The sequence below is a fragment of the Xyrauchen texanus genome, chromosome 12, assembly GCF_025860055.1.
Source record: "Xyrauchen texanus isolate HMW12.3.18 chromosome 12, RBS_HiC_50CHRs, whole genome shotgun sequence".
Classification (NCBI taxonomy): Eukaryota; Metazoa; Chordata; class Actinopteri; order Cypriniformes; family Catostomidae; genus Xyrauchen; species Xyrauchen texanus.
The window spans coordinates 21,178,753-21,250,841 of record NC_068287.1 but is presented as its reverse complement, the minus strand read 5'-3'; the positions used below and the strand labels follow the sequence as shown (position 1 = coordinate 21,250,841).

At 40.3% G+C, this 72,089-nt stretch overlaps 2 protein-coding genes across 5 annotated transcripts in view; both read right to left on the bottom strand.

Annotated features, from left to right (window-relative positions):
* Positions 1–23,430, bottom strand: part of mpp3a (MAGUK p55 scaffold protein 3a) — a 31,697-nt gene extending 8,267 nt beyond the window's left edge. The window contains exons 1-15 of one of the 2 annotated variants that reach the window (XM_052138639.1): positions 23,319–23,430; positions 12,283–12,338; positions 12,079–12,197; positions 11,829–11,906; positions 11,300–11,380; positions 11,087–11,224; positions 7,634–7,715; positions 7,098–7,183; positions 6,390–6,464; positions 6,048–6,244; positions 5,507–5,571; positions 4,972–4,992; positions 3,582–3,623; positions 2,004–2,069; positions 1–140 (exon numbers count right to left, since the gene is read on the bottom strand). The exon at positions 1–140 is cut by the window's left edge and continues 22 nt beyond it. In XM_052138639.1, coding sequence (XP_051994599.1) covers positions 1–140; positions 2,004–2,069; positions 3,582–3,623; positions 4,972–4,992; positions 5,507–5,571; positions 6,048–6,244; positions 6,390–6,464; positions 7,098–7,183; positions 7,634–7,715; positions 11,087–11,224; positions 11,300–11,380; positions 11,829–11,906; positions 12,079–12,197; positions 12,283–12,319 — 1,227 coding nt within the window. In that variant the 5' untranslated portion in view covers positions 12,320–12,338; positions 23,319–23,430. The remainder of the gene's footprint in view (positions 141–2,003; positions 2,070–3,581; positions 3,624–4,971; positions 4,993–5,506; positions 5,572–6,047; positions 6,245–6,389; positions 6,465–7,097; positions 7,184–7,633; positions 7,716–11,086; positions 11,225–11,299; positions 11,381–11,828; positions 11,907–12,078; positions 12,198–12,282; positions 12,339–23,318) is intronic. The other variant, XM_052138640.1, reaches the window with a different exon arrangement.
* A 6,762-nt stretch (positions 23,431–30,192) lies between these two features.
* On the bottom strand, positions 30,193–67,536 carry LOC127652666 (mucin-2-like). 3 transcript variants are annotated; one of them, XM_052138951.1, is made up of 14 exons: positions 67,338–67,536; positions 51,463–51,711; positions 49,047–49,781; positions 47,577–47,987; positions 46,055–46,156; positions 45,607–45,713; positions 45,095–45,153; positions 44,867–45,006; positions 44,412–44,546; positions 44,103–44,145; positions 40,933–40,970; positions 40,654–40,750; positions 39,727–39,913; positions 30,193–31,610 (listed from the first exon to the last, which is right to left on the bottom strand). In XM_052138951.1, the coding sequence occupies exons 1-14, from the start codon at positions 67,387–67,389 to the stop codon at positions 31,482–31,484; spliced, it is 2,484 nt and encodes an 827-aa protein (XP_051994911.1). In that variant the 5' UTR covers positions 67,390–67,536; the 3' UTR covers positions 30,193–31,481. The 3 variants fall into 3 exon arrangements, with proteins under 3 accessions (XP_051994911.1, XP_051994913.1, XP_051994912.1); XM_052138953.1 differs by lacking the exon at positions 47,577–47,987; XM_052138952.1 differs by lacking the exon at positions 51,463–51,711.
* Between the last annotated feature and the right edge of the window lie 4,553 nt (positions 67,537–72,089).

The following is a 72,089-nucleotide window of genomic DNA, read 5'->3' as shown; positions in this document are numbered from 1 at the left end:
CCTCTCATTTGGCCTCTGCTGGTAGCGTGTCACCTCTTCATAGGTCAGGAACTCTGTCTCATTCTGGTCAGAAACATTGACCTCTCCTGTAGAACCACGACGATCTTTCCGACTTAGACGGAAACTTCTCCGCAAACCAGCTGAGATGGAGATTCAAAACAACAGGCCACAAATCAGGCTGCATTATTATTCTTTTCAATTAAGAATATTTTGTTTTGTTTTTAGATTTATAGTTTATGTATTTGGAAGTTATATTTTGTGAATATCCATCAATATTCCACCTTATAAACTCAGCAAAAAGAAATTTCAACTGCTTTTATTTTCAGCAAACTTAACATGTATGAATATTTGTATGAACATAAAAAGATTCAACAACTAAAACATAAAGTGAACAAGTTTCACAGACATGTGACCAACAGAAATTTAATAATGTGTCCCTGAACAAGGGGGGGGAATAACAGTGTATCTTGGCCACCAGCTGCATTAAGTACTGCAGTGCATCTCCTCCTCATGGACTGCACCAGATTTACCATTTCTTGCTGTGAGATGTTACCCCACTCTTCCACCAAGGCATTTGCAAGTTCCCGGCTGGGGGGAATGGCCCTAGCCCTCACCCTCCGATCCAACAGGTCCTAGATGTGCTCAATGGGATTGAGATCTGGGCTCTTTGCTGGCCATGGCAGAACACTGACATTCCTGTCTTGCAGGAAATCACACACAGAACGAGCAGTATGGCTGGTGGCACTGTCATGCTGGAGAGCCTGAGGGGTAACACATGAGGGAGGAGAATGTGCCCTGTAATGCACAGCATTGAGATTGCATGCAATGACAACAAGCTCAGTCCGATGATGCAGTGACACACTGCCCCAGACCATGACGGACCCTCCACCTCCAAATCAATCCTGCTCCAGAGTACAGGCCTCGGTGTAATGCTCATTCCTTTGATGATAAACACGAGTCCGGTCATCACCCCTGGTGAGACAAATCGTGACTCGTCAGTGAATAGGACTTTTTGCCAGTCCTGTCTTGTCCAGCAAAGGTGGGTTTGTGCCCATAGGCGACGTTGTTGCCGGTGATGTCTGGTAATGTCCTGCCTTACAACAGGCCTACAAGCCCTCAGTCCAGCCTCTTTCAGCCTATTGTGGACAGTCAGAGCACTGATGGAGGGATTGTGCGTTCCTGGTGTAATTCGGGCAGTTGTTTTTGCCATCCTGTACCTGTCCCGCAGGTGTGATATTCAGATCCTGTGCAGGTGTTGTTACACGTGGTCTGCCACTGCGAGGACGATCAGCTGTCAGCTGATTATGCCTCCATGCAGCATGCCAAAGGCACGTTCACGCAGATGAGCAAGGTCATCTTTCTTTTGGTGTTTTTCAGAGTCAGTAGAAAGGTCTCTTTGTGTCCTAAGTTTTTATAACTGTGACCTTAATTGCCTACCGTCTGTAAGCTGTTAGTGTCTTAACAACCACTCCGCAGGTGCATGTTCATTCATTGTTTATGGTTCATAAACAAGCATGGAAAACATTGTTTAAACCCTTTACAATAAAGATCTGTAAAGTTATTTGGATTTTTACAAAATTAGCTTTAAAATACAGTGTACTAAAAAAGGGACATTTCTTTTTTTGCTGAGTTTATATTACAATTAAAGCTGTTCAATCAAAAATGCAATACAAATTTATTTTATTATTTTAGTATAGAAATTCTAACAATAATTTATAATAGCTAAAGTCATATTAGAGGATACAACAGCCACTGAAACAGAACTAGTTAATTTGCCGTAACCTAACCACTAACCCTGATCCTTTAGCTACCCCTAAATAGAAACAAGTCTAGCCCTTAACTGTAACACAAACTCCAATACCACTCCTCAACCATATCTTTATTCTTTGTTCTACCCTCCAGCAGCATCTTTGAAGTTATAAAAAAATTTGAAATGTGATATTCACAGGACATGGATTGGAGGTTAGTAGTAGCAGCTGTGTGGGGAAGAAAAATAACTTTACCTGAGTAAAAGTCCCAGGAAAACACCTGGCCACAGGAGGGCACCACTGCATTACACTTAGAAGAGACTACAATGCGCATTAGACCACCTCACACTTGTGCGTTTGCCACATTATGCCCTTAACAACTGACCCAAGTTTAACTTACTCTGAGCAAAATTACACAGTACTTAAGCAGTACTTACTTTCACCATTTACTTCCCAAGTAAGTCATGTAAGTTACTTAAATAAGTAAGAAACTTGACCTTCAGACAAACTTAACTTAAACTTTCCCACTCTGATCTTCGGCAATTCCCAATATTAGGTCTATAATATGGTAATTATGACTCCAGGTCAGTGGCTTAGGGCTGAGATTTGCCATCAGGCACATTAGCCATCACACACTTGACTCAGTGAGTGAGCAAACAGCCAATCGTGCAGGGTGGAATGTGCAAAGTGTAGCAGGGAAGCAGCCTGACAGTGGCTTTAAGGGGGTGGGGTTTAAGGGTACAGGACTTTTACTTAAGCAGAGGAATAAATCCAGAGAGAAGGTAGGCATGGGAGAAGCTATACATGCCAGAGTGGAGGAAAATAACATACATTGTTTTAACATTGTTTCAACCTGAGGCTTTTTGGTCACATTTTAACTGGATGAAAAAAATGGTGTTTCATACGATAAGGTAACTACACATATATTTTCCACCCACAGAACGTATTGCTAATTAGTTTTTCATGCTTATCTTCACATACTGTATCACTAAGAAAGATGTTTCTGGTTTCAGAGAAAAGGGTAACACTACCATGGAGGTGAAAATCTATGCGCATAAATCGGCCTATGTCTGCCTGTTGGTCCAACCATTCTGCCATATTTAGAGCTATTTCTGCAGTTAGTACATTAGATCATAGTGATATGCTGTAAAAGAAAGATCAAACACCAAATTAACTGAATATCACACCAACAATCTCACTTCCCTCATTTAACACCCATTAGTTAATGATGCTAGAAACATGCTAGACATGTTGCTCACTGGGATGCTTACTTTTAACTTAGTAAATTACACAATATCTCTCTCTCTCTATATATATATATATTTCTCTCTCTCTCTCTCTCTCTCTCTCTCTCTCTCTCTCTCTCTCTCTCTCTCTCTCTTTCTGGCTCATTCTTATTCTTGTCCTAAATCTAAGGTGTGAACAAATATAGAAGTCAGGCTTCCTGTCTATTCTCCAGAGAAGCATTAATGCACCATTTCAAATGAGTCTTTACAGTGAAAGGCTTTGACTGACCTAAACTTCCCTTCACATTGCAAAATATACCCCTAATAGCCTCCTCAAAAATATCCCCAATAATCGCCACACTTCTTGGGCTCCTCTTCCTGTGGCTCTACACTGTACAAAGTTGTAACTTGCAATTGTTAGGAGCTATTTCTACCTGACCTAACCCCTAAAAATGTGTTTTGTTAGTTAAATAATATTTTGAAGTTAATTTAGATGTTACCACATGAAGCACAATTTTTATGAAAGGCCCAGAGGCAGGCAGTGATGTTATGCAGAAGGTTAGAATTTGCAGGCATTGGGTAGAGGAGTGGGCATGCAGGTTCTTACCTATGTACTGTCCATTGAAATAGCCCTCACAGTCACAGTCCTCTGTAGGGAGGCAAGCAGGGAGAGGGGAGTGAGCAGAGGAAACCAGGAGAGATGATAGAGGGCAAAATAGGGCTGCAGGATTATAGTTAGGCAAGCAGGTTTAAAGAGTAGGCAGGGAGGCGGGCAGCTGGTATTTTAGCAGTCAGCGGTGGCCATGAAGGAATTGACCAATAAACCAAGGTATGTTATTTGCCTTGAAGAAATTGATGGTGTGGTGCAGTGTAAATATAAGGATTCCCTTGCGTGATTAATAAGGCTTGAAAATTGGCCCAGTGGAAACATTGATTTTGTGTATAAGCCATATGAAAATTACTACCTTGGAATAAATCTGATAAAGATAGAAAATAAAATTTTACATGTATTGGAAGAACTTGAAATTACATCAGGGTTGACATTGTAATTACATTAGGGTTGACATTATTTGACAGCTGAAGAAATCTTTGTTAAGAAAATAAAAAAGGGAAGAGATAGAACAGCGAATTTACTAGAGATAAAGGATATAGCAGAGGGTGCAGCAGACAACCGGAATCGGGATTACACAGCATCACTCCACTACTGTGATCAAGACACCGTATCAATCATCTCTTTAACATGCTGAAAGTATGCTTGACTACACCACACATCTGGATAAAAGGCAGGTTATAATGCTCTTCTCCATCATTTGATTATTATTTGATTAATTGCTGTTGACATGATCAATAAAAAATTTACAAAAACATCTTTCTTTCATAAAATTCTGTTTAATTTCTGATTTCATCTGTCAGTAACAGCACAAAATTACACGGGACAATAAATGTGAATGAAGCGTAATCTAAAATGAGCATAATTTACATTTAAAAGAGGTGTGTTTGTGTGAAACGGAGTGACTATAACTTTTAATACTCAAAATGCAGTTCTATTTCAGGTTTGATTGTGTCTGCTTAAACTTGTGGGTGTTGAGTGAATAAGACTTAGCTTTTTGCATTAAATGTGATTTTACCATAGACACGATGCCGCAGACAGCATTCTTGATTGTGTGAAATGTCTTGAATGACTGTCTACAAATACAGGTCCATTTTGAAAGGTCTTTATAGAGCCATACTAGAATTAAAATGTATGCATTGATTTGGAGTCTCTTTCTCTCATTGTACAGTATTCGTGTTCAAGTGTGAGTACAGTAGAACAGCAGGTGAAGTATCTGTCCAGACCCACTGACTGTAGCGGATTTAGATTGGATTAAGAGACTGGCCTAATTTCCTAATCACCACAGACCCACGCTTTATATTTTGAGTGAGTGTGTGTGTGTGTGTGTGTGTGTGTGTGTGTGTGGTGTGTGTGTGTGTGCAAGTGTGAATTCAAGAACACTCACCTTTATCACATCCCTGGTCATCTGGTGTTGGCAGTAGTAAGAGAAGGAAAAGAGAGAATGAAAATTTAAGCCGAAAAAAGTAAAGTCAAATGTAATTTTATTTATCATTTCAGATGCCACAGTGACCCAGAGGCTTGGATTATGTCATAAAGGACATTATTCCCATGCCATGCAGGTCAAAGTGCATCCAGCAATGAAGACTGACACAACAAGGTAGTAAACACAAAGATCAATAGAGGAAGAGAACAGTGTGATGCATTTAGAGGAGTACAGGATAGTGACACAGAGAGATGGAACAAGAGAGAAGGAACGAGAGAGAGAGAGAGAGAGAGAGACAGATTACATGTAGCTGAACTGCAGATGTCTCTGTTCTCTAATCAGCTTTATATTAGTGAACATGAAGCACTTGGTTGAAGTTCAATAATCACATAGCCACTTCACACAACCACATAAATAGGCAAATTATACCTCCATTAGTCAACACTAAATAATGATTGAAGGGGTTTCAGTAAGCAAGTATCACTTAAATACTCACAGACAGCTGTTTTTGTAGATTTGGGATTTGGAAGGCTGCCCATTTTGTTTCTGTAGGCAAACCGCCTGCGGGAGTAAACCATTTAACTTCAGACTATGAAAAACAATAAATATCTAGACACTGACATCCTCTCCAGATTTAGTCAATATTGAGTTAGTGAGTTGACATTCCTATCTCTAGAGCTATCAGAAATGTTACTAAGCAAGATGAAAAAGCTTGATTTGAAAAAGAAATTCCTATTTTTAGCATGAGAGTATATCCAGCAATGATGCACCCCACTGAGATGAAAAATGAAAAGAAGACAGCCTGGCCCAACTCTCTCATGTAAGACCTATGGGCAATTGTTCTGTGATGCAAAATTCAGACTTAATTCTATTGATTTAGCCTAAAGGAAGCACAGCTTTGAGAGACTAGCATTAATTTGCAACTGTGAGCTAGCTTACAATGGTGAAGCCCCCACACCACATAGACCATCAAACTTCATACAGACTGAAAAGTTCTGAGGCAGTACTGTGTATATTTTAGGAATGATTTGTCCCACCTCTCCTGAAACAGTTTGGATGGGATGAGTCCTGCGCGCAGGTTGCTATCTCCCACTCTCTTGGCCTGCCACCATGTCTGATCATCCTGACTGACCACTTGCAGGATGTCTCCACGTGTAAATGGAAGCCCTGCCTCCTGACAGGGCGTGGCCTTGTCCTCCAAAGGAATGTAGTCAAAGAGCGCCCGCATGTAGACCTGAAGAAGCCACAGAGTACACAACAAATACAAACCGAGGTCATAAAAAAGATACTGGGATCTTAGGGTGGTTATAATTTGTTAGATTTTCTAAACTGATAGGTTTAACAGATAATGACCTCTACTGTTTTTTATTATCACTCACCTTGCTCTCTTTTAGCTTGTCTTCCTCTTTGATTGCTGGGATTATCTTCAGTGTTATAGAGCCTTGTGACTGAGACTAAGAGAGACATTATGGTAAAATACCATGGTTAAAAGACCAGCTTAAACCATGCCAGTTCAGTCTGGTGTATGCTGTTTAGATCTTTTCTTTTGCTGATCTAGCTGGTGGACCATCTTAGTCATGCTGTTCACCAGAAACAATTTATCACAAAGCAAATTGTCGTGTAGCTTCCAAATGTATCCTGAAATAAACCCCAACAAGTGTCATCACCCATCAGATATTTTTGCATCAATTCACACATGATAACTTTTCCCTCTAGCGCTGCTGCATTGTGCGAACAACCTCCAAGAGCTGGGTTCTGGTCCTAAGGAAACCAGATGGTAATTGTACTCACGTAAACAATAAGCGTGATTCAGAGGTTGCATTTTCAGTGTAAGGTTACATTTTTACTCCAATGATGGTTAGGTTTAGGGTTGGGGTTTTGGTTAGGGGATAGAGTTAACAAAATAAGCTTTCCTGTTGACTTTATTATGTCACTTACAACTAAAAATATGTTCAGCTTCAGTTCCAGCTAAGAGCAAACCGATTCCAGCAGCAGAACTTTTGACCAACTGTCAACAATTTCACAATATTATCAGTCTTTTCAACAGGGTAATATGATTATGAGGATAAAGAGAAGGAAGGTGTTACCAGCAGTTGACTGATCTCATCTGGTCTCTTGTGCATTACAGAGATGCCATTGACTTCCCTTAGTTCATCGCCTACATGCACCAGACCTTTGGAGAGAGGAAGGCAACCAGAATTACAGATTGTCTATTACACATTCTAGCTGTACCTGCTATGCGATCCACAATACACTTAATGTGAGTAGTTGAATGAATTTTTCACGAGCAAGAAGATCATTCCTACCACCACAAACATACAGTCTGAGTTGATTCTCTTGATTGGGTCTCTGGGGTCTCCCTTGATCATGTAGATGGGCTATGTGTCATTACAAAAGACGTGCTGCCTTGTGGGCAGCATGGACATGAAAATCAGTATAACCAGCTCACTCTGCCTTAAACAGAGCATTTAATGACTGGTTTCCATGAATATACTCCATATGTATATAACTCCTATATGTTATGAATATTCTAGGTCGAATAGCTTTGCATTGTGATTATAGATTTCAGCATGGACTGAAATTAGGTGTGAACATAAAATACATTCTTTGAAGTGTCACTGACCACTCCTGTCTGCTGCCCCTCCCTTCATGATACGAGCTACAGTCATAGCCCCTGTAGACTCGTCTCGCCGAATAGTGGCACCCTGAGAAACAGAGAAAGAGAAGGCTAAACCGTAAAGAAACACAGAATCTTGGATAGGGCTGCACACCTAATCAAATAAATAATTAAGATTACAATTATAGCTGCCACAATTAACCAATCATGAAAAGTGTCAATTACAGCATTTTAAGGGATAGTTCACCCAAAAATAAATATTCTCTGATCATTTACTCACCCTCATGCCATCACAAATGTGTATGACTTTCTTTCTTCTGCAGAACGTGTAGGTTACGGATGTAACCTCCGTTCCCTGATGGAGGGAATGAGACGTTGTGTCGAAGAAGCGACACTAGGGGTCTCTCTTGAGACCCTTTTGCATCTCTGATCTATGAGAAAATGCCAATGAGAAATTGGCTGACAGAATTTGCCTGTCCCGCCCCCAGACAAATGGGTATAAAGTTTCATTCAGGATTTTTCTGAGGAGCCGACAATGAGGTTCAATTTAAATCACGCCATGCTCTGAGCAGTGTACGTGTACAGCTGACACAGGACCGGGCAGGTATTTTACGTGCCAAAGCGTCCAGCTGTGCCAGGCTGCACATACCCTTCCCCAATGCCCCATAAAATCATCAAAGCAAAACAAGGCGACGTTCCAAGCATGGGAGCAGGCCGCGCCAGCTGCGCTTTTTCTCTCTCTATGTTTCTCGCATAGAGTTGAAGCGGCTGGGGCCATCTTGACGCTATCATACCATTGGGGAAGGCGATCTTTCCCAGTTTTCCTATTCTTTCAGGGGGGAAAGACCCTGCGGATACCACACCTGCCCATACTGGGGGAGGTAAAGTGTGGTGAAATACATCACATGGGCTTTTAGCTCACATGTGGAGAATGGCGCGGTGGTAGATCCTACCTCATTGGGAGGGAGGAGTTGCTACAAACATGGCGACCGGGGGTCCGTGAGGACTGCCCAAGGGAGACGCGGGTCCGCTCGTAAGGGTACCGTACCACGGTAAATACACACAGGGTGAAAAGTCCACGTGGGAGCCTGTCCTTTGGAGCACCTATTCCAGTACAGGGTAAATTGAGAACCCGAATTGGTCTTGGTCGGCTAATTCCTCCGCTGAATTCGCAGACGAGAGGGCTAGGGAGGATTCATCCAGGGAGCCGAGTTCGTGGTATCTCCTGGGGTAAAAGCGCACGGTATTATCTCAGCGGAGGGAAAGGGCGCTATGTGCAAGCGGTCCACCCAGTCAGTTTGTCAGCGTGTACCGAGTTCTGCCGGCTTGGACCTGAGAAAACACTGGACGAAATCGACTAAACCCTGAGATTGTAAAATCTCGCAAAGGTATTGGATGTTGCCCAATCCACTGCTCTGCATATGTCTGCTAGGGAGGTGCCCCTGGCCAGTGCCCATGAGGACGCAACACTTCTTGTTGAGTGTGCTCTGACCCGCAAGGGGTGGGGGGCACGGCTTGGGTGTGATAGGCCAATGTAATGGCATCCACTACCCAGTGGGAAAGCCTCTGTTTGGAGACAGCATTCCCTTTCCGCTGTCCACCAAAGTAGACAAAGAGCTGCTCAGATCGTCTAAAGCTCTGCGTGCGGTCCAAGTAGATATGCAAAGCACGTACCGGACACAGCAGCGAAGGGGCTGGGCCTGCCTCCTCCAGGGCTAGATCTTCCGCATCCCGTCCAGGGGCCAGACATGGAGGTTCCAGAGCTCTGGGTGCAGATGCCAGAGCGTGCCCCGTCCCTGAGAAAGAAGGTCCTTCCTCAGGGGAATTTGCCAGGAAGGGGCTGTCGCGAGGAGTACGAGATCCGAGAACCAAGTCCGAGTGGGCCAATAGGGAGCCACTAGAGTGAATTTTCCCCATCCTCCCTGACCTTGCACAGCACCTGTGCAAGCAGGCTCACTGGGGGAAATGCATACTTGCGCAGCCATGCAGGCCAGCTGTGTGCCGGGGGGGGGCCTCTGTTCGGGCGTACCAGAGCGGGCAGTGGGAGGTCTCTCAGGAGGCGAACAGGTCTACCTGGGCCTTACCGAACGTTCTCAAATCAGCTGGACCGACTGGGGGTGAATCCTGCACTCTCCACTGGGCAAGCGTTGTCATGATAGCGCGTCCGCTACCATGTTGAGGTTGCCTGGGATGTGAGTTGCTGCTGGCTCCAAAGCAGGAGACGATGGGCGTGTTGTGACATGTGATGGGAGCGTACGATTTATGTACGCTACCGTGGTGGTGCTGTCTGATCGGATCAAAACGTGTTTGTCCTGAATTAGCGGGAGAAACCTCCGCAGGTCAAAAAGTACAGCCAACAACTCTAGGCAGTTCATGTGCCAGTGCAGTGGGCCCCTTTCCACTCCGAGATGGTAAGAACAGTGTGTGACTCACAACTCGCTGCATACACTACCAGTCGGCTCCGAAGAAAATTTCTGAATGAAACAGACCCACTTCCCTCCCTTTATACCCGTATGTCCGGGGCGGGACATGCAAATTCTGTCTGCCAATTTCTCATTGGCCTTTTCTCATAGATAGCGAACACAAACAAAGATTTTTAGAAGAATAGTTCAGCTCTGTATGTCCATACACTGCAAGTGAATGCTGACCAAAATTGTGAAGCTCCAAAATGCAGATAATGGCAGTTTAAAAGTAATCCATAAGACTCCAGTGGTTAAATCTATATCTCCAGAAGCTATATGATAGGTGTGGGTGAGAAAATTAATATGTAAGTCTGTTTTTACAATTCTTTTTCCTGCCAGTAGCTGGCGATGTGCACAAAGAATGCAAATCACCAAAAATAAAAGAAAAAGAATGTGAAAGTGGAGATTGATTGTAAAAAAGGTCTTAAATATTGATCTGTTTTCCACCCAAACCCATCACTTCGCATCTAATTATATGGATTTTTGATACCCATTCACTTGCATTTTAAGGACCTACAGAGCTGAAATATTCTTCTATAAATCTTAATTTGTATTCAGCAGAAGAAAGTAAGTCGATGGCATTTGGGAGAGTAAATTATGAAAGTGTACTTCTTTACTTTTCTTTTTACATGTTTTATGCAGTTTTTTACATGTCTGCGTAACTTGTTAAAAATTTGAAAAACAGCGTTGTATTTCATTCTACCAAAAAGGACCAATGTGAAGTTGACCATTTAGGCATGGTCTTTATTGCTTTTTTTTAAACATCAATCAATCAAGTTATTCAGGAACACAGATCTGTGTGTTGCCTACAAAAAGAATATGGCATGCAGATGCCCCACACAAAATAAGAATTTTTATGCAAATGAAAAGTAATCGCAGTTACAATATCAAGGGAAATAATCCACAATTATGATTTTTGTCAGTCTCGGTCAAGTTGTCTTTTTACAAGTTTGAAAATTGTTTATGTTTTTGTGGAAGCCAACATTGTTTCTCTCACCAGTGGTTCTTTGTTTTTGACCAGGCGGACAATCTTGACAGACTCCTCATCTAGATCATCGTCAAAGTCATCAAGTTGAGGAGGCAGAACTGGGTCAAAGTTCTTCTGCGCCACTGTGTCATGAACCGACAAAACGGCCTATTAAACAGAAGGGATATGAGGTTTTGTTTTTTGACTGACAGTTTCTGTAATATGAAGGTAAGTTGTAAGTACCTGGAGATGCGGCAATGTCAGGAGATGAAAGAGCTCCTTTTCCTCAACACTCATTGGTCCACTCTGCAACTCCTCTGCAACCTACCAGTCAGGGAGCATAGACAAATAAAAAAATGTAAAAGCATTTGCCAAGCTAAGAGTGATCTTTAAAAACTGAGTTCTATTGTTGTTTTCAAAAATGGTAAATGTTACTTAAGCTTATGGCAAATAAAATAAAATTTGAGAATAATAAAAAAAGATTATTAAAATTATTTGTGAGCCATTTTACACTTCAATCACATCTTCAAAATTTTCAGATTTAGCCAACCTTTTGTGACATTTCTTTCTAATTTGTCCTCAAATATTGGCTAGATTAGAAAAACACATAATTATTTTATGATTTATGAAGATTTAGCTTTCTCAGCAAGTAATGCAACAGTTGCTGTGTCAAACATTTTAGAGTTCCATTCACTCCAGATAGATATTCTATGGTACAAGGCCTTTAATCATCTCTGTGGTGATATGATATGACAGTGAGTACAGCACTTACATCCTCTGCTAGAGTGGAGGCACTGTGAAGAACTGGGGTGGGGCTCTGCCTTTCATATTGACGCAGCTTCTCATGAATCTAGCATGGAGATGTACAATTCACATTACTACAAAGCTAGAACATATTGCTTACCCAATAAATTTACAATTGTATGTTTAAAAATAAGCTAATATAATTAATACACAATGTAATTATTTTAGATATGTTAGATATAAACATTAAAAATGTATATTTTGTGACAGACACATACCTTCATAAGGTAGCTGAGACTTCTCTCACTAAATACATCCTTAAGGAAGACCATCTCCTCTTTGTGATTGGCATCAGGACGCAGCTGTGAGGTCAGCAGAGCAAGTGTCTCATGCAACCCTACATGCAGTACAAGAAATCATTGTGCGTCCATCTGTATATGCATATGCAAGCATGTTTGGCTGTATGCATGTGTGATATGTACCTGCTCCTGCTGAGAGGACTGGCATGGCTTCTTTCATGGATCAGGATGGGATTGGTCTAAAAAAAAGAGGTAATTGTTACAACAACATAGGACCACATACTGTATTTCTTAGAGTAGTGGTTCGCAACTGATGGTTCGCGAGAGAAAAACAATGCTTAAAGCAATGAATTAAGATAAATAATAAAATCAAATGCTTCTGCTGTTTCTACAGTATATGTCATATGAATGTCAATTTTGAAAATTGCTGGGCCTATGCAGTTCATGGTAATATTACTTATTTTAAAAGTTTTATTTTCAGGGTGTTTTGACCATTTTGGTGAGGAGTTGGGTGTTGACACTTGATGTCTAATTTAAAGTCCAGGTTCCTGAAGCAAATTCAGTTGAGAACCACTACCTTAGAGATAAAAGACAGGGCAGAAAATGGCAGAGGGACAGAAATACAGACAGAGGGGTGCATCATACTACCAACTTTGTATATTTTCCATTCAGGACTTTTTCAGTTTAATTTGTATTCAGATCATCTGTTAATATTTTGTATCTGTCTACCTTCTAATCTGCATATTATTTGTGTCTTTCAGAGGTATTTTCCCTCTGCCATGTATCTCTTCCTGATTTCCATAAGGCATTAGCAATCACTTTAAATGCATGCAGTGGAATGGCAGATCAATATCCCATCACATTAAGAATACGATTTATATTTAATCCATTTAATCTCATTGTGTATTGCCTTGTTATGATTAACTAGTATTCAACCATGATAAAGTGATAGGATAGATGGGACAATGACTGGAATAGATGAATGACACTGTTTCTGTAGGAGCCAAGATGCCACAACAGGAAGAATTTAGCGTCCCACCACAACTTCCTCTTTTTCACTCTTTCTATTCCACACAGACTCCCAAAGCAAATTACAAATTTCATACTTTTTTGAGGACCCAGTGAAAAAGAAATAGAATCACAAGGACTGATCCATCGAGAAAAATGTTAAGAGAGACAGAAAAATAGACTGCTGCAGAAATCAGTGTTTTCTCTTCCACATTCCATTCCTATTCAAACAACAACTTGTGTAATCAAACTTGAAATAATTATCAGCAAGGTAACTGCTGATGTCAAGATTTATAGTGAAAAAGGAGTTATATTTTGGCTTGTTCTCATACAAAATGAAATGGTTTGCTTCAGAAGTCATTGATTAAAGCACTAGAGTCTTACGGATTACCTTTATGGTGTCTTTATGTCTTTTTTGGAGCTTGAACTTTTGGTCAACATTCACTTGCATTTTATGGACAAACAGACATAACCTTCCTGTCAGTATGGACCAGTCTGTCCATTCTCCTCTGACCTTTGTTCTTAAAAAGCCTTTTTTACCTACTGAACTACCACTCGCTGGATGTTTTTTGTTTTTGGCACCGTTCTGAGTAAATTCTAGAGACTGTTGTGTGTGAAAATCCCAGGAAATCAGCAGTTCCAAAAATATTCCAACCAGCCCGACTGGCATCAACAAGAGATCACATTTTTCCCCATTCTGATGGTTGATGTAAACATTATCTGAAGCTCCTGATCCTGCAAAGAAGAATGGGAGAAACTGCCAAAAATAGGTGTGCCAAGCTTGTAACATCATACTCAAAAATACTTGAGGCTGTAATTGGTGCCAAAGGTGCTTCATCAAAGTATTGAGCAAAGGCTGTGAATACTTATGTACATGTGATTTTTTTGTATTTTTTATTTTTTATAAATTTGCAAAGATTTCAAACAAACTTCTTTCACGTTGTCATTATGGGGTATTGTTTGTAGAATTTTGAGGAAAATAATGAATTTAATATTGGAATAAGGCTGTATCATAACAAAATGTGGAAAAAGTGAAGCGCTGTGAATAATTTCCGGGTGCACTGTATGTTCCATCTTTTTCAGGTGTAGACAAACTTAAGTCAATTCATTCCTGATTGGTTGCACGCTTAAAATGTGGGTTTAGGATAAATACTGATATAATATGAATCCTCCTCGAAATTTATATTATATTTAGGGGTCTGAAATGAAACTGCCCTTTTCATTATACTGCCATGATGTATCATCTCACACATACAAAAATATTTAGATGCACATCTGTGACTTTCACACATAGTGACACGTAAAATAATGGCATATGCATTTCCTTGAGTTACTGTTAAAAAATCTAAATACACCTCCAGCCAATATTATGTTACAGTAACACAAAGTCATGTGTGATCACACTCATCCATGAGGATATGGCAAAAGCACAGATGGATATACTCACTGTAAAAAAAAAATCATATATATAATAATAGTGTGTGGGCTGCTAGATGGCTCCAGGAAGCTATAATATCATAAATCTTTGCATTTGATTCACAGCAATAGCGGGTGAGAGAATATGAGATCTAAACTAATAATTCCATTATGACTACCAGTCAGGAATCCACTATCACTTACTCTTGCTCTCAGGATGATGGCATTCAGTGTTAGGTTTAGAGGATACAAAATATAATTTTCTCAATCAAAGTCAATAGAAAGTCCCCACAAAGATAGAAAAACAAACTTAGTGGATGTTTTTTCTAAACATCCCTATTGTTAAAGCTGTCATGTTTAGTTTGATTATGCACAGTGTGTTCATGGCTGTCATAAAATACTTACAGTATTTACTCAAGATTAATCTCAGGCCTTTCACAACACACATTGTTTCAATGCAGCTTTACAGAAGATCAGGCATTAACAGACAATAAAACTGTAACGTCTATAATGTCGATGAATCATCCTTGTGTAATTAGATAAAATACAATTGTTAATCGTGTTTAAAAATATGTAATTAAATAATAATTGTATTAATAACCCCAGTGAACAAGCTGAAAGCGACTGTGGCAAGGAACACAAAACTCCATAAGATGTTGATTAATGGAGAAAAATAACCTTGGGAGGAACCAGACTCACTGTGGGGGCCAGTTCCCCTCTGGCTAAAATCATGAATATAATGTAAATATTTCTTATGTATAGTTTCAATCCCAGAACAACAGCAAAGGACCATGTGAAGATGCTGGAGAAAACATGTAGACAAGTATCTATATCTACAGTAAAATATGTCCTATATGCTCAGCAAGAAAGAAGCCAATGCTCCAAAACTAATTAAAAAAAAGCCAGACTACAGTTTCCAAGTGCACATGGGGACAAAGATCTTACTTTTTGGAGATGTCTTCTGGTCTGATGAAACAAAAATGTAACTTTGGCCTTAATGACCATCATTATGTTTGGAGGAAAAAGGGTGAGGCTTGCAAGCACACTGTCATGTATTACCCTGTCGTGTTTCACCTTGCTCCTTAGTTTTCACTTTTGTCCATTATTTAACACCATAGTCTCCTTGTTAGCGTTCGTGTTCACTGTCATTGTTCTCACCTGTGTCTTGTTTGTAGTCATCCTGCCTTGTGTGTATATAACCCTGCTCGTTCCTCCATTACCTTGTCGTTTGTTTAATGTTGTTGATGTTCGCTTCCATGTCCGTGTTCCTAGTTCCAGTGTTCCAGCGTTTTTGTGTTTTGCTTTCATTTTACCCATCGTGGTTGTTTTGTTTGCTCCTGTTTTGCCTGTTTATCAATAAACCTGCTTTTGGATCCTCAACCTTTGTCAGCCCCCGTCCTCAATCGTAACAGAACAAACGACCAAACATGGATCCAGCGGTTTTACAGGCCAACTGTAATCTTCTCAGCCTGATGCAGGGAGATCGTCCGGTCGAGGAGCACATCCGCGATTTTCTCGCAATTGCCAGTGCCTCCGACTTCCCTGATTCCTCCCTGGTCGTATTTTTCCGGGCTAACCTGAACAGTGCGCTCAAGGAGCGGTTGCCACCGGCAACGCGCGGCTGGACGCTCCGCGCATTCGTGGAGGAGACTCTACTGACCTGCGGTTCCTCGTTCACCGTGGACATCGTCGAGGAGAACCCCGTAGCTCCTCCCAAAGTGGTAACCCTCTATTCGCCCATGGTTCGTCCATTCACATCTGCCAGCGAACCAACCTTCATGCCTGCCGTGATCAAGGAGCCAATGCTGTCAGCTTCGTCCGCCCGGAGGAGGAGGAGAAGAAAGGCTTCCGCTCCCCAGTTCACGCCTTCTACGGTCTGCGAGCCAGAGCCCATGCATGCCACGGTGAGCGAGCCTGAGCCCTCGACCGTCCCCGAGCCAGCGCCTGTAGCCTCCGATGTCAGTGAGCCAGCGCCTGTAGCCTCCGATGTCAGTGAGCCAGCGCCTGTAGCCTCCGATGTCAGTGAACCTACGCCTGTAGCCTCCGATGTCCCTGAGCCAGCGCCAGCAGCCATGACCATCCAAGAGCCAATGCCTCCCGAGCTTCCCAGAGCTCCGCCTCCCAAGCTTCCCGAGCTTCCCAGAGCTCCGCTTCCCGAGCCTCCTTGGGCTCCGCCTCTCGAGCCTCCCAGGGCTCCGCCTCTCAAGCCTCCCAGGGCTCCGCCTCTCGAGCCTCCCAGGGCTCCGCCCCTCAAGTCTCCCGAGCCACCCAGGGCTCCTCCTCCCAAGCCTCCTAGGGCTCCGTCTCCCAGGGCTCCATCTCTCAAGTCTCTCGAGTCTGCCAGGGCTCCTCCTCCCGAGATTCCCAGGGCTCCGCCTCTCGAGCCTCCCTCTGCTCTGCCTCCTGAGCACCCACGGCCCCACCCCTGAGCCTCCCGAGCTTTCCATGGTTCCTCCTCCCTCGGCTCTGCCTCCTGAGCCTCCCACGGCTCCGGCCTCTGAGCCTCCAGAGCCTCCTACGGCTCCGCCTCCAGAGCCTTCCTGGTCTCCGCCTCTAGAGCCTCCTACGGTGCCACCTCCATCGGCTCCACCTCCAGAGCCTTCCAGGTCTCCGCCTCTAGAGCCTCCTACGGTACCACCTCCATCGGCTCCGCCTCCAGAGCCTCCCAGGCCTCCGCCTCTAGAGCCTCCCAGGCCTCCGCCGCTAGAGCCTCCTATGGCGCCTCCTCCCCGGTCCCCCAGACCTGTCCTTGCCCTGTGGCCAGCTCCCAGGCCTCCTGAACCTGTCCCTGTCCTTTGGCCGCCTCCCAGACCCCCTGAACCTGTCCCTGTCCTGTGGCCAGCTCCCAGGCCACCTGACCCAGTCCCCGTCTTGTGCTCCCCTTGGACTGTCTGTCTGCCCCTTGTGCCCCCGTGGACTGCTCGCCTGCCCTCTGTGCCCCCTTGGACTGCCTATCTGCCCCTTGTCCCCCCCTGGATTGTCTGGTGTCCCCTTGTGCTCTCCGTGGTCTGCCAGTCCCCCCCTCATTCCTTGGACGATTCTGTTTTGTTTTTTTTGTTTGTTTGTTTTTAGGATCGTCTGGGATCCGATCCTTTGAGGGGGGGCTATGTCATGTATTACCCTGTCGTGTTTCACCTTGCTCCTTAGTTTTCACTTTTGTCCATTATTTAACTCCATAGTCTCCTTGTTAGCGTTCGTGTTCACTGTCATTGTTCTCACCTGTGTCTTGTTTGTAGTCATCTTGCCTTGTGTGTATATAACCCTGCCCGTTCCTCCATTACCTTGTCGTTTGTTTAATGTTGTTGATGTTCGCTTCCATGTCCGTGTTCCTAGTTCCAGTGTTCCAGCGTTTTTGTATTTTGCTTTCATTTTACCCATCGTGGTTGTTTTGTTTGCTCCTGTTTTGCCTGTTTATCAATAAACCTGCTTTTGGATCCTCAACCTTTGTCAGCCCCCGTCCTCAATCGTAACACACACCATCCCAATCGTGAAGCATGAGGGTTGCAGCCACTGACGTGCGGTCTGGGTAGGCAAACTAGGCACTGCCTACCCTGCCAAAATTCAAAAATAAAATGTTTATTAAATAATAAACTTGTATTTGGATTTTTACTTTTTATTCTTGTGATTTATACATGCAATATGTGTGTTATTCCAATTGTTTAGACGTTATGATGACAAATGTAGCAGTTACGCATAATCAACTAAAAACAAATGGTGGAATAAGCAGTGCTTTTACGGTCCATTCATTGCAGACGACAAGCGGAAAACCCATGTTGCGCATGCGCACTTCGATCCTGTATTCTTTAACATGTACGGCAAAAAGCACAAATCTGCTGTGCCTTTTGACGTAAATATGTTATGCCCGTAATCATCTCCATTACGTATCGGACATGGACCAATTAAAATCGAGATATTCCTGGACATTTGCGTAGCTAACGTCATTACACCACAGCTAGTGTACATGTCTAATCCCCGCAAAATTCAAAATGACAGCACCAGCCGTAATCACGGAATTAAGAAATTTTTCCAAGCTCGATTTTAATTCCAAATAGGAGTTAATTGCAAGAGGGAGGTCTACGCCAGCCTTAGATGGACTAGTACAGCAAAAGGGCCCAAAAAGTATCCGATCATTTCAAACTGATTGGTATGTAAGAAAAGATTGGCTATGTGGCTGCGCTAACAATCAGCGGCTGTACTGCTATCCCTGCCTGCTTTTTTCAACCAGTCAGACTGTTTGGACTTCAGCGGGATATTGTGATTTGAACAACCTGCCTGCAGCTTTAACCAAGCATGAAAAGTCGTCAGCTCACATCCAGTGTCAAATTACACTGAAAACCTTTGGAAAATCTCGGATCGACCTTGCACTTGACGAGCAAAGGAAGCTGAATATAACCTACCACAATGAAAAGGTAAAGGAAAACCGAGAGGTTTTGAAGGATCTGATAAATGCATAACGTTCACTGTTTACGCACTTGTGTGTGTGTGTGTGTGTGTGTGTGTGTGAGAGAGAGAGAGAGAGAGAGAGTACACGATATACATCCTGATTTGTACATTTCTTGATATGCCGCGCTTGTGCGTAACATTCACTGTTATTACGTATTATTAGCTTAAACAATAAATCAGGTAATCTGGCTTTCATAACTCAGTGCCTAGCCTCTTTAAGACATCACCGCACGTCACTGGTTGCAGCATCATGTTGTGGGGGTGCTTTGCTACAGGCTATCTGAGGGTTGTCCCCCCTAAAATATCATTAAAATATGTGTATTGTAAATAATATAATTATATATTCTTAAAATTATTGTTTAAGAAATAAAATAATACAAAAGCAAATGGGGCAACAACAATAAAACCCTTGGTGTCCCCTTCAAAAATTGCTCTTGAGAATTGTTATGTTTATTGTCCCCCCCAACATTTTGATGAAATTTTCGCCCCTGGCTACAGGAGGGACTGGTGCACTTCACATTGACAAAATAGATGGCATCATGAGGTAAGGAAATTATGTGGATATATTGAAGCAACCTCTCAAAACAAAGCTCAGTCAAAAATGGGTCTTCCATATGGACAATGACCCCAAGCATACCTCCAAAGTTGTGGCAAAATCGGAGTGGCCATCACAAAGCCCTGACCTCAATCCAATAGAACATTTGTGGGCAGAACTGAAAATGTGTGTGCGAGCAAGGAGGCCTACAAACCTGACACAGTTACACCAGTTCTGTCTGGAGGAATGGGCTTGCGGACAGCTACCAAAACGTTTGAAACAAGTTAAACAATTTAAAGATAATGCTACCAAATACTAACAAAGTGTATGTAAACTTCTGACCCACTGGAAATGTGATCAAAGAAATAAAATGAACAAAAATTATTTAATTTCACATTCTAAAAAAAAGTAGTGATTGTAACTGACCTAAGACAGGGAATGTTTTCTACAATTAAACATCAGGAATTGTGAAAAACTGAGTTGAAATGTATTTCTAAGGTGTAAGTAAACATCTGACAACAACAAGTTATTACTAATAGTAATTAATCAATTCACAAACTCGTACTAAACACAGACAGAATGCAAAATAAACAGAACTAAGAATATTTTAAGAGGAAAATGCCAATACTTGCATTTCTTATGTGTAATAGTTTAAATTTAAAAGCAGTAGGCTACGTGCACATACAGTATTATTTGGAGCCCTCCATGTGCATTTTGCAAACTAGTAAACCATTTAAAACTTCCCATCAGGCTTTCTAAGAGACGGATAGGTTTTCACAGAAAGAGATAAAAGCATGTGTAGGATTGTTAGAGCAAGGTGTTTAATATCCCCAAGGATGTTATTTGATCTAGTGTGATCTGTGGAGTGCATATGAGCTACTGAGAGTTGGCTCAAACTAATTTTGAAGAAATTAAGACTAAAAAAAAACTCTGAAGGGGGCCAAGATTTTTTTATCCTTTCTACCAAGGAGCCGGATTACAAATCTGCACTTTTACAATGTTCACCCCTTTACTCAATTTCCTCAATATTGTGGGTAATCTATGCACAACTAATGCAATGTTATTTTAAAGATTTTGTTACCAATATTAACATTTTTATTTAACAATATTTATAAAAATTTATATAATTATTTTCTAACTTGCGTTTTAACTAAAACATGCCGTTCACATCCAAATTCATGTTCAATTGACAAGCGATATAATTCAGACTTACATTTTCATAAAAATGTATCTAATTTGCATTTTGCAACAGACAAACACCCAAATGAACAGACAGCATTTTCAACCCCACCTAATAAAACAGCTTATAGGTATTAGTTAAAATCATCAATAACAATACTGGATACAAGAACATTTCAGTGCATTAATACAAAACATTTCAGCACCACAACATACACACACTGACCAAACAGTCCCGTGCCTCACAGAACATTCTCTCTATTTGCAAGACTTTTCAACAACCAACCAGGCATCTCAATCGTGCATTTGTTAAACGTTTCTCCCTCTTATAACAACTTTTTCGATTTCACAAGCACGAGCGAAACAGCATTAGATGTATTTGGTGATTCCCACACTCTCATGGATTTCGTCAAAACTTTCAATAGTTGTAATATCATCATAAACTGAATGCAATCTTTACATAATCCCATTTTCAAAGAAATAAAATCAATTCTCAGTCCGACGGGCCATATTCAATGATATAGAGTGTCGCATGCGGCCCATGGGCCGCCAGTTGCCCATCCTTTCTCTAGCACAAAGGCAGCAAATGTAGTAATAATCAGAATTGCAGGGGGACCTGGGTAGCTCAGCGAGAATAGATGCTGACTACCACCCCTGGAGTCACGAGTTTGAATCCAAGCCGTGCTGAGTGAGTCCAGCCAGGTCTCCTAAGCAACCAAATTGGCCTGGTTGCTAGGGTGGGTGGAGTCACATTGGGTTAACCTCCTAGTGGTGGCTATAATGTGTGGTTCTCGCTCTCGGTGGGGCGCGTGGTGAGTTTTCGCGGTAACACGCTCAACAAGCCATGTGATAAGATGCGTGGATTGATGGTCTCAGATGCGGAGGCAAATGAGATTCGTCCTCCACCAGCCAGATTGAGGCAAGTCACTACACAACCTCGAGGACTTGGAATGCATTGGGAATTGGGCATTCAAAATTGGGGAGAAAAGGGGAGAAAATCAAAAAACAAAAACAAAAAGTAGAATTGTAGGAAAACTATTAGCTCAATGTGATTGTGTGTATATGACTTTGTTACTGTCATGACAATCACATAACATATATGTTTTGCTCAAATTTAATGCTGCATCAGTTTATAGCTGATTGTGTTGGTATAAACTTTACAAAGCCGTAGTCATGTAGACTATTTTGACTATATAGGATTTATTACTTCTAACTTTTACAAGTGATCAGCTCAGATGTGTGTTCAGTCCTACTGAAGATGAAGGTGCATTTTTGTGAATTATATCATGCGCTTATTTCAGGTTGGAGGGAGCACCAGAAAGCATGAGACTTCTTTTTGCCTCGCTGCCTTATCAGTTAATGAGTTAACCTACAGTGTTTTTTTAATGAATGGAACTGTTAAGGAAACTGGTCACAGAACAATTTGAAAAGCACCTCATTTTCATCCTACCTCTATATACAGCCATTTTCCATTTTTCAGACGCAGCCTTAGATTATGATGGTGTACACAAATGGGGCATGTTTTGAGGGGAAATCTGGCATGTGGCAGAGTGCACTACCAGCTTACATTTAGGAGTCATAACGTTGTGCTTGCATTCGGATCATACAAGAGCTATTAGAACTATGTAGCTATTATAACTTAACTCAACTTAAACTGTGCTGGCACACATTGCACACATACACACACACACACACACACACACACACACACACACACATACACAGATGTTTGGTTTCCATGTTTTATGGGGACTTTCCATAGACATAATGGTTTTTATACTGTACAAACTTTATATTCTATCCCCTAAACCTAACCCTACCCCTAAACCTAACCCTCACAGAAAACTTTCTGCATTTTTACATTTTCAAAAAACATAATTTAGTATGATTTATAAGCTGTTTTCCTCATGGGGACTGACAAAACGTCCCCACAAGGTCAAAAATTTCGGGTTTTTCTATCCTTATGGGGACATTTGGTCCCCACAAAGTGATAAATACACGCTCACACTTACACACACACACACTCACACACACACACATTCTCTGACACTGCACCTACTTCTAAACAGATCCATACCATTAGAATTTAACTCACAGTACCTAATTCTTTTTCACTTACATTGTTGCATTGCCACGTGCCAACACACCCATGCACAAATGCAACATGCATGCATGCGTCTCAGACAAACACAAGCATGTAACAATGACTAACAAACAAATAGAAGGACTCTTATATATTATCGAAATGAAAACAGGTTGGCATCTTTTTCTGTCTGTCTCCCATCAAAACATCCATGGAAACATCACTTTCTCTTTTCTCTCTACCATTCCAGGCCATCCTTTCTCTCTGCTCAGATGCCTAATGCATATTTTCCCTCTATCTATCCATTATTTGGTGCTGCTCTCTTTCTCTTCCTTTGATTCTCTCTCTTCCTCCATCTGCAGTTGCTCTGCAGTGCTGATTTGCACATATGTTACCGGTTGGTTCCGAGGAACAATAAAGCCACTCTAGATGACATAATAACCAAAACGCACACATATAAATGCATATACATCAAGCATGCAATTTCTACTTAGAATTTCTACTTAAATCTAGTGTAATAATGCAAAATGCCTGCTAGTAAAAGTAGCAGCCAACCTTTATATCTCAGTTTTTCTCTGTCTCTCCTTGTCCTTCCCAGACGGTGGCCTCACTGATCCTTTCACCGTGACTCTTTCTCCGGCTGCCACCCCAGTCTGTCGTTTCTCTCTTTTCCAAACACAATGCAAACCCCCTCCCCTTTCCATTCTCTCTCCCCTCCCACCTCCTCTCCTTCTCTCCTCCGTTCATCCAGTATCCCTCCCTCTTTCTCCCTCTCTCTCTCTGCTGCCATTATGTCACTAAAGACAGATTCAGGTGGGCGTTGTAAGACCCAGAGGGGCCATGTTGCCTACATTGCCCCCCTTTTTTTCTCTATGGATAATTGTGTTCACTTGAGCTGCTCTGAAAGCCTGAGCACTCATTCACTCACAGTCAAATGGAAGACATGGAGGCAGAGAAAGAGAAAAGAGCTGCTCCCCATCCCCCTCTTTTCCATGCACCTCTCTTTCATAGACTGGGTATGTATGTGTGTGGATGAGATTGTTGTTGCTTCTTTGTTTTGCAATACATATAGATAGATAAAACCACAATTTTACAGTTTTACAGTACAGACCTTGCAGTTCAGAGGTCTATACTGTATTCCTGAACCAGTGTCTGTGTTTGTGTGCTTCACAAAAGGTAGAGTGAGGTCCAAAAGTCTGACTGTAAGCTTTCATAGCATTATTATTAAATATGTGCTAATAGAGAGCGTTTTCAAAAATGCTAACTTTTTGATCAAGAAAAACGTCATGGTTACTGTTATAACCTCCATTCCCCGATGAAAGGAACGAGACATTGTGTCGATTGTAGTGACACAAGGGGTCTCTTCTGAGAGCCTCGCATACCTCTGAACTTGAACTTGAACTTGAGAAAAGGCCAATGTCAAGTTGGCTGACAGAATTTCCATGCCCCGCCCCGGACATACGGGTATAAAGGTAGTGGGCGAGCGAATGCCAGACAGGTTTTCACTGAGGAGCTGAGAATACGGTAATGGCGCATTACAGTGGTAGGGATAGTGACATGGCAAGGGGAACACAACGTCTCGTTCCTTCCATCGGGGAATGGAGGTTACAACAGTAACCATGACATTCCCCTTCTGTCACTCACTCAACGTTGTGTCGATTGTAGTGACACAAGGTGTCCCACTTAAAAATGGCAAGCACTACCCCGTGTTACATGGCTGCCGAGCCTGGTGCAAGCAGGCTGTTGCGTGCTAGAAGCAGCTGGGTCGGCTGCACGTAACCCTCCCCAACACCCCCAATAGAAGGTGTCTGCTCTTAGGTTCCCCATACCCGTATGGAAACAGGCGATGTGACTTACATGGGAGCCAGCCGGCCAGCCGCACGTTTTCTCGCTCTATGTTTCTCGTCATAGAGTTAAAAAGCGGCTGGGGCAATCTTAACGCTATAGATGCGTCGGGGAAGGCGTCCTTTCCCATTCCTATTCACCGTACCACGGAATATACGTCACAGGGAGTTGCCTGAATTGGGAACTATGCCTGTGGCAGTGCGTCTGCCGAAGTGTTGCAGTCGCCAGGGATATGAGTGGCGAGCAGCGACCTGAGTCGCGGCTGACTCCAAAGGAGGAGATTGCGGGCGAGTTGTGGCATGTGATGGGAGCGTATGTCGCCTTGGCAATTTATGTACGCTACCGTGACAGTGCTGTCTGAATGGATCAAGACTTGCTTGCCCTGAATCAGCGGAGAAACCTCCGCAGGGCAAGTAGTACAGCGAACAATTCAAGGCAGTTGATGTGCCAATTTAGGTGGGGCCCCGTCTAGGAGCCAGTGAGCTGCGTGCCCGTAGCACAAGGTGCCCCAACCCAGTTGAGGAGCGTCTGTGGTGACCACGACACATCTGGACACCTGCTGTAGGGGAATCCTTTCCACAGAAAACAGAGGTCTGTCCAAGGGTTGAAATTCTTACGACAGGAAGGGGTGATAAACACACGGTATGTGCCGCGACGCCATGCCCATCTCGGGACTCGAGTCTGAAGCCAGTGCTGGAGCAGTCTTATATGCATCAGCCCGAGCGGCGCGACCTTGGCCGAGGATGCCATATGCCCCAGGATCCTCTGGAACTATTTGAGAGGAACCACTGTGCCTGGCTTGAAGCGAGCCAGGCACTTAAGCACTGACTTCGCGCGCTCAGTTGTGAGGCGTGCTGACTTTGAGACTGAGTCTAGCTCCGAACCGGAGAGAGCTTTCTTCTCTCTCAGTTGACCTGAAGCCCTTATTGGCCTGAGATGTGCATGCATCTGGTCCCTGTGGGTGCATAGTAACTCTCGAGAGTGCGCTAGGATTAGCCTGTCATTGAGGTAGTGGAGTATGCGGATGCCCACTTCCTGTAGCGGGGCCTGAAGACATGAGGGGACAGGGACAGGCCGAAGGGAGGACCTTTTACTGATACGCCTGGCCGTCGAACGTAAACCGTAAGAAGGGTCGGTGTCGAGCCAGAATGGAGAAGTGGAAATTCGCGTCCTTCAGGTCTACCGCCACGAACCAATCTTTATGCTGAACGCAGGTTAGAATTTGTGAGCATTCTGAACGGGAGTCTGTGTAAAGTCCAAGATTTGCCTCAACCCACCGCCTTTTGTTGGGTACGATGAAATAAGGGCTGTAAAAACCCTTCTTCATCTCGGCTGAAGGGACAGGCTCTATCATGTCCCTGAGTAGCAGAGTGGAAATCTCTGCTCGTAAGGTGCTGGCGTTTTGCCACACATTGGCATGGAGCGAATACCGCTGCAACGAGGCTGACGAATTGAATCACGTAGCCGAGTAGGATGCTATGAGCGGCACCCTGGCCCACGGAACCAATCGAGTAGCCGTGAGGGGGGGACGAAGTTTTCCAGTCCACCTCGCGCTCACGGTGGCCCGGGAAAGCATAGCGGACATCCGTGCGTCAGGCTCAGACTGGGTGAGCGGACCCGAAGGTGGCAGATGCCGCTGTGATGCTCTCTGATGCAGCGGCGAAATCGTCATCCAATTCTGGGGGCTCGAAGGAGAATGCCGGCTGGCCGGCAAAGCGAGCCGCACTCATCCCGAGCTTGTACGGAAGCAAGCAAGCGTCCTGAAAAGGACGTCCAACACTCGCTTGTGTATGTTGCTCTTTTACTAGAATCAAATTGAGAATTGGGCATTCCAAATCTGGGGAAAAAGGGGAGTTTATTTTAGTGTTTGTTGACATAAGATTGTTAGAAAGTTGTTTAATTGGCTATAACTTTAAACAAAAAATGTTAGTACGAGATTTAATCACACTAAAATCTTAACACGCATATTGTTTATGTCTTGTGGCTATACTTTTGAAACAGTGATTGTTTTAATGTTAACAAATAGTTAAAGATTCACTTTCATTGAAAGTGCCTCACTGTCACCCAGATTTATGGTGAGTAGTCAATGTTTCACCACAAATGCTGTCAATTGAGCTGAACTTTTACTGAATACTTAACTTTTTCTTTACCAGAATATTCCTTTCAGTCACTGCAAAAGGTGCTGGTGGAAGATGTCGGAGAGATTCTTTATTTTTATTATAGTTTAATTTCATTTGAAGTGTAATTTGAATTTAAAAATATTTTTTGTTTCAATTACTGGATTTATTTTTTCAAAATCGAAATCGAAATAAAAGTGAAGTGCTTCCTGATACAATCACAGTGTTAATACTAGCCATGATTTGTGTGTCAGTAGATGAAAATCATTAAAAAGTCTTACATTCTCTTTAATTTAACAGAGCCTACATCCATATCTTAAACCATATTTTCCATGCATATAAAAGGAGTGTGCCCCATTTAACAAGGATGCTGATAATGCACAAAATAATTTAAGACTATAATTCTATAATTCTAATTTAATGCATACAGTCCATTTACACTACCAAATTCTTATGAAGGTTCTGGTGCTTGACAGGGAATGGAATATATATTAGAATGCAGATGATGCTGGAGAAGAACCTCAGAATTAAATGTCACCAATTAGCACCTTCCACGCAATTTCACCATACACACTTGTGCCTAGACGTAGTGCATGCTTGTACGAAAATACCAAAACTTCATTGCCATACCCATTGACTTTGCATTTATGAATTAAAGCATTGTGCTGCGCTTATAGTGCTCTTAAAATAGGGCCCCTAGGTCACTAATCAAATTTCAGCAAAATTGTGACATTGGCCATGTCAATTTCTTTGTCTGATGTCAAAAGGTAAGATGTTTTTGCTTCATTTGAAACACAGAATGCTCTTAAGATTATTCTCTGATCACACTGGGATAATATGGATCATCAGGTTTTGCACAAATGTGTTGAGTCCATGTCAGCACCACAAGTGCATGTATCAGTAAAGCAAAAAGGGGGTATACCAAATACTAAGAAATTCTGAAAAAAATAATACATTTTCAATAATGTTTTCAATAATCAATGTCAATCCAGCTTTTTACTTATTACTCAATCATTATGCTGATACTATATGAAATGAAAAATTTTACATAACTGTTGAAAATAATGATAAAGCTTTTTCACTAGTGGTCTCAGACTTTTGGACCCCACTGTATGTTTAAACTAAAGTGTGTGATTAATCAGAGGAAATTGAAATTAGATTATTAAACAATAAGAATATTAAAAACACATGTAGAAACAACAACATAAATCTCAGCAAATAATAAGCTCAAATGCACTTGTGAATAGACTTGTTTAGTAGGCTAAAGTACTGTATGTTTAGTCTAATCATTGCAGGGAGCACAATCTCTCTTAGACTAATCACAGGCTTACACCTTTAAACCCTGTGTTTTTAAAAAAGCAATGTGGTCCTCTATGACACTGTAATCTTGCATGAAAGATATGGCTGTTCTCCTGTCAGATCCTCTCATTAATTGATGCAGTGGTCATTAATGGATCAATACCTATGTTTTGGGGCTGCTGTTTAATTAATTCAGAGACATCTGTTAGCCATAATATGACTCTGAAGAAAATATTTACAACAGTCCCTCTATTTACAATCCACACACACTCACACACACACACACACACACTCACACACACATACATGTATATAATTACAGTGCATAAATGGTCATCTTTATATGTATATGAGCTGTTTTCCCCCAGCATATCCTGGCCTGAATAGCAATTTACAGCTTGTATGTAATTTTCTCTCATTGTTACAGAATCCTTTTTTTACAGTAGAAGTTTATAATCAAACAGTTGCCTGTGGTCCCTGAGTGTAATGAATATATGTTTGAAGACATCATATTTGAAGAATGCATTGCATGGCAATTATGGTTAACAAATAAATATCAGACTGTGCTTATGATAAACTGATATTATCAGACCACTACAAAATATCTAAATTTAACATTACATTATACAAAAAAACATAAACTTTTGAATTAAATGAATCAATAAATTAATCACTGAATATAACATTCTGTACTTCTGTGCATTACATCCCTTTCAGATGGGCCGAATTTCTTTTACAGCATTCATAATGGCTAAGCATAAAAACTGACCTGAGATCAATGACCCGTGGCAGATAATGAGTGTAAATAGTGTGTGTGTGTGTGTGTGTGTGTGTGTGTGAGTGTGTATTTATCACTTTGTGGGGACCAAATGTCCCCATAAGGATAGTAAAACCTGAAATTTTTGACCTTGTGGGGACATTTTGTCGGTCCCCATGAGGAAAACAGCTTATAAATCATACTAAATTATGTTTTTTGAAAATGTAAAAATGCAGAAAGTTTTCTGTGAGGGTTAGGTTTAGGGGTAGGGTTAGGTTTAGGGGATAGAATATAAAGTTTGTACAGTATAAAAACCATTATGTCTATGGAAAGTCCCCATAAAACATGGAAACACAACGTGTGTGTGTGTGTGTGTGTGTGTGTGTGTGTGTGTGTGTGTGTGTGTGTGTGTGTGTGTGTGTGTCTGGGTTCTTAACATTTTCGGTTAAGATAAAGTCTTAAATATAAAAATGACCTTCTGGGGACATTGAAAAAATCTACATATATGCATTCAATAATGTCTTTTCAGAGATTAGGACAGGCATTAACTTGAGGCCCACTCCCGGCCTGCAAATGACACCCTGTTACCAGACCCAACTCAAAAATTAAACCTTCAAGACTGTACCTAACCTAAACCTTAAATTACACTCTTTAAAAATCATAGAGATTAGACCCAGATGCAGAGATTCTCACAAGCCCTGATCAAAATCAATGTAGTGTGTTTGCACATCTGCACAGTTATATAAATAACTCAAATGTATAACCAAAGATATACATTGTTCAGATCTGTCAGGTTTGGGTTGGGCAGCAGACATCTAGGGTTCTCTCCAACAGCAATCCCTTGGACTGCCCAAGGACTGTTTACGGAAAGACTGATGCATATAGCACACAAGAGTGTTCCAAAATAGCAGGATAATCTAATTTGCTGGCTTATGTGCAGTTTCTAAGAGTCATCAGTTATCAGTCAATCAGTCAATCAGTCCATGGGGAAACAAAGTTTTGATGCCACAATTAGTGCTTATGTAGGAATACAGAGGAATCACTAATTGTTGAATTTGACAAAGTTTACAAGGTTCATGGAATTGAAGCTTAAAACAGCATTTAAAGTTTAAATTAAACTATATTCCATATATTTTGGGGGGAACAGAAGGTAGAAAGTAAACAGGATTGAGCAGAGTGTTATATCTTGTTGGATATCTGAGATGGACTGGCCACCTGTTGAGGGCGTTTCCCTGCCTTCAGCCTGAGACAGCTGGATAAGCTCCATCACACCCTGTGACCCTACATATGACAAGCGACTATAGAAAATGGATGGATGGATGAATGGAATTTCTGATCACAAATGCATTTAAAATTTTTTTATTTACATTTGTTATTTCACTGTTAAATGCATTACTGTTTGATCGCTTGTTGATTTTGTTGAATACAGAAAGAAAGAAAGAAAGAAAAAAGAAAGAAAGAAAGAAAGAAAGAAAGAAGGTGCATATGCATGTGTATAGGCATAAAAAGAAGAACAACTGGACAAATGTACGATAACTACATCTTTATAATAATGTATTTGTTTTTAAATACAGAATAAGATGAATCACTTTGTCTACGAAGAGTTTTTATTATTATTATTATTTTTACAAAAGCCTTATGTACAGAAAGTAGTTCAGTAAACATAATTAAGTATATATGAACCAAATAGAGTTGCGTAAACATCTTCATGTTCTGATTTGAATAAATATGATCATTGGCACAACTACAGAATTTTGCATAATACATTTTAAAAGCTCTCCTTTATTGCATTCTCCCATTCAAACGACAGCATCGAAGTCAGGCACAGAGATACATTTCAGATGGCATGAATTGTCCTGATTGAAAAAGAATAATAATTCTTTGTGAAAATTAATATCAACCAATAATTCATAATTGAGAGTATCAGACATTTCGAATAGATATAATCATAGCTTAAAGGTATAAACGGATGCACACACACAAACATAAGATTTGAGATGCTCTCTATTGAAATGTGCAGTTAAAATAAGTGGGGATTAGATGCTATTAAAATGTTGGTATTCTGGATTGCATCATGTGCTCATCCCTTATTGCTACCACATGTTAGTTAAATACAGTAACACATGTTGAAATTTGGTTTAACATTAAATCATTTATAATATTATATATTTTGTTTAAAAATTGAAATGTTGTTCAATATTACATTCTTCTGAAAGATAATGACCCTAATTGGTGCATGAACAAAACATTTGCAGATGAAACATGGTAACAAATGAAAACAATGAATGCAAATATCAACAGGTGAATGTTTGATCAATGTCCAGTACACTCATTATCATAATTAAGACGTCATTGTTTTGTTGTATTGTGTGACAGTTGAGTCAGTGCATGGTTTGTATAAGTAACCCAATCATTAATGCACTTCAAGAAGTGAGCATTTTATCATGGGTGAGTCATTTAAAATTTTTAAAAGGAAACAAAAATGTAAAAAAGGTTTAAAATGATGGATCTCTCAAATGCCACTTGTGTGTGTTCTTTGCATCTGTGATCAGCCAAAGGGTTTTCACAGTTTTAAATTTCCTGAACCAGGGGGACTTCTTATTTTTGATCCAAATCATTCTTATAATGTTGTTATATTACTCTTTTCCATAACTTTGCTCTTAAACACTTGTACCCTATCCCGCCCCTCTGCTACTTTCTTCATGTGGTTCTCTTTTTGTCTTCTGCCAGAAAGTAGGGGTTTTCATGACCCACCAAATAAGAGTAGCGTGAGGGGTATTCTCCCTTAAAGGTCCTCAGGCCATCTGTAGCGAGGTCATATGAACCTGCCTGCAGGAGAGGTGACAGTTCATTTTAGACACACACAACAACAACACAACACAACTTACAAACCTTTTACTCTTCCTCTTAATCTACACTTTAAAAAAATAGTTCACCCCAAAATTAAAATATACGTCATTATTTACTAACCCTGCATTGCATTATGTAATAATACCACATTTCATTACATTTTGAAAAGGTTTTACAAAATGTGGTGTTATAACAGTACATAATGTGTTGTTGATACTCACCCTAATTTCATTCTAAATCGTCTTAAAAGAAAAATTTGTTTTATTGTAACCACGGCAGTCAGATAAAAAACGACCTGTGCTACAAAGTCTTCTTAATCCATATGATAGGTTGTGTTAGGAACATGCAAACATTTTTGTTTTTATTTACGGCTAATCTTGCACCCCCCTAAGCTCACGTCTAGCTCGAGTTTGCATTATCCAAGTCTGAGTTTGCAAACTTTTAAATGGTGCATTCTGAGTGGTGGTGGCGTAGTGGGCTAAAGCACATAATTGTTAATCAGAAGGTCGCTGGTTCGATCCCCACAGAGACCACCATTGTGTCCTTGAGCAAGGCACTTACCTCCAGGTTGCTCTGGGGGGGATTGTCCCTGTAATAAGTGCACTGTAAGTCGCTTTGGATAAAAGCGTCTGCCAAATGCATAAATGTAAATGCTCTACACTTATTATAGACATAAGATCTATGTTGTGCATCAATGACCTGGTTAATCCCTGGCATTAAAGGGATAGTTCACCAAAAAAATGATATTATCTAATCATTTACTCCCTTTGATGCATGCTATCTCAGATATGTATTTATTTTTTCTGCTGAACTGAACACAAAAACTGATTTTTTAAATATCTCAGCTCTGTAGGTACTTTCAATGCAATTGAATGGTGGCCAGACCTTTGAAGCTCCAACAATTACATAAAGCCAAGCTATACTATCGCTTTGTGTGAGAAACAGATCAATATTTAAATCCAATTTTACTATAAATCTCCACTTCCACATTTCAGAAGCAGTGTAATGTTTCTTAAAAATGTTTAACTGTTGTGTTCCCAGAAAAAAAAGAAGCATATGGTCATGTAACGCCATGAGGATGAATACTTAATAATACAGAATTTTTAGTTTTGGGTGAAGTATTCCCTTAAATATCTATTTCAATTGCTCATATATAAACAGGTAACACTCTCATGCAAAGCTTATGATGACATGCAAATGCTGTTGACCGATTTGCATGATCAAATTCAAGATATTATCCAGGAAATACAAGAAAACAACTTTAGAAACAGAATCTATATAAGCAGCAGGTAGGTGGTGATATAGTCACTGAGAGAAAAGAAGCAGTAAACTCCAAGGAATATTCCAGGTTAAATACAGCATAAGCTTTCCTGCATCCCCCAGAAAATAATCATTTAAATTTGTCAAAATACTGGAATAAGATTACAATGAAAGCCTAAAAGACAAGCTAGGATAGTGATAGAGGACATTTTAATTTCCCTAGTACTTTCTGCCTTCTAGTGGAACGAACTAACATTTGTGTAGGTACATAGAGCAAACAGAGCCTGAATCACAGATTTTCAATGACAAAAAAATTTCGTGTCTTTCAATTTCGTGCTGTAAAATTGTCTGACTACTTTTCTTGGTGCACCAATATGTGTTTACTGTATATGTTGACATCTTAATTCCTGTGTTGTTCATGGTTAACTACTTCACATTCCTTCCTGTATCCTCATGCAGGTATTCAAAAATACAAGCATGTACTGGGTTTTCAAGGTCATTAAAAAGATTAGATCACACTTTGCACAGACAAGGTTGTTAATTGATTCTAAACACCAGAGATTCCGCTAAGAAAGTTTGGTGCCAGCTAACATGTCAGGGCATGATCAAGTTTGCTGGACAAGTTGGAAAAAATCAGGTAATCTAATTTCTGTGTTTTTATTTGTGCTTTAAATGCAATGGACTGTGCAGAACAATGTCTTTTTCATAAAAATAAAACAAAATCTGTCATGGAATTAGCGTCTAATTAAAAAAAAAAAAGGAGTGCAAAGGGGCAAAGCAAAAGAACTAAACTGCAATTTGCCTCCTATGTTTTAGTTCATAAATGCATATTAAAATAAAAAATCTATAGGTTTTGTCATCTAATTTCCTTGGCTATTTATTTTTATGACTATTGTTCATAGCACAAAAAGCATTTTTCTGCCAAAAAGAAGTAAATGTGTCCAGTGTTCCTCTACAACATAAGGCTGGTGTCCTCCTCTCCAGCAGACGACAACGCAAGTCTGTTTTTTTATGCGATTCTGAAGTGAGAAGCTTCTCACTGCGGGCACGCAAAATAAAAGGCTCAAGCAGGCTGCTTTTGCCAGTGTGGGGGATTCATTAAAAAAAATTTCCATTGCCACTAGGTTTCCATTATCTGCTAGGCATCAATTGTGTATTACTGTAAATGTGTTGAGATTATTATTTTGGATAATGACAGCATTTCTCAGATGCAGTCGATAGAGCTAAAGTTGAATTTAATCCAGAATATTCCAATAAAAGGTCAAAAGAGCTTGGAGAACACACCAGTACACACACCAAAACAACACTATTTTGTGGGGGAAGGAGGGATTTCAGCAAGGTGTTGGCTTACCTTTCCTCTAATCTTCTACAGTCATAGGGTTTGGAGTGAGGGGGAATCATGCAAGCCCAAGCATACATGTATCACATACACAACATAGTGAGCACATATAAGTGCACAAGCAGACACACACAAATACACAGTTACATACTGTGGCAGGGCGGAGGGCGGGGCCGGGTTGTGATTCTACACACCCGGTCCCTTATCAGGCTAATCAAGCCTCCAAAAGGGATAAAGGCCCTGCCACACATACAAAGAGGTCTGTTTATTAACTAATTGATTATAAAACTCTATAATACCACTGACTTACAGCACAACCATGACAAAAGAATTATATACGAACATCTACTGAGGGACAACTCAGTTCCCTATCTGTCACTCACTCAACGTTGTGTCGATGAGTTGACACTGGGGGTTCACTCTTGGGAGCTCAGACATCTCTGATCTTTGAGAAAAGGCCAATGAGAATTGGCGTGTGGAAATTGCATGCCACTCCTCCGGACATAAGGGTATAAAAGGAGTTCCTCCTGCTTTCCATTCATCTCTCTCTGAAAAGATGTTGGATCTATGGCGCATTACAGCGGTACTCCCCCTCACACACAACTGTTGTGTTGAGTAACACCCCTGGGTGCTTCGACAGAGCTTATACAGTATCTCACAAAAGTGAGTACACCCCTCACATTTTTGTAAATATTTGATTATATCTTTTCATGTGACAACACTGAAGAAATGACACTTTGCTACAGTAAAGTAGTGAGTGTACAGCTTGTATAACAGTGTAAATTTGCTGTCTCCTCAAAATAACTCAACACACAGCCATTAATGTCTAAACCTCTGGCAACAAAAGTGAGTACACCCCTAAGTGAAAATGTCCAAATTGGGCCCAAAGTGTCAATATTTTGTGTGGCCACCATTATTTTTCAACAGTGCTTTAACCCTCTTGGGCATGGAGTTCACCAGAGCTTCACAGGTTGCCACTGGAGTCCTCTTCCACTCCTCCATGATGACATCACGGAGCTGGTGGATGTTAGAGACCTTGTGCTCCTCCACCTTCCATTTGATGATGCCCCACAGATGCTCAATAGGGTTTAGGTCTGGAGACATGCTTGGCCAGTCCATCACCTTCACCCTCAGCTTCTTTAGCAAGGCAGTGGCCGTCTTGGAGGTGTGTTTGGGGTCGTTATCATGCTGGAATACTGCCCTGCGGCCCAGTCTCCGAAGGGAGGGGATCATGCTCTGCTTCAGTATGTCACAGTAAATGTTGGCATTCATGGTTCCCTCAATGAACTGTAGCTCCACAGTGCCGGCAGCACTCGTGCAGCCCTAGACCATGACACTCCCACCACCATGCTTGACTGTAGGCACAATTGTCTTTGTACACCTCACCTGGTTGCCGCCACACACGCTTGACACCATCTGAACCAAATAAGTTTATCTTGGTCTCATCAGACCACAGGACATGGTTCCAGTAATCCATGTCCTTAGTCTGCTTGTCTTCAGCAAAATGTTTGTGGGCTTTCTTGTGGAGTGGAGGTTCTTTACTTTCCTTTTCTTATTTCACCACATGCCCCAAGGGCCGTGGTACCCACATTCTAAGAAAAGAGCGGTTTTCTCATTTCCTGGGCCTCACAGTCGGTGTCCCTGGCAGTCACTATCACGACCACTGGGCACCGTTTCTCTCTCTGGCAGGCAGGCCTCCCACCCTATCACGCACCGCTGTGTCTAAAATCTGCACCTGATGTGATGGTCTCTAAGGGCTACAAGGACAAAAATCTTCCTCCCCTGTCCCAGGCTGTTCCGGGTGCGGTCACAAGGAGCCAGGTAAATGCTTTGATGTATCTAGACTCAGCACAGCCACAAACGGCACAATTGTTCCTCCTCGCGTTGTTTGGGGGCGTGGCTCCCCAACCCCCCCGTGATGGCAGATTATGACTGTCCAACTCGGCTACGCGATTCAGTTTGCTAGGCGACCGCCCAGGTCCAGCTTCACTATGGTGAGAGGTGAGAACGCTGTTGCTCTGTGTTCGGAGATGCCAACCCTCCTACAGAAAGACACGATAGAGCCTGTCCCTCCAGCCGAGGTGAATAAGGGGTTTTACAGCCCCTACTTCATCGTACCCCCCCAAAAAAAGCAGGGTTGCGGCCAATCTGGACCTGCGACTCTGAATCGGGCTTTGCACAGACTCCTGTCCAAAATGCTGATGAAAAAACGCATCTTAGTGAGCATCCGGCATCAAGGTTGGTTTGCGGCGCTAGACCTGAAGGATGCGTACTTCCATACCAGTATGAGGTCCTCCCCCTCGGTTTGTCCCTGTCACCTCACACCTTCATGAAGGTCGCAGAGGCAGCCCTTTACCTGTTAAGGGAAGTGGGCGTCCGCATTCTGAACTATCTTGACGACTGGCTACTTCTAGCTCAGTCGCGGGACACGTTGTGTGCGCACAGGGACCTGGTGCTCAGGCACCTCAGCTGGCTGGGGGCTTCGGGTCAACTGGGAAAAGAGCAAGCTCTCCCCGGTTCAGAGCATCTCTTTTCTCAGTATGGAGTTAGATTTGGTCACAATGACAGCGCGCCTCACCAACGAGTGTGCGCAGTCAGTGCTGAACTGTCTGCGTACACTCAGACAGAATACAACGGTCCCACTGAAATCCTGGGGCATATGGCATCCTCAGCGACGGTCATGCCGTCACATCACACAGGCTTGTTGCATCTGTTCAGCCCCTGGTCAGACCTAGCGTTCCAACGGGCAGGAGTTCCCCTAGGCCAGGTTTCCAGGCACGTCGTGGTTACAACAGATGCGTTCCAGCTCGACTGGGGTGTAGTGTGCAATGGGCACACAGTTGCTGGCCCTTGGAGTGGCCCGCGACTGCATTGGAACATCAACTGCCTCGAGTTGTTGGCAGTACTACTTGCCCTGAGGAGGCTATTGCCGTTGATCCGGGGCAAGCATGTGTTGGTCCGGATGGACAACTTCCCCAGAATTCTCCCACTGTCTGCTCTAGTACTCTCTGACCGAGGCTCCGCTCGGTACAGATGCTCTGGCGCACAGCTGGCCCCTGGGGCTACACAAGTGTGCGTTTTCACACGTGTCAGGGAGGACAAGGAGCAGATCCACCTAGTGGCCCCTTATTGGCTCCCCCGGACTTGGTATTCAGACCTCAATGCTCCTCGCGACTGCCCCCCATGGAGAATTCCCCTGAGGAAGGACCATCTGGCACCTGTGACCAGACCTCTGGCATCTTCATGTATGGCCCTTGGATGGGACATGGAAGACGTAAGTGGCCTACCACCCGTGGTGTTAAACACAGTCACTCAGGCCAGGGCCCCCTTAACGAGGTGTCTGTTGACCTGAAGTGGTGTCTGTTCGTTAAGTGGTGTTCTTCCCGAAGCGAAGAACACCAGATATGCGCAGTAAGATCAGTGCTTTCCTTTCTGCAGGAGAGGTTGGAGGGATGGCTGTCCCCCTCCACCTTGAATGTGTGTGTAGCCACTATATCGGCACATCACGATGCAGTAGAAGGTAAGTATTTGGGAAGCATGACTTGATCCTTGGGTTTCTGAGAGGCACTCATGGGATCTCTCCTTGGTCCTTTGGGGATCTCATTTCGAGCCCCTTGAGTCTGCTGAGTTAAAGGTGCTCTTCTTAAAGACCGACCTCCTGATGGTGCTCACCTCCATCACGAGGGTAGGATACTCTCAAGTTATCCTGAGACCCTGACCAGGTTATGTGCCCAAGGTTCCCACAACCTCTTTTAGGGATCAGGTTGTGAACCTGCAAGCGCCAAGAGGAGGCAGGCCAAGCCATGGCGTTGCTGTGACCGGAGCGTGCTCTTCGCATCTACTTGGATCACACGCAGAGCTTTAGAAGCTCTGAGCAGCTCTTGTCTGCTTGGGTGGACAGCGGAAAGGAAGCACTGTCTCCAAACAGAGGATCGCTCACTGGGACATGGATGCCACCCACTGCTGCCCTGCGAGCCCATTCTACCAGGGTTGTAGCGGCTTCTGGAGCGTTGTCCCACAGCGCCTCTCTAGCAGACATATGTAGAGCTGTGGGCTGGACAACACCTAATACCTTTGTGAGGTTCTATAACCTCAGAGTTGAGCCAGTATCATCCCGTGTGTTCTCAGGAGACACAAACAGTTACGTTCGGGTCAGCTGGCCAAGTGTACCATTTGCGCATAGCACCGTTCCCCTTCCTTCAGGTGAGGACATGCATCCTTAAACTTCTGAGCAGTTAGCCGCTCCCAAGGTGTAGGGGACCGATTCATGCCTGCCAGTGTGATGGGGGTAGTTATGCGACGGCTTGCTGCGCTGGCAACAAGGCACACAGAGTTCTGCCCGTCTTGCACTGCCAGACTGCGTAATTCGGTTCAGCTCTTGTGGCATTTTCTATTGGGACCCCTAGTGTCAACTCATCGACACAACGTCGAGTGAGTGACACATAGGGAACGTCATGGTTACTAATGTAACCTCCGTTCCTTGATGGAGGGAACGAGACGTCGTGTCCCTCTTGCCACAACACTGAACCAAACGCTGAAATGGCTGGGTCTTTGGCTCGGGTCCTGAGTGCGAAACCTGAGTGTGTGTTTGCAAGCAGAACTTCTTTTATACCCGTATGCCTAGGGGAGTGGAATGCAAATTCCCACGCCAATTCTCATTGGCCTTTTCTCAAAGATCAGAGATATCTGGGCTCCCAAAAGTGAATCAACACAACATCTCGTTCCCTCCATCAGGGAACGGAGGTTACATCAGTAACCATGACGTTTTCCATGTACTATGTCCTGTTGGATCTTCTGACCTCAAGTTAACCGCAAAGGCAGTTGTTCCACTAATATAATACCTTGGTAAGACATAATAGAGTTCAGTCATTCAATTATTCATTCATTCAAGTAATGCTTGGAAGGAAATTGGGATAATCTAATCATTGGTCCATTAAGTAGTATATTAGTGGAGGTCAGTTTAGCAATCATTGTATACATTTGGCAATTGACTTCTGATTGAAAAATATAATTAGTAGTTATTAGAGTTGTGATGTATTTACAGTATCATGCAGCTGGTGACACTTTTATTAGTGTTTGTTTGTTTGTTGTATGAGACCAGAAGGGTACATGCAGGGTTAATGAATGGGATGGAACACTAAACTTATAGTGGGCTATAAATGATTCAACATCAAAAAGAGATATAAAAAACGACTATAACTTTATATTAAATATAAATTAATAATAACCCCCCTTTATTTGATAAAGATCCAAATATTTTAGACAAAAGATAGATAAAAGATTTTAATAATTTCCATATCTTTTTAGGGCCTGGAAAACATTGTTTTAAATTCCTTCTTATTTCCAGGTTTTCCATATTTGTGATTCCTCTAGAAAACTCTGAATCAGTTCACAACCCACTGCAAGTTAAAGACAGTTGTAACTGCTCTGTGAACAAGTGGCAATAACAGGTTTATTAGTTGATTGTGTAGCTTTTAATTGGAAGGGAGCACTCACCAATCCGTTACTATGGCTATTCCTTTTGCCTGCCCCCTCAGTCATTTCCAAAGTTGTGTCATTGGCATCATTGCTGGCACTGACAGTGGCACGAGGAATAGAAATTATGCCCGGAGAGGACCATGTGGACGTGAACTCCTCAGCAGGGTTTGGGGTGTTGTACACATGTTCCTTAGACTTTTTCCAGCTGGGAAATAAATAATAAAGACACATCTAGTTTGTAAGGTAAGATCCAGTGTTAGAGAACTTTACATTTGAAATAATGTAATTTGTGTTTCTCTTGTACTGCTTTTGTCTGTGAACATATTTTTATCCCTTAAACATAGTTTGCATGCAAGGATAGGGTTAAGCATGAAAAGATGTGTTTCCCAATTGTTTTAATATGCCATCAGTGTATTTACACAGGAATCACAATTGCAGGAAACACTTACACTCTTTGTGTTATTTTGTACAACTGGATTTCACTGAAGCACATACATTTATTTTCATTTACCAGCAGTATTTGAAAGTTTTTAAAACATAAATGTTTGGATGGTCTGAAAGAAAACTTATGTCCCTGATAAGCATGACACACACAATGCTTGCACACCTTGAATATGCCTCTGTTTTTCCAACACAGGAAAGGAAGAGGTTTTCATATGTATTTTTAAATAAACAGAAAATATCATGAGTTACTTATTTGAAAAGCAACACTCCAGTTATTGTACTGCAACTTAACAAGTTACTTGTTACTGTTACATTACCCCCAACACAGGTGGGAGCTAAAGGGCAATAACAGTAGAGCAAGAATAATTTTGACATCAGTAATTTTGTTCCAGGACACAGAAATACATAAACATATTTAAAGCACACATAGATGCATTCAAATACAAGCCTGCCTGTCCTCTCTTAAACACACAACAAGATGCTATTAAAATGAATACCCACCGATGAGTCACACAGAGGTAGATGAGCACAGCCAAAATCACAATGAGCAGAACTCCCCCTAACACACATGCCACCACCACTAGAGCAATCAAAGTGGCTACACAGAGAGACAAATGTAATTACACAAACATATAAACACACACAAAAAATGAAGGATTTAACAAAGACATACAAGCAGATCCATGTAATGAGTGGTGCAAATTAAAAGTACTATTGCTTCAATGATAATTAAATAAAAATAAAAAATAAAGAAATATTGTGATGATAATAATATCTTACAGTCATCACAGTTGAATCCAGAATAGCCAAATGGACATCTAAAAAAATAATATACAAAATATCACTAAACAGAAATCTAAAATATAATATATATTACATAAGTATAAAATATAAGCAGAGGTGGGTAGTTACTTGTTACATTTACTCTGTTAAATTTACTTGAGTAACATGTTTGGGAAAATTTTACTTTTAGAGTAGGTTTAAAAGTGGGTACTTTTTACTCTCACTCAAGTAAATTTCTAATATTGTTTTTTTACATTTACTTCTTTACAATGTGTGGCGTTACTGTCGTTACAATACTGGGTTTAATTTGAATTAATGTGTAATTTATTGAGAGATTATTGCATGGGACTTTTACGAGAGCGGAAGTTCACAGCTGCTTGCGATGAGACGCTCCCACTTGAGTGATGAGACTGTCACTCAAGTCATCAGTGCAGCAGCATCAAACTCTTCAAAGTGAAACACTTTCTTCACTCCACACAGTGGAAAAAATAATAGTTCCTTTATGCAATGCCTTCATTTAACACCAAGACAAGATGATATTTCAAGATTAAAGTCACAGCTCCAAATTCAGGCAGCACGCTGAGGTAAATATTGGCTCTAATTCTAATGCTGGCTTTTCTGTGTAATGAGATGGTCATTTTCAGGGTGATTCTGTAACTGGGCTCATATGACATCAGCTTTTAAGTGTACATTTTTAAGTCAGTGCAGCAATATATCAGTGCGCTTTGTCCCGCATGTCATGAGCAGTATTTATGCATTTACTCTGCGCCCTCACGGGGGTACTTTAAACTATCACAGCTACTTCAGGTGGATTAACTGTATAAATCCATTTAAACATCCAAGTTAATGGTAAATCACTGCCATTCGCGTGCTCGAATACACGAGGCAATCATCACAACAAGAGTGGCTGTGTCCGCAATTGTTCACTCATTCACTATTTCCTATATAGTGAATGGCATTTAGTGGACTAAATCTCAGCAGTAAGTGAACTAAATGGTGCAGAAATGTCACATATGAAATTTAAAAAGAATTGGGCCTTATTTGTTATTCTTATTAAATAATATAAGAAAACACTAAATCTTCATTCTGTTTGTCATTTTTAATATATACTGTGTGATAATATAAAGATTAAACACATTTGATCAAATAAATAGTACATTTAAAAATGTATCTGTATGTTTTGTCTCTCTATATGTACATATATATTATTATTTGTTTTGTTTTCCAGTAATTGTTTGTCAAAAAGTAATTTACTACATTCAGCATGAAATAAAACATTGCAGGAGTGAAGGAAGCTGTAAACTCCCAGCTCATACGTCTTCCCCATGGTGAATTGTGGGAAATTAACCATCATCGAGTGTACTTGAAATGTACACTTGAAATTAGAGTGCATTGTGGGTAAGAATGAGTAAACAAAAGTGGGGAATGAGTGGCTCGCTCAGAATTCAGACACTCCTACAAAATAGCAAAAACTAAAAATACTGCACTATATAGTTGATGGGGGCGGTTTCAGACACAGCGAGTGTTCCACGACCAGGATTGGTGCCCTACGTAGGCTGTGTACTCTGCATTTAGAGAGCTGCAGTACTGCTGTATAGAACAAATGATCTAAATACTTACAACACTGAAAACTGTAACTACACTGAAATAAGAATCCACACAGGACTTTAAAAGCTATGAAATAGCAAAAAAAAAAAGCATTATATTTCAGCATTATATATAATGTCCTTGTGGGACATTTTCACTTTTTCACTGTACTAATTACTAGAAATGTTTCCAAACCTCTCTTCTTATTGACAAATTCATCCAGATCTGACAAGAGGCCTTTAAGGGATAGCTCACCCAAAAATTACAATTCTCATTATTTACTCACCCTCATGCAACCCCAGATGTGTATGACTTTCTTTCTTTTGCTGAACTTAAATGAAGATTTTTAGAAGAATGTCTCAGCTCTGTAAGTCCATACAATGCAAGTGAATGGGTGGCAACATTTTAAAGCAAAACAAACAAACATAAGTCAGCATAAAAGTAATCATAACACTAGTGGTTAAATCAATATCTTCAGAAGTGATGTAATAGGTGTGGATGAGAAGCAGAGAAACAGATCACTTTCACATTCTTCTTGTGTTTTTGGTGATTCACACTCTTCTCTGCATATCGCTCCTTGCTGTCTTGAAAAAAATGACAAATATTGATCTGTTTCTCACCCACACCTATCATATAACTTCTGAAGACATGGATTAAACCACTGGAGTCTTATTAATTACTTTTATATTGCCTTTATGTGCTTTTTGGAGCATCAAATATTTGGCCTACAGAGCTAAAATAATCTTTTATAAATCTGAATTTGTGTTCTGCAGAGAAGAAAGGAAGTCATACTCATCTGGGATGGCATGAGGGCCAGTAAATGATGAGAGAATTTTCATTTTTGGGTAAACTATCTCTTTAAAGTGATAGCTCAGCCAAAGTTTAATATTCTTTCATCATTTCTCTACCCTCATGTTGTTCCAAACCAGTGTGACACTTTGTATTATGTGGAAAACAAAATATGTTAGACCGAATGTTTCGGTCACCATTCACTTTCAAAATATATATATATATATATATATATATATATATATATATATATATATATATATATATATATATATATATATATATATATATATATAAAGAAACATGCACTGAAAGTAAATAATGATCAGGCAAACATTCTATCTAATATCTCCTTATTGTGTTGCATAGGAGAAAGAAAGTCATGCGGGTTTGGAACAACATGATGGTGAATGATGACAGAATTCCATTAATAATAATCATAATTCTGTAGTATATGTTACTCACTACTTGAGTACTCTTTTATTATGTTTAATTATGTTTCTGAAGTAATTGTACTTTTAATTGAGTACAGTTTTTGGCTACTCTACCCACCTCTGAATATAAGTTCTGTGTGTCCAATTTGAAAGCTTGCCACAAAAATGACTTTTGCAATGATGACACAAGAGGGCAGTATTTACTGTTACACATACGCATGTCATGATCTCAACCATTCAATTATTACTGTCACCCTTTGAGTACATTTCCTCTATTGGACAAACAAGTGTACAGTACATTGTCATTTAAGAGATGATGTGTTTTAAGAAGTAATAAATAGCAACAATGGTACTCACGGAACACATTTTTCTCCTTGTGCTTTCTTTCCACTGGGGCAGACTATGAAAAATAGACAGTAATTGGTGAGGGAGAGGAACAGAAAAAAAGATTGGAACAACCTTCTGTGTAAACAGCCATTAAACTACATTATTTGAATTTGCTATGATCAGTATTAACATGGCTGTTACTATGGACAAAACTACACCAAGCTCAAAGGTCACAGCTGAATATAATCTGCACACACAAACATGCTCGCTCACACAAAACTGCACATCCTCTACGATTCTTTACAACACAGAGTAAATAGAGCAATTACACACGCTCACCTGTACAGCTCTTCCTCTGGTAAGGGCTGGGTACATGGCCCATTTTGCAGGGACATTCAGCAAGACCTTCTCTAAATGCACATTCTGTAGTGTCAAGATCACAAGGAGAAGGCTCCTGCTGACACAGATCAGTTTCTAGAGAGGCATAGAAAGAGAAACAGAATTAGAGGATAGTAGTACAGTTTATAGAGAGACAATCCTTTGGTCCCTTTACATCTTGCATTAACGTGGAAGGTATTTATTTAACCTAAAACATATCACAAAAACGATACATGGCCATACTCATGGTTTTGGCACTTGCACTGTATTAAAATGTGTTCCTATTTTTGGGCTATGGAGACTTTTATTGCGGAAATATATGAGGAACAATTGTGGCCATTTTATACAGTTGCAAATAAAAGTTGTTGTTTCTTATCTTTGTGGAAATACACAGTCCAGGAGGCATTTTTACTCACTCATATATGTAGCATTAGCAAGAATTCCACAGTCCTTGCACTCTTTTATAGCAGTATCCATGGCCGCTATAACCGAATCCTGGGTGGCTTGAGAATTGAGCTCAAAAAAACTGTTTACTGAGGCCACCACACTGCCAGGCCTAGAATCATTCAAACAGAGATTAGTAATTAGTCACTATGATTTATTTTTAAAAGCTGTGGTTAAGAGCTGTTGAAAGGGTCACTTACATTAACCTAAGGACAGTGCTGCTTATGTAGTTTGGCTGGTTATGCAGAGCTATATTTACCTATGAGAGGAGGGGAGAAAAATCAATGATCTAGACTTATTTAGAGTGTAAAGGATATTGATTTAGGATATTGATTCAAGATTTTTTTAAGTGTTTAATTTCACCCAGAGATGAGGTAGTCCAAAATGTATTGAAACAGCTCTTTAGCAATAGCAAAGTAAAACCAAAGCAATATAGATAAATATAGCAGAAACCAATTTTAAGACATTAACTCAATTAAAAAATATTTACATATATATATATATATATATATATATATACACCAGTATTATTTTCCAAATCTTTCAACTTTTATCCCAATTTAAATGCGCACTGAACATATGATCATCCAATTTTATCAACACAAGTCCAGACTATGAATGTAATTCTTTGAACTAATAAGTGAAATGTTAGTTGTTAGGATGGCAGCAAAGCCAACACCAGATTCTAATGTAGAGTATGTGTGTGACCTACCGCAGAAATGATCTCATTAGCAGTTTGCCGGAATTCGTGTGATTGGGGATTCTTCATAGCATTTTCAAAAGTGCGGTTCACCCGAAGTGTACTGGGGAAGGTTTTAGCTAGGAATAAACAGGACGTGAAAAAGAGATAAAGAGTGGAGGGAGAGTGTTTATATTAATTTGTTTTGTATTGTTCTAACCACACACACTACATACATTATATATTTAATAGAAAAATAAAATTATTAATCTTATTCATCATATTTAAGGTTTATAGATTATATAAATTAAATTAAAAAAATTATGTTTTGACTAAGGCTATCAGTCCCTAACATTCTTACTTGCATCTCCTTTTGTTCCATATTTTTTTGAGTGAACTATCACTATAATTGTTGTCCCCCCATGGTCCTATTTGAGCAATATGGTATGTGATTGACCGAGGCTTGACCTCTGGCACTTACTTTCTACACAGGAATTATTTAAAAGATATGTTCCTGCCAGACACTGACAGGTGGAATTCACACAAACACTGAGGGGTGAGCAGGGCACTGCAGGACAGGTAGCTATAAGAAAAAAAAACACAAAAATATGCCAGATCACTAAGGATTTAGAGAGAAGGTATTTAAGGACAGGTGAGGATCAGCATTGCATGAGCTTGTACAAGCACACAGGACTCATTTATGCAAACACACCTGGTGGTGTTGTGTTGTTAGTTGGGTTAGTAGTTACGTTGGGTCCATTCGTAGAGATGCCTGTGGTTAGAGGTGGTGCCGTAGCATTCCCTGGTGTAGTTAGTCGTGTGGTAGCATTCCCTGGTGTAGTTAGTCGTGTAGTAGCATTCCCTGGTGTAGTTAGTGGTGTAGTAGCATTACCTTGTGTAGTAATGTGTGGTGTTGTAGTGTTCACTGGTGTAGTGATGAGTGGTGTTGTAGCATTCCCTGGTATAGTGATGGGTAGTGTTGTAGCATTACCTTGTGTAGTAATGAGTGGTGTTGTATTGTTCCCTAGTGTAGTGGTGAGTGTTGTTGTAACATTCCCTGGTGTAGTGATTAGTGGTGTTGTAGCGTTCCCTAGTGTAGTGATTGGTGGTGTTGTAGCATTCCCTTGTGTAGTGATGGGTAGTGTTGTAGCATATTCCTGGTGTAGTGGTGGGTGGTATTGTAGTGTTCCCTAGTGTAGTGATTGGTGGTGTTGTAGTGTTCCCTGGTGTAGTGGCAGGTTGTGATGAAGCATTCCCTGGTGTAGTAATGGGTGGTGTTGTAGCATTCACCGGTGTAGTGATAGGTGATGTTGTAGCATTCCCTAATGTAGTAATAGATGGTGTTGTAGAGTTCCCTGCTGAAGTCAGGGGTTGTGTGGTACTATTCCCTGTTGTAGCTGGTGAAGTTAAGGGTTGTGTGGTACTATTCCCTGCTGTAGTTAGTGATGGAGCTGTGGCAATATTTGGTGTAGTTGGTTGTGTTGTATCATTTCCTACTGTTGTAAGGGGTGGCGTTGTAGCATTGCCAAGTGTCGTTAATAGGGGAGTTGTGGCATTGGATGTGGGTAGAGGTGTGGCGTTACCTGAAGTAGTAATTGGTGGGGGAGTTGTGGCATTGCCTGGTGTTGATGTGGATGGAATATTAACATTGCCTGGTGTAGTTAGTAATGGAGCTGTGGCATTGTTTGATGTAATCAGTTGTGTTGTACCATTCCCTGCTGTAGTTAAGGGTGGTGTTGTGGTGTTGCCTGGTGTTGACATTAGGGGAGTTGTGGCATTGGATGTGGGTGGGGTTGTGGCATTTCCTGGTGGTATATCAGAAGATGTTGTAGCATTAGCTGGGGTAATGAGTGGTGGGGGAGATGTAGTATTGCCTGATATAGTTTGTGCTGTAATTGTTGAATTTCCTGCTGTAATTAGGGGTATAGTAGTGGCACTGCCTGGTGTTGAAATTGTTGCTGTTGTGTTGCCTAATGTACTAAAAGGAGGACTAGTGGTATTGCCTCTTGTTGTTAGGAATGAAGTTGTGCTGTTCACTGGCACAGGAAAAGAAGTTGTGGCACTGCCTGTAGTTACTGGAGGATTTGTGGCAGTTCCTGGTGCGGTTACAGGATGGTTTGTAACATTCCCTGGTGTAGATACAGGTGGACTTGTGGTGTTGGCTGCTGTTATTACAGTTGTAGGTGGAGGTGTGGCATGGCCTGATGTAGTTAGGGGTGGAATTGAGGCATTCCCTGGAGTACTCACTGATGAAATTGTGGCATTTCCTGGAGATATTGTGGATGAGCTTGTCACGTTGCTTTGAGTGGAAAAAGGTATAGATGTGACATTACCACCATGCGTTGGTATGACTGGAGTCGTGACATTGCTTGGGAATACTGTGGCTGTGCTCCAAAATGGAATGCTTGTTGGTCCTGTGTTGAGTGGCACATAACACATAATCAGAAACAGCTAACATTAAGAATGTTCAGAATTATTCTATGATGCATTAAAAAGACAATCTCAACTTTCAGCAAAACCTGAACCTATGGTATAGCATGTTATTTATTCCATAATTAGAATGGAAATGAGCATATAAGATGGACAGTAATGTGTAATTGGTGATTTTGTCGTGTTTCCTGATGAAGTCAGGGCTTGTGTGGTACCATTCCCTGCTGTAGCGGTTGTAGTCATGGGTTGTGTGGTACCGTTCCCTGCTGTAGCGGTTGTAGTCATGGGTTGTGTGGTACCGTTCCCTGATGTAGTTAGTGATGGAGCTGTGACGTTATTTTGTGTAGTTGGGTGTGTTGTATCTTTTCCTACTGTAGTTGGGGTGGTGTTGTGGCAGTGCTTGGTGTTGTCAAAAGGGGAGATGTAGCATTGGATGTGGGTGGAGCTGTGGCATTACCTAGAATAGTAAGTGGTGGGGGAGTTGTGGCATTGCCTGGTGTTATTGTGGGAGTAATAGTAGCATTGCCTGGTGTAGTTAGTAATGGAACTAGGCATTATTTGGTCTAATCAGTTGTGTTTTACCAGTCCCTGCTGTAGTTAAGGGTGGTGGTGCAGCATTGCCTCATTTTGACATTAGGGGAGTTGTGGACTTGGATGTGGGTGGGGCTGTGGCATTTCCTGGAGGTGTAACATGAGTTGTAGCATTACCTGCAGTAGTATGTGGTGGGGGAGTTTTGGCATTGCCTGGTGTTGTCATGGATGAAATAGTATCATTGCCTGGTGTAGTTAGTGGTGCAGTTGTAGCATTATTTGGTGTAATCTGAGGTGTAGCACTGGCATTGCCCGGTGTAGTTATGTGTTGAGTTCTGCCATTGATTGGTGTTATTATTGGAGGTGCTGTAGCATTAGCTATTGCAGTTTGGGATGAAATTGTAGCATTACTCTGTGTTGTTAGGGATGGATTAGTGACATTACCAAGTGTTGTAGTGTGGGTAGGTTAGTGGTATTTTTTGGTGTAGTTAGGAGTGCATTAGTGACATTACCTTGTGAAGGTTGAGGTGGAGCTGTGAAATTGCCTGGTGTAGTCAGAGCTGACATTGTGCTGTTGCCTGTTGTTGTTACAGGTGGAACTGTGGCATTCCCAAGTGTAGTAAGAATTGAAACATGTGTGGTTAATGGTGGAAATGTGCCATTGCTTAGGGTAGTTATAGGTGCAGTTGTGGCATTGCTTGGTGTTGTAGTTGCATTGCCTGCTGTAATTGTTGAATTTCCTCCTGTAATTTGGGGTGCAGTAGTGGCACTGCCTGGTGTTGAAATTGTTGCTGTTGTGTTGCCTAATGTACTAAAAGGAGGACTAGTGGTATTGCCTCTTGTTGTTAGGAATGAAGTTGTGCTGTTCACTGGCACAGGAAAAGAAGTTGTGGCACTGCCTGTATTTACTGGAGGATTTGTGGCAGTTCCTGGTGCAGTTACAGGATGGTTTGTAACATTCCCTGGTGTAGATACAGGTGGACTTGAGGTGTTGGCTGCTGTTGTTACAGTTGTAGGTGTAGGTGTGGCATGGCCTGATGTAGTTAGGGGCGGAATTGATGCATTCCCTGGAGTACTCACTGATGAAATTGTGGCATTTTCTGGAGATATTGTGGATGAGCTTGTCACGTTGCTTTGAGTGGAAAAAGGTATAGATGTGACATTACCACCATGCGTTGGTATGACTGGAGTCGTGACATTGCTTGGGAATACTGTGGCTGTGCTCCAAGATGGAATGCTTGTTGGTCCTGTGTTGAGTGACACATAACACATAATCAGAAACAGCTAACATTAAGAATGTTAAAAATTATTCTATGATGCATTGAGAAGCCATGTAAAAAGAAAAAACTTAGCTAAACCTGAACCTATAGCATAGTGTGATTTTTGTTCCATATGTATTATGGAAATGAGCATGTGAGTGGGTCAGTGAACATTTAACAACACATGAATTAAGCGAAACAGAACCCTGAGTCATAAATGTATCACAATCCACTAATCCAAATGTATCTAGGAACTAATTTTCTAAATAGAATGTGCATGTCCATATGCAGGTTTCAGTGAGTAAAGAAATTGCGTTCAATAAAAACAGACTGTTGTGCATCTGCTTTCTGATTTCATTTTTAATTTCTGTACTGGAAAACACAGGAACAAAATGCTTGGTGACAGATCACTATGGATTACAATCAGTGTTTGTAATGATACGCAGCATGAATGATGAAAACATTCAGATCAGCTTGACATCTTGTCAGTTCTGCAGTAAAAGAAGAAGCTCAATGGTCACTTGAGAAAAACACAAGAGCCTATCCCGGTGACAGAGCGATTTTTCCTGTCATGTTGGATCCTTTTTCCTGTTGCTGGAACCATAAGATGTTTTCAACTTCATGCAGACAGATCGGTGTCCGACTTGAAGTAGTGCATGTCGGTTTCAAATTTTGACCGACTTGAGATGGTGCCACCAAAGTACCTGTCTGATTTCCACTTTGTCTGCAATAATGAAAAGAAACATAGTGCAATCGGCCGTGACTGATGTAGGTTCAGCACACGATCGGAAGCACAAAGTATCTAGCTTGGCGTCTCTCTTGTCAACTCCTCCCCCATCTGCAACTGGTAAATCTTGCTGATCAGTAAGTCAAGGTGCAGTTCAAGTCGAACACCCATATTAAGTCAGCAAGGAGTCCCAACTGTCAAGAGATTAACGAACTCCAGCTGGCAGACACTAATGCATACTCTGTCTCCCTCCACCTGAGGGGTGATTATGTTCATGAAGCTCACACCTAAAAATAACTGGGAAAAATTGGCTAATGTGGCACCAGCTTAAACTTCCTCAATGCCCATCCTCACTTAATTAAACATACAAAACAATAAAATCTTCAAAAAACACTTTTTTGCACATGCAAAGCTCGAATGATAAGTCTGACCACAGTCTAATATGCTTACAAGGGTAATGTATTATGGCTCTCTATCTGCAACCAGCAAAGTATAAAGATAAGCCTATTGTAATATTTGAGGATGGAAAGACTGAACTTTCATTTTATTGAACTCCATGAACAATCTATACAATTTATAAAATATGTCATTTTTCAAATATGATAAAATGCAGATGTGTTTATTCCTAGCAGCTGAGTACTTCCGTCAATTCTTTTGCCAAATAGTAAGGCAACTTTTATGGTGTGGAGGAAACCTGTAAATGTAGACATGGATGTAGGTTGATGGTTTCTAGCATTGGCTGTGAAAGGCATGTTGGTTGCTGTTGTGTGGTAAGATGAATATGTGAGGATATTTGTGGTAATGTTGAAGAGTGATAGATGATATTATTTTTTTAAACAAAGCTTGATAAACTGGCTTCATCTTTATTTGAATATGTAAAATTAAGGGCTGTTGAAGTGGAACGGGCATATTTTTTATTGGATGTAGTGAAAGAGTGCTTACCACCAATAACAGTAGAAATAACATTGTTTGTGCTAGTTGTGAAATGACTGGGATTTGTGGATTTTGTGATAAAATTTGAATTAGTAGTCATTCCCTCTGTCGATGTTTGAGTGTGTATCGTTGTGATGTTTGTGGTAGATGAAACTTCCTCAATCTGTCTCGGTGACAAGGCAATACTGCCTGTGGAATTGTAATTTGTTGTCATAGATGTGGTTGTGTTGAGAGCCTCAGAGGTTGTGGCTATTACAGCTGTGAAAACACAAAAATATAGTCAGGTAGTATGATACAACAAATTCATGCAATCATGATGTACAAATTATGATCTGCAATGGGACTGCTAGTTTCCTTTTGGTCAATTTCCTGTAATTCTGTCAGCATGGTTGAGGAGTATTGGAATACATGTAACAGGATTACACATTTCATATAATGTAATGTGGGTATCTGTATGTTTTGTGTTTGTGGAGCAGACTGGTGAAAACAAATTTCCCTCTGGGACAATAAAGACCATCTATCTAAATTGAACCCTTATATGCATGGTAATTTTTCCAAACACTGCTACATATATTTAGACCCAGCACTTATATCTATCAAAACCAGATGTACAAAATGCCCAGATAGTGTCAAAATTATCCAAATATTTTCAAGACAATTAGAAAATAATAATATATATATATTATTTTTTAAAATTTTGACTTTGTGTGTGTGTGTGTGTGTTTGTGTGTGTGTGTGTGTTGCACTAAATACTAACTAATAGTTGGGCACAACTCCAAAAAATGGATGAGGTATAGGGGGTGGAAAGGTATGCATTTAATGGTTAAAATACATAATATTAGTACCTTTATAGCACTAGCTAAAATTTTAATAGTTGGTATTCAGAATACAGTTATATTAAAAAAATATTTTGATTACTGAAGAGATTCCTTTGAATTTTCATTTGTATTTTAGTCAGTTGGAAGTAGTCTCTGAGGAGAATAAACTGTGCCGAAACTCTTTCATATGCTGCGTTACATTCATAAAAGCAGACTGAGGGAGCTTTCACACTGTTATGAGTGAATTTGTTTTCATTGAGGAACTTTCCATTTTGGAGCTTAATAGAGAGAATCCACATAAGATCTGAAAAAGATGTCATTGTGTACACTCAATAAGTAAGTTGTAAGTTTGGAGCAGCAAAAATAGTTAACATTGTCTAGCATTAAAGGGCTTCTTAAAAAGTAAAGTTCAGAGAGCAATATCAACAAAAATAACAGAGTGCACCTTTAAATAATACTTCTTGTGTGTTTTTGCTGTACAAGAAACTCAGGGTGATTAGCCTACTACTTACAAATCCTTTCCAGACACAAGAGATGAGTGGGTTACGTCAGGTACAGCTCCAGCTCAAAGCGCAAACAGAAAACCATGTCTGACTGAGGCTGTCTGGGTCAAAGTGCACTTAAGACTTAATCTTAGTGGAATTTTCAGTGAAAGTCAGTTAAATCTTGCAATGTCAGGAGAGCAAAACTTCAGACCCTTGCACTTTGTTTTATTTCTTTGTAAATTTAAATACAATGTATGAGCAATGAATAACTAATGTTTTAGATTTGTCCTCAGCAGATATTACTACTTTAAAATGTTTTCAATTGTAGTAGATTCTTTCTTTCCATTTAAGCATTAACATAAGCAATTCAGGTATCACTTTACAATAAGGTTCTATTTGTTACCATTAATTAACTACATTAGTAAAAATGAATGAACTAAGAATAACATTACATTCACAGCACTTATTAATCTTGTTTAACATAAATTTTTAACATAAACTAATCATTTTTTTTATTGTTAACATTAACTAACAATGGAAGATTTTATAAATTAAGATTAACAAAGATTATAAATGCAGTAATAATATGTTATTTATTGTTAGTTTATGATACCTAATGCGTTTACTAATGTTAACAAATAGAAGCTTCTTGGATAGTGTTACCAACAGTTCTACATCAAAACAGCTTTGCGATAAAATTATTTAATTAGGAAAAAGATTTTATGACATTGCCTGTTTGGAGAGTGGTTAAAAAAACTATTAACATCAATTACAATCATCAATGATCATCTCTCATGCCACATATCCGATTGAATTTTTATAAGCCTAAAATAACTGTGATGGTTTTAGATAAACATACGTAAGGTAAAAAAAATAAAAAACTTTCATCGAATTTAAGAGTACTGGCCATCAGAGAGTGTTCACAGATGCAATTGTTGGGGCCGCCCTAGAATTTTAACTACTGTATATGCTGACTGTAATCATTCATTCAGGGCAAAGGGAAACTAGTCAGTTCTGTTCTGTTACCAGAGTAGCCAATGTCTCAACACCCTCTCCTCTAACCAAATTCCACTATTGTTTTGTACAGTAGGACCTCTATTTCTGTACTAATGTGTGTCTGTGTGTGTGTGTGTGTGTGTGTGTGTGTGTGTGTGTGTGTGGCAGGTATAAAGTGACCTTGAAGCTTGTCTCACTTCCTCTCACACAGAAACACACCATATTTACAAACAGTATGGCAATAAACTTCAATTTATAAAAAGTTATATTATATATTATATTATATTATATTGAAAGTCCTGTAAGCAAACATTCCATAAGGAAACATTACATGTAGCCTGCATGAAATTCAGTTAAATACTTGACTGGTCAATTGCAGAATTTTGTGCTCAAAATTATTTGGCAACACTTTACAATAAGGTTGTATTCATTAACATTAGTTAACTACATTGGTGTCAGGGTTCGGGCTTATCTGCCAGTTCCTTTTGTGTGTCTGTGTGTTTTCATTTGACTCAAGAGCGGTGCAATCAGTGTTTCCTTGGAGACTTTCAATTGTGCCACTCACGAGGTAATCACCCCCACCTGTGTGTCATTACCACTGTGTATTTATTTCCCTCTCATGCCTGATTGTCACCAAATTGTTCCTGTTTGTTTTTGGTGTGCAGTCTTGCCTTCCTGTCAGTCTGTTTTCACCATCAGTATTTTCAAGTGTTGATTCAGTGGTTACTGCTCCTGGTTTCACCTGTTGGAATTATCGGATGGACACTTGCTCTGAACTGTTACTGCTCTGTGGATTACTCACCTAACCACCTTGCCATCCTCTCTGCCATTACTCGCCCGGGTGTCTCAGCGCACCACAGCCATTGCTACTCTGTGAACAACTTACAGTACCTCATTACCATTATCATCCTCACTGCCTGTCCTCACCTGGGTCTCTCAGCTCATCACAGCCTGCTCTGTGGATTACTCACCTCGTTGCTGTTATCATCCTCACCACCATTCCTCATCCAGGTGTCACAGCCATCATCACTGCAATCATTGTCACTCACCTCTCTGCAACCAGGACTGTGTTGTCAGTCATCGATTCATTACATTAATTTGTGTTTCAATAAAAACTGTTTTAATTGTCATTCCCTCTGCATTTGGATCCTTTTTTAAACCACTCCTGACAGAACAATCTGGCCTAACATGGATCCAGTAGAGGGAACATCTCTGGTTAATGCTATTTCACAACAGGGGGCACTCCTCGGTCATCAACAGTAGCAACTCACATCCACCAGTCAAGGCGTTGAGGATTTGGCAAGATAGATAGCTGACCTGACACCCAGGATTTAACGGCTTTGTCTCTCCCCCAATGCTGGTCTCTCCTCCAAAGCCACACCACCACCCACAGCAGTCTCAATTATATCAAGATCCTCCGAGCTCCAGTACCATACTCCAGTGAGCCTAAGATCTATCAATCTTTTCTGTCCCAGTGTTCTCTGATATTTACATTACGACCATCATCATTTCCCTCTGAACAAGCCAAGTCATCAACTTGTTGACCGGTAGAGCTAGAGATTGGAGGGATGAACATCCTTGCTGCTCTTCCTTCCCCATGTTTTCTGATGAACTTCGCAATGTCTTCCACTGATCTATGTCTGGAAGGAGCGAGGGAACTCTTGGACCTTCTGCAAGGAGATCGATTAGTATCCAACTTCTCCACTGAGGTACGAACCTTCGCTGAATCGTGTGGTTGAAATGAGCAGGAGATGTGGGACCAGTTTCTGCATGGGCTATCCAACCACATTAAGGACGAGATCTAGGCGTTGGACCTACCAACCGTTTTGGGTAATCTGACCACTGATCTGGTGGACCTAGCGATCAGGCTTGACAACAGGCTGGCCCTGCGACATCGTCACTGTACACTTCCTCCATCTGGTGCTTCTGTGTCTGCTGCTACTCGACCGCCTTCATCAGTAGAATGCTTCAAGTCCAGTCCAGAGGAAGAGCCTCAGAACGAAACCGATGCCTCATCAACAGTCTCTGTCTGCACTGTGGACAACCTGGAAACACTGCAGCCTTCTGTCCGGTAAAAGATGCAACTCACCAGTAGGCAAGGGGTTACTGGTGAGTATTACCCCTTTGGATAAATCCCCTGGTTGTAGAGCAACAACTTCCGTCACTCTGTCTCAGTTTTGGTGGAGCAGAGGGTAACTTCATAGACGCCAATCTAGTGGCATCTTACATTATCCACTCTCCCTCTGCTCCAGTGGTTTTGGGACATCTGTGGCTGATAACCCATAATCCACACTTGAATTGGGCTGAGAAATCTGTGTTGTCCTGGAGTTCTTTCTGTCTGTCTCATTGTCTTGTTTATGCTCTCTCCCCAGTTGTCTCCTGTTCTCTGTTGCAAGAGGAGCCGGTTGATCTTGCCAGGGTACCTGAGGTATACCATGATTTGAGGGCGGTGTTCAGCAAGTCTCAGGCTGCTTCACTTCCACTGCACAATTATGACTGTGCTTTTGATCTTATTACTGGCACTTCTCCAACTCAGGGATATCTGTATTCTCTCTCAGCCCCTGAGCGGGAGGCCATGGAATGGTATATTGGCGATTCTCTTGCAGCTGGTATTATTTGGCTCTCTGCCTCTCTGACTGGGGCAGTGTTCTTCTTGGGGAAGAAAGATGGCTCTTTACGTCCCTGCATAATTATCGGGGGCTGAATGACATCACGGTAAATAATTATTATCCTTTGCTGTTGATGTCTTCGGCCTTTGAACTCTTGCAGGGAGCTTCTGTTCACACAATGTTTGACCTTCGTAATGCTAAACACCTTGTTTGGATCAGGGAGGGGGATGAATGGAAGATGGCTTTTAACATGCCTACAGGGCATTTTGAATACTTGGATCTGCCTTTCTAACTCCCCGGCCATCTTCCAGGCACTCGTCCATGGTGTTCTGTGTGACAAGGTCAATCGATTAATTTTTGTATATCTTGATGATATCTCAATGTTTTATAGTAACTTGCGAGACCACGTCCAGCGTGTCAGGAGAGTTCTTTAGCGGTTGCTGGAGAATAATTTGTTCGTTAAGGTGGAGAAGTGTGAGTTTCATGCACGGCCTGTTCCATTCCTGGGGTTTGTTCTCTCGTTTCTCCCTGATCTTCAGCAAGGGAGACAACGGCTATAGTTGTTGATCAAGTCTTCCTTATTCATGGCCTCTGTGCGGATGTGGTCTCTGACAGAGGACCTCAATTTGTGTCTAAGTTTTGAGCAGAATTCTGCCTACAGCTAGGGGCAACTTCTAGCTTGTCATCTGGGTTCCACCCCCAGACCAACAGGCAGGCCGAGTGGGCTAATCGGGATTTGGAGAGGGTCCAGCACTGCGTGGCGTCTCGGAAGCCGTCGACTTTGTGTTCCAAACTATTCTGGGTCGATTATGCGCAATAATTCCCTCCCGGTTTTGTCTACATGTCTGTCGCTCTTCCAGTGCTGTTTAGGCTCCCAGCCCTCATTGTTCTCCTCCCAAGAACCTGAGGCTGCTGTTACATCCTTGCACGCATTCATACAGAGATGCCATCGCACCTGGGGGGTAGACAGAGAAGCCCTTCTCTGTACTGGCGATCGGAACAAAGCATCAGCGGGCCATCAACGTTCTAAGCCCACAGTTTAGACCGTGTGTGGACAGAAGGGACTCTCCAACTTCCCTCACGTAAGTTGGGACCTAAATTTATTGGACCATTTACCATCTCTAAGGTGCTTAGTCTGTTGGCGGTCCCCCCCCTTAGTGAAATTCACACCACCTTCCACGTATCTAAAATCAAGCCTGTTGTCTGCTACCCCCTTCAGCCCGCCTTCTCTGTTCTCCCGCATTTTCATCTAATAGAAAGGTCTCCGGCTTTCTCTGTTAGACATCTTCTTGATGTGAGGTGGAGGGGCAGAGGATATTAGTATCTGGTAGACTGGGAAAGCTATGGTCCAGAGGAGAGATGCTGGGTTCTGGCTCGTTACATCCTGGACCATGTCCTCATCGACAAATTCCATCAGCGTTGTAGTGGACCTTCAGGGGAGGGGGTATATTCACGGTTCCATCTTATCTGCTGGTTCCTTTTGTGTGTCTGTGTATTTTTGTTCACCTCGTGTGTTTTTCTTTGCCTCGGGAGCAGAGCAATCAGCTTTTCCAGTGTGGATTCCTGTTGAAATTATCGTATGGACACTTGCTCTGAATTGTTACTGCTCTGTGGATTACTCGCCTCACCACATTGTCATTCTCTCCACCATTCGTCACCCGGATGCCTCAGCTCACCAATGCCATTATTACTCTATGAACAACTTAACTCATCGCCATTATCATCGTCACCACCATTCCTCATCCAGGTATCCCAGTTAATCACTGCCATCATCGTTACACACCTTTCTGCAACCAGGACCAGGTTTTCAGTCATCATATCATTATTATATTAATTTGTGTTTAAAAAAATATTAGGGATACACCGATCATGATTTTTCATGGCTGATTCCAATTGCCGACGTTTTTACAAGCAAATGGGCAGATTCTGATACCGAATGCCGATGTTTTTTATTTTTATTATTTTTTTTTTTTATTTGTTTAAGCAACAGACAAGAAAGAATGAAAGAGTTCATCAAAAATATGTGTATTTGCTTTTTTACTGGCCAAGCTGGCCTTAAATTGGCCAAGCTGGCCTTAAATTGCTTTGATGTACTGGAGGACCCCCTCGAAAACGAGATGCTTCATCTCAAGGGGTTAATCCTCGTAATAAAGATATGTTTATAAATAAATAAATAAATGAAAAAATAGCTGTAGCTATGTGAAATTAGATGCAACTACTGCATATTAAGCACTAGTGGTGCACCGATCCGAGATCTCCTATTTTATTAACACTAAGTTCGGCCGTTAAAATTACAGTAACACTTTACAAAAAGGTTCAATTTGTTAATATTATTTAACAACATTACTGTAGTTAACATGAACTAATGAACTTAATGTTAGTTACGACATATACTAATGCATTTTTTAAATCAAAAGTTGTATTAGTAACATTAATGCATTATGAACTAACGTGAACTAACAATGAACAATTGTATTTTTATTTGATTAATAAATGTGGTAAAAAATATGTTGTTCATTGTTTGTTCATGTTACCAAACTTACATTAAAATTTACATTAATTGTGAAATGCTAACATTTATTTGTATTGAAAACGGTTATAAATAGTTCTGTTGTTAATTTAAAAGGTCATTGCGACATACTGGCAACCACTAAAAACCACGATAGCGTCACACACCACAGAGATACATTCAAAAATAAGAAAAATTTATCCATTACAAGCTTTAAAACTGCTCCAGTGAGAAATCATATTAATATCTATGATTTGTTTAGTGTCTTTGTCATCTTTTTGTAACACAAATCACTAATTATTAAGCAAATGCATGAAGATGCGGTGAAGTTATTAAAGGTTAAACGGTTACATCTGTGATTATTGGTATTGTGACCAAAATGAATCTGATTTAAATTGGGTTCCTCACAGAATAGTGCTGGGATGAGTGACTGATGAGATATTGAGAGCACCTGGAGAGCCGCATGGAGAGCCGCACTCATGTTGATGGGAGTAAAGCTAAAATTGATCAGGATCACACAAACCGACTCTAAAGCTCAACAAAACGTCTGATTGTCACAACTCAAATTATGTATTTACATGTTTATTTGTTGTTTAATTTGTTTTTATACCAGTTAGCAGCCTCTTTTCCTTTTCCTGCTCACAGTGCAGCAAGTCAGAATTACTACCGTAATGTCTCTAGAAAATGCGCAACTTAATATTCATACACATGTAATTCATACACATTTTAAAAAACAAACAGCACATCTGAAAGTTTAAATTTGTGAATGCTTAGAATTGCCAACCACTCTGTCCCATGCATCAAGGGCTGAGCATAGGCGGAAATCATGGGGGGTTGTCCTCCCCTAAAATATCATTAAAATATGTGTATTGTAAATAATATAATAATATATATAATTATTTAAGAAATGAAATAATATATATGCAAACAGGGCAACAACAAAAAAAAACTTGGTGTCCCCTTCAAAATTTGCTCTTGAGAATTGTTATGTTTATTTATCAATATTTTAATGATAAACTTAAAGACACAAACACACAGGTCGGACATTTCCGTAAACGATCTCTCTCTCCCGCACAATCCTCTGCAGTCGGCCTTTATCCCTTTCGGAGGCTTGATTAGCCTGTTAAAGGACCGGGTGTGTATAATCACGACCCAGCCCCGCCCTCCACCCTGCCACAGTTGTGTATATTACCATTAATTAATGCATTATGATCTAAAATGAACTAAATAAACAACTGTATATTCATTAATTACATTAACCAATATTAATAAATGCAGGAAAAAATATAGTTCATTGTAATTTCATGATATCTGATGTTATCTAATGCTAACAAATAGAACCATATTGTAAAGTGTTACCAAATATTTTTGCATGATAACTGCTATACTGAATATTTTACCATTGTCCCTGGCAAGCAATCTCCAACACTGTGCTAGTTTCATGTCTATCACTGTCTCTTCCCGCATACATAATACAATAATTTCAACTCAAATCAATATTTCATGTCCATTTATTTACTTATTTGGTAAGTAGCCATGTAATAAGCAGGATAATGTACAGTCATTATTGCAAAACACTGACAGCATGATCAGGACACCGATATGAAACGAAGAGGTCTTTAATTATCCTGAGGGGGTTTATTGTATTTCTTTAGGCACAACATACACATTGATGGGCAGACAGAGTAAAAAAGACAAAATAAGATGGGTTACACACACGTGTGTGAGAGAGAGTGAGAGAGTGTAAACTTGGGGGCTGTCAGGCAGGCCTAAGATGCCCTGAGGCCAGACTCATCTGCAGTTGTGGCTCGCTACTTCAAAGCAGCAAACTTGATGCCAGACAGCAAAAAAAAAAAACAGAGTTGCTTTAACTACCACCTCCCACAGACATACCATCCGACCCATCCCACACATGCACACACCCTCACACCCACAATCATCTATCATTCTGGTTCTATAAACACAGCTACATAACCCTTATTGATTCCCTCTATGTCTCGCTCATAAACACACACAAAACCCCTGTATCACTTTCTTGGACATACTGATTGCTCTATCTCTCTGTTTACTTATCTTCTTCATTCACTTCAGGCTTGTCATGAATAGCTTAATTAAATATGTTTGTATGGTAATAAAAGAAGCTTAATATGAAAGTCAAATTTGAGTTCCTGGTTTTAATTAAAGTACTTGCATTGCTTTGTATGCTTTTCTGGCAATGGCAGTTTGAGCCAAATACATTGATTAGCAGTGTCAACAGCGCTAACATTAATGAACCTGGAACGGAATTTGATCAGAAGTAGATGATAAGTACAATCTACAATCGTGTGAACCTGACATTTCTATTCATATCATTATCATAAGAATTAAACAACAGTTATAAGAGAAGTGACATTTGCAGCTTCCCAAATTTTACAGCAAGGGTGTGAGTGGAAATATGTCAGTATGAACACAATGTTATCTGTCACGTTATCTACAAAATTTCTAGAACAATAGTTTTTTTTCTGGGCACTTCATGCAAATTTTACCTTTATACTATGTTTAATAGGGAACTTTTTAAAAGCTGAGGTTTTCCAGTAGTAGTTTTAGCTGTTCCACACTTCTTTTACTTCTCTCTCATGGGCAGTGGTATACTCTCCCATACTTAGTCTGTTCCTCCTTCAGTGTGGTCTTATCAGAGTTCAAAATATCAGTAGCATCAGTAGCTTTGTGAGTGCTATTTAAAATACCTGCCATAAACCTTTTTTTATGCAGATTGGCAGAGTGTTGCTCTCAGCCTGGCACCTGCCATCCTCACCATAGCTGAAGCTGAATAGGATCTGGTGTATCCAGTTAATCGGAACAAAACAATCAGGTCACAGCACTGAGGCCAAGTAGCAATATGCACTGAGCCAAACCAGCTGTAGTCAGGCTTCGAACAAAGGCTCACACAATGAAAAGATTCTTGTTTTCTGAATAGGGGGTTTTCTTGAATTGTCCAAAACTCAAAAATACTGTAAAAATAAATTGCTTATACCAACGTAACTGTATTCCGCTACAATTACAATTTAAATATTTTGTAATTAGAATTCAGTTACATTCAAAAAGTATTTTGATGACAGATTATTTTGCATTTTATTTCTGAATGCGCTGAAACACTTTCTTATTATGTGCTACATTTATACGACAGATAAGTAAGTTTGAAGTAAGTTTGGAGCCGAAAAATTAAAAATGTAAGTGTAAATTGTCAGCTTAAAGCTAAGCTAAAATACTATTTCTAGCCATTTTACGTGCACGTTACCAGGCACGATCATATTTTTTATCAAGAAAATTAAGGCTAGTTTTAAATACAGTTAGTTCCGATTCTCAGCAGGAAACCGATGGAGTGCGTACTCCAGGTAGGGAAGGAGGTATTGCCCCAAGTGAAGGAGTTCAAGTACCTCAGGGTCTTGTTCACAAGTGAGGGGACAATGGAGCGGGAGGTTGGCCGGAGAATCGGGGCAGCGGGGGCGGTATTGCACTCGCTCTATCGCACCGTTGTCACGAAAAGAGAGCTGAGCCGGAAGGCAAAGCTCTCGATCTACTGGTCAATTTTTGTTCCTACCCTCACCTATGGTCATGAAGGCTGGGTCATGACCGAAAGAACTAGGTTGCGAGTACAAGCGGCCGAAATGGGCTTCCTCAGAAGGGTCTTCTCCCTTAGAGATAGGGTGAGGAGCTCAGTCATCCGTGAGGAGCTCGGAGTAGAGCCGCTGCTCCTTTGCGTCGAAAGGAGTTCGTTGAGGTGGTTTGGGCATCTGGTAAGGATGCCCCCTGGCCGCCTCCCTAGGGAGGTGTTTCAGGCACGTCCAGCTGGGAGGAGGCCTTGTGGAAGACCCAGGATTAGGTGGAGAGATCACATCTCCACACTGGCCTGGGAACGCCTCAGGGTCCCCCAGTCAGAGCTGGTTAATGTGGCTCGGGATAGAGACGTTTGGGGCCCCCTGCTGGAGCAGCTGCCCCCGCGACCCGACTTCGGATAAGCGGTTGAAGATGGATGGATGGATGGATAGTTCCGATCCTCGAATCTGATTAGACGCAAGACGTTACTTGAGTACTGATGTCTCACACCATTAGTACTTGGACGAGTCACTGTATGTGGGTGAGAAAATATCAATATTGAAGTCTTTTACTATCAATCCTTCTCCCTGCCCAGTAGGTGGCAATATGCACAAACAATATGAACTCCAAAAAAATTTCAAGTGAAAGTGGAGATTTATAGTAAAAAGGACTTAAATATTGATATTTTCAAGATCATATTGCCTCTAAAGATATGGATTTAACCACTGGAGTCTTATGGATTACTTTTATGCTGCCTTTATCTGCTTTTAAACCTTCACCATTCACTTGCATTGTATGGACCAACAGAGCAGAGAAATTCTTCTAAAAATCTTAATTTATGTTCAGCAGAAGAAAGTGGCATGAGGGTGAATAAATGAGACAATTTTCATTTTGGGGTGAACTATTCCTTTAAGAATGTGCTTTATTGATTTAGGCAACACTAGGAAAACACCACTCACATAATTATTATTATTATTTTCCTTCAGAAAATTAAAAACCTACTTTGTAATTTAGATTTAGAGTCCCTAATATTTAAAGTAGATTTTACCATGGGCAGACACAAGACATTATTGTAATGCAATATACTCTCTCTACTGTCCCTTATTTACAAAGCTCTATCTAGCTCTTACTGTAAGTAACATATGGTTCCCAGGAGCAGCAATCCTGCACTAGGACGCACAAGACCAACTCTATCATATCCAATTAAAGCACAGTCAGCGTATGCTGTCCAATTAAAGAGGAAGATTTACTGCCTCTAATCCAACAGAACATGAGTCAGACGGATTGAGAAGAGAAGAGAAGAGAAGAGAAGAGAGAGAGAGGAGAGAGAGAAAAGAAATGGGACAGCATATTTACTGTAATATACGGTAATATAGTATTACTGAAAATGAGGAAAATCATAAGAAAGAAATGTTTTCACATTAAATCAGTCTTGCAGTTGATTTACAAGTCAGACTTGATCAATTAACTATACTGTGTAAGAGCACTGCTTTATCCCTCAAACACACGGATTAGCATTACAGCACTTTGCCTGGATTACAGCACACTCTGAAACAAAGGCCAACAAACCCCTTATTTCACAATCCTCTGAGGTCCGCCCCACATAATCAGACATGCAGCTTCGTGACTTAAGCATGACTCTAGTTATCTGCTGTGTAGATGTGTTTTAAAGTTCTTTATAAATTAAAATCAAAGTCATATCTAAAAATATCACACATACGTATGTATAAATCTCTGGTCAAGAAACATCAATTGCACTGCCAGAACCTCACAGGACCATGTTCAGTAGTACAATACACACGATGATTATGAGTAACTGTAGACAGAAAGATATATTCTATCTATATCTCTCTTTCTAGAACACACACTCATACTTTCCCATTGACACAGTACGACACATGTATTTCATTTCCCCCTCTCTCATCTCGTCAGACATGCCATCTTGTAGTCATTCCCTTCTCATACAAATCCAATTACTTTCTGTCTCCCCCTCTATCTGCCATCCTGTCATTTTCTTTTTCACTTCCTCTCCGTATTTGAGGGGTCCAACGGTGGGACACAGCTGGACTTGGTGCCAAACAGAAAGACAGGACAAGCCTAATAAAATTTACTTGATTAGAAACACAAACAAGCCCTGAGGCAGAGCGGCATGTGATATTGTGTTCCTGCAATGTCCTTTCATACATTTATTGACATTCATACTGGTTTTCACAGGATTGCTTCCATATTTCAAAAGTGCCTTTTAGGACACACAGTATTTAATAGTGTTGGGTGTAATTGGATTACAAAGTAATTAGTTACAGTAATCGAATTACATTTGGGCCAAAAGAGTAGTATAATGAATTACATTTTAAAATCATCAGATTACAGTTACAGACTTTCAGTGAAAGTAATTACTTTCAAGGGCATTACTTGGGTTACAAATATTTCAGAAAAGATATTATTCATGTGTAATACTAATAAAATGTGAATTCTTATGTTCATATGTATGTCTGTTTGTGTTTTTGACACAGCTGAAGGGTGTGCGACAATGAACAAGGAGAAAATATAAAAAAAATGTGAATTTGTTGAGGGGAAAAACAAATTATTTGTGACAAGTGTTTAGAAAGTAACTTAGAAGTAAAGTAATTAGTAATGTTATTAATTTTTCAATGAAGTAGATGAGATGAGAAGTCATTAGTAATATGTAGTGAATTACTTTTTTTAGTAACTTGCCCAACACTGGTCATTAATTTGTTCAACTAGGACTTTTGCCATAATATTTTCGTAAGCTTTAAATTTGAGTTTTTCATAAGCTTTAAGTCTGAGTGAAATATATGGCATAAACTTATCAGTAAATTAGATCAGTATCAAATTAGTTGTCTACATTGGTTGAGTTATCATATTCAATGCTGCCTGCAATACAAAACCACACTTCCTGAAAGAAGTTATATGTAATCTTCAAAAGAATGTGACGTGCACAATCGCCCCAAGTGCTGACTCACATATGAGTGCATAAACATTTGAGTCAAAAAGTCATGTTTGAATGTGTGACACAGTGACTCACTCGAGACAAAACCTGACACCACACAGAATTGCAAAATTCCAAAGAAACGTAAACCTGTAATGACTAAATCAACTCTCTTGTGAATGCGCGGATGTCCTTTACCGGAAGCCAGTGATCATAGTATATAAAGTTATAAATATGGATATTTTTCTCACAAAAATGCATCGCTTGACTTCAGAAGGCTTTTATTAACACCCCTGGAGCCAAATGGATTACTTTTTTGATGGATGGATGTGCTTCTTTGGGCTTCAAAATCTAAGGTACCATTCACTCCCATTATAAAGCTTGGAAGAGCCAAAATATTTTTTTATATAACTCTGATTGTGTTTGGCAGAAAGAAGAAAGTCATATACACCTAGGATGGTTTGAGTGTGAGTAAATTATGGGACAATTTTAATTTTTGGGTGAACTAACCTTTTAAACTGGTTAACGGGTTAGATATTTAGTGGATTAAGAGATTGGATAACTAAATTACTATTTGCACTCCAATAGTCTGGTGGAAACAGGATTTTATGACTGGGTGTTATGACAGTATGTAGTCACGCTGGAGGTCTGGGTTCAAAAATCATCCTTTACATGCTTTTTCCCATGTCTCTACTCTTAATATTTCCAATAATACTACTTATAGTAATAAATAAAAGAGATTCCTCACAGTGATCATCGCAGGCTCATGCTAATATCTGCAATGCACACACAAATTACCATGCACCCCATTGAGAGCAAGAACCCCTAATCATGACCACGAGGAGGTTACCCATGTGACTCTAAAATTGGCCCTAGCAACCAGGCCAATTTTGGTTGCTTAGGAGACCTGGCCGGAGTCACTCAGCACACCCTGGATTCGAACTCACGACTCCAGGGGTGGTAGTCAGAGTCATGGTTAAATTTTGTAAGGCAGGGTTAGGGGTTGGTGTAGGGTGTCTGTGAGACTCCAAATAAACACAATAAAAGTGCTGCAGTGATGCCACTACACTGAATGTTTTTTTAAACAGGGATGTAAGAGTTTCTGCTACCATCTAATGCTATTTGCACTTAATGCAAAGAAGATGCTTTTTGTTGCTTTTTACACTTAGTGAAAATAGCCTCTGCAATAAAAGAAACACTTAATGGTAGGCTACTTATATAACGGGTTATGTATTTTAAAACAAAATGAAGGAAACGAACCTTAATCACATTGAATATATGATAAATTGCATAATAAATCTGTGTTGAACTAATATGTTAAAATGTGCATTGGATCAGAAGCACACAAACTCCAGAAAGGCAGACGAAGACAACGCTGAATGTACCACTCATGCACAAAAATGCTTGCTAGGCGGCTAGCTAGGTTTTAAAACACAGCCAACATCAAAGAGTTGCACATTTCGACAACATACCGTACAATATTATTAACGATGTTAACACATGCTTTTAAGTGCACGACACTCATTTATTCCTCTTAAAAAACGAGTCGAGCGAAAGCCTCTGTGTCTTCCATTGGAGAATTTATACAGTATGTTTCTCACGTTTTGTTTGATGTTGTCAGGGGGAAAGTTGTGTCAGATATCGGCTTTAAAGCATTACAATGTCATAAAGGTATATATATATATATATATATATATATATATATATATATATATATATATATATATATATATATATATATATATATATATATGGGTTTGTCAAGCGCTCGAGACTGTCCATGGTCCTTAAAAAAACGTGGCACGCATCAAACTTAAATCATGATCATTGGGTAAGTCTACGAAATTTGTCTTTCTGTTGAAATATGCTTATTGTAACTGTAAAATAAACACATTACCACACACAAACGCAGCCAGATCTCAAATCTAAATTCAGGCTTACCTGAAGTCGAGACTAATACTATTAAGACGAAAAGTCGATGCGTCATTGACATTTCTTCTCTTGATTGACGTTCATTCAAATAAATAAATAAAAACTGAAAAAAATATGTCGTATCAGAAGATGTTTTAGCTCCTAATGTTTTCGTATGCAGAGTTTTACGTCCGTTAACTCGGTGGCTTTATTCCGTTGAGAGAACAGATCAGCTACAGGTGGTTTCAGAAAGCACTTGGCGGTCAGCGAGTTAAATACGCCTCCGGGAGGGAGGATACCTACATTCAATAAATGTGTGAAGCATGACAGGTGACATCAATGCTTATTGAAGGACACATAGCTAATTATTATATTTTTTTACATCCAATATTCAGTAGCCTATTATGTTTTGGAAACAAATATAGTCTAATCAATATGATATGTGGTATAGGAACTATACACATACAAATAATAGGCTATTTCTATAGAGACCCTAGTGATCCATGATTGGTTCTGCTCTGTAAAATATTTTCATCCATTTTTAAGCTGAATCAAAATAACTCAAACTGTACATAATTGTGTCATACACAGTACATAAAACATATTTCATAAGTGCTAATTGGTAATTTAATCTATTTTTGAGGAATAAAATAATGCAAGTGTAAACAACTAGACTAAAACCACAGTTAGAAATAACCTTAGAATCCATGACACATTTAGTTTAACATCACAGGTCTGATGTTATAATTTAACAAGGTCTCCATGATGGAAATCTGGGAAATTATTAACTTCCTATTCTACATTTTCTGTGCTTTGGGCATTGCTTTATTTGCATCCGTTTGGAGAATTTGCATTAACGTCAGAGGTGAAAGGTAACGAATTACAACTACTCTCGTTACAGCAGTTGAGTACATTTTCCAAATGTTTCTACTTTTTAAGTATAAATAAAGAATAGTACCTTTACCTGAGTTAATGAAAATTAAGTATTCAACTTCACTACAGTACAATTTCACCACAATTACAAAGTACAAAAAAAATGCATAATATTTCTGAATTTTTGGAAGGTTTTTTTGGGAAGAAGAAATCAGAAAATGACAAGCGCATAAACTGTTTATAAACTAAAATGCGCTGTGTGCGTCATGACGGAAGCCAGCAGGGTACAGTATCATGAGAACAGCAGCACGTATAAACTGCCACTGGTGTCCTCTCTTCTCTGGCTTCTCCAAGACTTTCTGCCCTGTCACTATACAACAACTGTAATACTGTGATTGTCTGCATATTTAATTTTATTCTGGAAAGTAGCTGTTCATTCAGGTATGAGGGAACCATCTGCACATGTTTAACTACTGAAAAACTTCATTTGTTTTTAAGATAAGCAATGTTTTAATTGTGTTAAATATACATTGCGACCTTCTTTTTACATACATTGCGATATTCTTTTGACTTTTCACTAACATTATTTTTTCCCGCCATCCAGTTCCTCACACCATCGTGCTCACAGAAAGGCTGTCCACTTCCATTAATCTGCATCAGTTCGGAAATGGAAGCACAGCGTTGTTCTAGCGGGAAGACTAGCATCACATCATTAGCTGGTTAACTCCTAGCCAATCTCATGTAAGCCATTGCTTTATAAGTCTGCTCACAATCTATCACATTGCTGTTTCATTGTGCTAACACAGCAACCTCCACCACCCCACCACCACCAGTTGAGCCCCGTCTCGCACGGGGGTAGGCTCCTCTCCCCTGCCTCCTATCTCCGGCAGGATATGATGGTTCCGAGCACAACTCCCACGGACTGCCAGACGGGGCCTACGCCAAAGAGAGACATTACTTTTCTGCTTTACATTCATCAAATAAATGGCATTTTAAACCTCACTCAAGCCTCCATGTCTTCCCGATAGAATTGTACTCCTGCGTTAATTTCCATAACCGTTCAACCCTCTTGATTAAAATAAACTGTCCTAGTGGTAACACTCTCGCTCACAGTACTGTACTGTCCATGCCCTGTCTCACCCACTGGTGGCCAAAAGTGCGCAAGGGATGGATGTTATATAAAAAGGTATGAGAAATCACAAAATATGGTGTAACTAAATGCTACAATTTACTTATTAATTTATATATCTCAATATAAAAAATAACACTAATGTTAATTAAGACTTTATTATTACAACTGTAATACAATAATACATATACAGAACAACCAATTTAATGTTTTAATCAATCATATCTCTCACTAAACACTGTGAAATATTTATTTTTACCTTATTTTATTCAGTTGGCCTGTAGGTATTGAAACATCTAGCTTAATAATCTCATTCCATATCTGGATAAGTGCTGCAATATCATAGAGGATAAATAAACGTCCTCCTCTATGACATTGCATTGTATTAGTTTTGTACAGTATATTATCTTAATAGCCAAAATACAAGGACATGTGTGAATGAGAATAAACCCTGAAAAAAATTATGTGTTTCTGTCACAATGCACTTTATGTGTAGTTTAAAGATGATTTAGAACATTTAGAATGTTACAAATGACTATTTCTATTTAAATAAATGTTATAATTCTGTTTGTCCAAGAATCCTCTTGCAGCAATGCAGATCTATAGCATTAAGAAGCTGCTAGTTTAGGACCTGTAAGGAGTCTGTTTCTCAAACTAGAGACTGTGATTTACTTGTCTTTTTGTTGGGCATCTGGCCATCCCCTTCCCTCTCTATCCTGGTTAGATATTCTTTTTTAAAAACAATAATGCACGGAATAGCCTTCATCTCTCTAATACAATAGACTTTTGAAAAGTAGAAAATTGAATTTAAGGAGAAATGTGTTTCTTTTTGCCTAATTTTAAAACCAATATTGGACTTGCAAGTGTAAAGCAACTTGTAAGAACTCAATACCTCAGCAAATGGGGAAAAACCCAATGTATTCTGCTTTCTGCATGGTAGCGCAACCATTTGCAATTGTTCTAAGAATAAGAACATTTTACTGAGTACCAAATTAGCATTTTAGAATGATTTAAACAATTATTTCAAACTGTAATAATAATTTGCAATTCATTATTTGGTGAAAGGAAGCATCAATTTCTTTCAAGAACAAAAATGTCTTTGTGTTCTAAAAATGGAAACGTATATACTATATATAATATAATTTTCTTTCCATCACTGATTAACATGCAGTTTGTTTGCAATAATGCATCAATCCATGTTGATGCATGAGGATGAGGGATTAAATAAGAAAAGTTCTTCAGTGATAAAGGAGCTCACCCTAATTGAATAGTATTCCATTGAGATATCTAAGTGAAACTGATCTTTAATAAGAGTAAACCATACATTTTAAATGTCGAAATATGTGAAATTGGTGTGGTGAAGTAGTTAAAGATCAGTGCAAGTGGAAGGTTGCTTGATGAAGCCCTGTAAATAATAAGGCCGTGAGCTTTCTTGATTGCCCCGCTAAATGACCTTAGATATATTTTGGATGGATGGATGGATGGATGGATGGATAGATATTCACCCCTGCATAGTCCTATTTCCTTATGACTGGCACATTATTTAAATATGAGTGTTATTGAGAGTTGTTAGAACACACCTTCATGTAAAACATTTGATGTATTCTAGGAAACACATTAGTGAGAATTATACTCACTACAAAACAAAAATAAATGTACAGTACTGTACAAAACTTTTAGGCACTTGGGAAAAATGTTGTATAGTAGCAAAATATATAAAAATAATGCCATAAATATTTTTACATTTATAAATAAACGTCATACAAAGTCCAGTAAACATAAAAAAGCTAAATAAATATTTGGTGTGACTTCAAACAGCACCAATTCTCCTAGGTACACCTGGATAGTTTTTCTTGGTTGTTGGCAGAGAGGATGTTCCAAGCTTCTTAGAGAATTCACCACAGTTCTTCTATCTATTTCGGCTGTCTTATTTGCTTCTGTCTCTTCTTGTAATCCCATACTGACTAATTGGGGGGGCTCTGTGAGTACCATGCCATCTTCTATTCTATTCTATTCTATTTGCAAAATAAATGTTTGGGAGTCTAAAATGTGTATTTCCTATTGACACACTAAAGCTGAAAATATAAATAACTATTTTAAGACAAAGGTTTTTGTGAAGCATCTTATGTGCCTAAGACTTTTGCACAGTACTGTATTTTATAAGGACCTAAAATGTTTCCTGCTTTGAACTAGCACATCAAGATGTTGTAATTTCTTTGGAATGTTTGATATATGTATAATGTTTGCAAACTTAAAGATGAAGCATATACAGTAGCAAATATGTGAAATTAAAACCATGAACAGTAAGATAGTAAAAAAAAAAAGGAAAAGTAGCAAGGTGATGGATGTCAAAGTTTTATTGCTCTGATCCATTCCATTCCTCATGAGGGTGGGAACTAGGAGAAGCTTGTTTTATACTGCTTTAAAGAAGAATGTCTTTTGGTCAAGCTCCTTCACTCTGTATCAAGTAGTTATACAGACACTCCCTTCCTTCTTATCTTTTTGGAAAATTTGTGGATTGCCAAGGACAACATGGCAACACAGTTCTTTTGTTTTACCAGCACTGATAAAAAGAAAACTGTGAACACTCCAAGTTCATATTTAAATGGCCAAGCAGATAAGCATGATAGCCATGCCAAGAGGTGGTTTTGACTGACATGCCCCACTGCCAAGGCTGCCACAGCTAAACATCATAAAAACAAACAGCTCAGATGGTTGGCTAATCATATTTCTGTTGGCAGTGATGACGCAGAAGAAATAAAAAGATAAACCTTTATTTA

Excerpts from the sequence above, each read along its gene's own strand:
- LOC127652666 (XM_052138951.1), bottom strand. The coding sequence starts at position 67,389 with ATGTCAATGACGCATCGACTTTTCGTCTTAATAGTATTAGTCTCGACT. Across the intron at positions 45,714-46,054 it reads AAATAATTCCTGTGTAGAAA|CTAAAACCTTCCCCAGTACA; the intron begins GTAAGTGCCAGA and ends GTTTATTCCTAG. Across the intron at positions 39,914-40,653 it reads TACCTCTGTGTGACTCATCG|CTGGAAAAAGTCTAAGGAAC; the intron begins GTGGGTATTCAT and ends TTTATTTCCCAG.